Source organism: Gopherus evgoodei, chromosome 11, assembly GCF_007399415.2.
Source record: "Gopherus evgoodei ecotype Sinaloan lineage chromosome 11, rGopEvg1_v1.p, whole genome shotgun sequence".
Taxonomy (NCBI): domain Eukaryota; kingdom Metazoa; phylum Chordata; order Testudines; family Testudinidae; genus Gopherus; species Gopherus evgoodei.
Genome location: NC_044332.1, coordinates 40,712,019 through 40,769,020, shown reverse-complemented (window position 1 = coordinate 40,769,020; position 57,002 = coordinate 40,712,019). Strand labels below are relative to the sequence as shown.

At 39.6% G+C, this 57,002-nt stretch overlaps 1 protein-coding gene and 2 long non-coding RNA genes across 3 annotated transcripts; 1 reads left to right on the top strand and 2 right to left on the bottom strand.

The window, feature by feature from the left end:
* The first annotated feature begins 9,131 nt into the window (after positions 1-9,131).
* Positions 9,132-56,435, top strand: HAT1 (histone acetyltransferase 1). Its single transcript, XM_030581099.1, has 11 exons — positions 9,132-9,296; positions 15,169-15,240; positions 27,251-27,326; positions 27,641-27,761; positions 37,861-38,040; positions 38,297-38,418; positions 38,919-39,023; positions 39,394-39,500; positions 42,945-43,096; positions 45,186-45,302; positions 55,853-56,435. The coding sequence occupies exons 1-11, from the start codon at positions 9,290-9,292 to the stop codon at positions 56,018-56,020; spliced, it is 1,227 nt and encodes a 408-aa protein (XP_030436959.1). The 5' UTR covers positions 9,132-9,289; the 3' UTR covers positions 56,021-56,435.
* On the bottom strand, positions 15,251-25,825 carry LOC115660074. The gene is made up of 3 exons (XR_004002730.1): positions 25,779-25,825; positions 18,915-19,068; positions 15,251-15,708 (listed from the first exon to the last, which is right to left on the bottom strand). It is a non-coding gene; the product is annotated as an uncharacterized LOC115660074 (long non-coding RNA).
* LOC115660073 lies at positions 25,955-51,301 on the bottom strand. Its single transcript, XR_004002729.1, has 3 exons — positions 46,167-51,301; positions 27,943-28,025; positions 25,955-25,991 (listed from the first exon to the last, which is right to left on the bottom strand). It is a non-coding gene; the product is annotated as an uncharacterized LOC115660073 (long non-coding RNA).
* Positions 56,436-57,002: the final 567 nt, after the last annotated feature.

Below are 57,002 nucleotides of genomic sequence, written 5' to 3'. Positions count from 1 at the left end.
TAAGGTATGCGGTTTAAAAAAAAAGTCCTGTTCTTCATCTTATAAACATTTTCCTAATTTTTTTGTGTGTGGTTCATATCTTTAAAATGACTTGGCTTACAAACTCCAAATTTGTTTTATTTTCCTAAGGAAAAATGCCTTTTCAGCTGTAGGGAAAAGGCATTTTTCCCTCATCTACATCTGCTGTCACAGGTCTTTCAGGATCTTGCGACAGTATGATTTTGTGGGCCTGATTCTGCTCTCACTTACACCACTTTAAATCAGAAGTAGCTCTACAGATGACAGTGGAGCTTCCCTGGTGTAAAAGCAGTATAAGAGGAGAATCAGGCCTTGTATCTTTAGTTAGTAGTCAGGATATATTTCAAGTTATTGGAAGCCTGGGTGAGGGCTCCAGAGTTGTAAGGCCCAGTGAAGACCTGATGGCCACACTGTCTAATCCATCCCATTGGGAATAGATAATTGATAAATTTAAAAGAAATCCAAATGCGCAGGTATGGAAATACCCAGGTATGGCACCCAAACAACCTAAACTACACCCTGTAGGGATGCCATGCTATAACCATACAATTATTATTAAGGCATAATAGTTTTAGATTAAAATGATGTAGGCCAGCGGTGAGCAAACTATGGTTCATGGGCCACATCCAGCCCGCGTCACCCTCCTGCCTGGCCCCTGTGCTCCTAGCCTGGGAGGCTAGCCCCCGGCCTCTTTGCTGCTGTTCCCCTTCCCCTGCAGCCTCAGCTCACTCCGCCACCAGTGCAATGCTCTGGGTGGCAGGGCTGCGAGCTCCTGGGGAAGTGGACCTGCAGAGCTGGGGCCTGACCTGGTGCTCTGTGCTGCATGGTGGCGTGGTTGGCTCCAGCCAGGCAGCATGGCTGCCTGTCCTGGTGCTCTGGGCAGCACGGCTGTAGCTGCTAGCCACTGGTGCTCCAAGCAGCACGGTAAGGGGGCATGGAGCAGGGGAGGTTGGATAGAGGGCAGGGGAGTTTGGGGTGGTGGTCAGGGGGCAGGGTGTGCATAGCGGTTGGGGTGGTCAGAGGGTGGGGAACAGTGAGATTGAATGGGGGCAGGGGTACTGGGGGGGCAGTCAGGAAGGAGGGGGGGTTGGATGGGGCAGCGGGGGGGGCAGTCAGGGGCAGGAGTTCCAGGGGCAGTCAGGGGACAGGGAGCGGGGGGTGTGTGGATGGGGCAGGGGTCCCAGAGGGCCATCAGGGGATAGGGAACGGGGGGGTTGGATGGGACAGGAGTCCGGAGGGAACCGTCAGGGGGCGAGAAGCGGTGGGGTCGGATAGGGGAAGGGGACTGGGCCACGCCTGGCTGTTTGGGGAGCCTCTGCATACAACTTCAGAAACCTGATGTGGCCCTCAGGCCAAAAAAATTGCCCACCCCGATAGAGGCATCTGTCATAAACAGATAGTTAAGGGTTAATGTCTCTTTTACCTGTAAAGGGTTAAGAAGCTCAGTAAACCTGGCTGACACCTGACCAGAGGACCAATAGGGGGACAAGATACTTTCAAATCTTGGTGGAGGGAAGTCTTTTGTTTGTGCTCTTTGTGTTGTTGTTGTTCGCTCTTGGGACTAAGAGGGACCAGACATACATCCAGGCTCTCCAAATCTTTCTGAATCCGTCTCTCATGTTTCAAACTTGTAAGTAATTAGCCAGGCAAGGCGTGTTAGTCTTATTTTTGTTTCCTCAGCTTGTAAATGTTTCTTTTTGCTGGAAGGATTTTACCTCTGTTTGCTGTAACTTTGAACCTAAAGCTGGGGGGGGGCCTCTGGGCTATAGGAATCTGATTACCCTGTAAAGCATTTTCCATCCTGATTTTACAGAGATACTTTTTACCTTTTCTTTCTTTAATTAAAAGTTTTCTTTTTAGAACCTGATTGATTTTTCCTTGTTTTAAGATCCAAGGGGTTTGGATCTGTGTTCACCAGGGAATTGGTGAAGTCCCTCAAGACAACCCAGGGAGGGGATGAAGTTTTGGGGGAACAGAGAGTGCCCCAGACACTGGAATTCTGGGTGGTGGCAGTATACCAGAGCTAAGCTAGTAATTAGGCTTAGAAGTGTCCATGCAGGTCCCCACATCTGTACCCTAAAGTTCAGAGTGGGGAAAGAAACCTTGACACTCTCACATTAATTCTAGGATGTAGTCTAGCTCAACTGGTAAAGGAGAGGATGTAGAGGTAACATGTCATGCATCACGACAGAGTTGGAATCTCTTCCACTTTTGAATGAATCTGTGGTAATTATTTTTCTGCTATGTAACAGTATTTCCGTCACATCCTCAGAACAGTTCATTTCTAAGCTTTGGAATCATCAAGGTGCCACGCTTTGATACAGAGAACTTGCAGATTTGGGTGATTAATCTGGCCCGCTTCTTGAGAAAGAAAATGAGGAACAGGGTGGAGAGTGATTGGCAGATTCACCACCATCTGAAAAAGGTATGGAAACCATGTTTGTCTTGGCCACATTGGAACTATAAGAATAACACTGGCCGATTCTTTCTTTATCTTGAGTATCACTTTGGATAGTAGTGGAACTGGTGGAAACACATATAAGAGATGTCTGTTCCATCTGAGGAGAAAAGCATCCCGGAGAGACTGGTGACCCAAGTCTGCTCTGGAGCAGAATTGAGGAAATTTCTTGTTCTTGGCTGTGGCAAATAGGTCTATCTATACTCTTTCTGATCCAATGGGAGATGTTCAATAAAGGCATTTAAATTGGAATAATTGATGTGGTTATATTTTGCCATGAGGGCTTGATAGTTAGCAACCCTAAATTGTAGGGTTGCTGAAGAATATGAATTACATCCAAATAAATCCAGTCATTTCCAGTCCTTGTCATATGGTGTCATTTTAGCATAGTGCTGTCTGTTATGTTCGTTAACAGTGTCAACCACCAGTGAATTTGGGGATGGGTGAGAAAACAAAAAGTCTATGTCTTTAAAGGGCACCTAATATTTCTTGTCTGTCCTTTTGCACATCAGGGGTATTTGGCTGGTGTCTGCCATATAGTTTTCACTGGATCAATCAGCGCCTCGTTTATGGGGAGTGTAATTATGGCTGATGGCAATGTCTGTAGGATGTCAAGTAGTTTCTGCTGTGACTCTTTGACTTCTTCAAGTGGGATATAAAGGGAATCCACTGCCCTCTTAAAGAGGTCTTGAAACTGCTTGAAGTCATCTTTTTTTGTTGGGGTGGGGGCATGGCTGCCTTGTCAGGAGATGAGGAGGAAATGTTGATTACCAGAGTGGCTTCCTTGTCTAGTCTCTCCTCCTGTTCCTCAAAGATCTACTCTTGAGGATCAGGAAGTCGGGCTACTGAGAATGAGATAGATCATCTTTCTCTGTCTCTCTGGGTTACACTAGAGGTTCTTGAAAATTGTTGTCTATATGGTGCCCATGGGTCCCAATATGGCCATTGACGTTGTGGAAATGACATGGGCAGGAGCACCGAAGGGCGTCCATACGAACTGTCTCTTCTACTCTGGCAGTAGATTGAAAGAACATGAGTTTCCACCCAGCTAGCTCCCTGGTGTTGCAATGGAGAGCTCTGGATTGTTGTTCAGAGGAACCTGACTGAGACACACAACACCCCTGTCATGGTATAATTCCCCACTCTGAACCTTAGCATCCAAGAGATGGGGTACCAGCATGACTCATAGATTCTAGGGTCAGAAGGGACCAATGTGATCGTCTAGTCCGACCCCATGCACAAAGCAGGCCACAGAACCCTACCCATCCACTTCTATAACAAACACCTAACCTACGCCTGAGTTATTGAAGTCTTCAAATTGTGGTTTGAAGACCTCAAGCTGCAGAGAATCCACCAGCAAGTGACCCATGCCCCACACTGCAGGGGAAGGTGAAAAACCTCCCGGGCCTCTGCCAATCTGCCCTGGAGGAAAATTCCCTCCTGACCCCAAATATGGCGATCAGCTAAACCCTGAGCATGTGGGCAAGACTCACCAGCCAGCACTCAGAAAAAAATTCTCTGCAGTAACTCAGATCCCATCCCATCCAACATCCCATCACCAACCACTGGGCATACTTATCTGGCGATAATCAAAGATCAATTGCCAAAATTAGGCTCTCCCATCATACCATCCCTTCCATAAACTTATCAAGCTTAATCTTAAAGCCAGATATGTCTTTTGCCCCCACTACTCCCCTTGGAAGGCTTGGAAGGCTGTTCCAGAACTTCACTCCTCTAATGGTTAGAAACCTTCATCTAATTTCAAGTCTAAACTTCCTAGTGTCCAGTTTATACCCATTCGTTCTTGTATCTACATTGGTATTAAGCTTAAATAATTCCTCTCCCTCCCTAATATTAATCCCTCTGATATATTTATAAAGAGCAAGCATATCCCCCCTCAGCCTTCTTTTGGCTAGACTAAACAAGCCAAGCTCTTTGAGTCTCCTTTCATATGACAGGTTTTCCATTCCTCGGATCATCCTAGTAGCCTATCTCTGAACCTGTTCCAGTTTGAATTCATCCTTCTTAAACATAGGAGACCAGAACTGCACACAGTATTCCAGGTGGGGTCTCACCAGCGCCTTATATAACGGTACTAACACCTCCTTATCTTTGCTGGAAATACCTCGCTTGATGCATCCTAAAACCGCATTAGCTTTTTTAACAGCCATATCACATTGGCGGCTCATAGTCATCCTGTGATCTACCAATACCCCAAGGTCCTTCTCCTCCTCTGTTGCTTCCAACTGATGCGTCCCCAATCTATATCTAAAGTTCTTATTATTAATCCCTAAGTGCATGACCTTGCACTTTTCACTATTAAATTTCATCCTATTACTATTACTCCAGTTTACAAGGTCATCCAGATCTTCCTGTATGATATCCCGGTCCTTCTCCGTGTTAGCAATACCCCCCAGCTTTGTGTCATCCGCGAACTTTATTAGCACATTCCTGCTTTTTGTGCCAAGGTCGGTAATAAAAAGGTTAAATAAGATTGGTCCCAGAACCAATCGTTGAGGAACTCCACTAGTAACCTCCTTCCAGCCTGACAGTTCACCCTTCAGTACGACCCATTGTAGTCTCCCATTTTACCAGTTCCTTATCCACCTTTCAATTCTCATATTGATCCCCATCTTTTCCAATTTGACTAATAATTCCGCATGTGGAACCGTGTCAAATGCCTTACTGAAATCGAGGTAAATTAGGTCTACCGCATTTCCTTTGTCTAAATAGTCTGTCACCTTCTCAAAGGAGATCAGGTTGGTTTGGCACGATCTACCTTTAGTAAAACCATGTTGTACTTTGTCCCAATTACCACTGACCTCAATGTCCTTAACTACTTCTCCTTCAAAATTTTTTCCAAGACCTTACATAATACAGATGTCAAACTAACAGGCCTATAGTTACTCGGATCACTCTTTCTCCCTTTCTTAAAGATAGGAACTACGTTAACAATTCTCCAGTCATACGGTACAACCCCTGAGTTTACTGATTCATTAAAAATTCTCGCTAACGGGCTTGCAATTTCATGCGCCAGTTCCTTTAATATTCTCGGATGAAGATTGTCCGGGCCCTCCGATTTTGTCCCATTAAGCTGTTCAAGTATGGCTTCTACCTCAGATGTGGTAATATCCACCTCCATATCCTCATTCCCATTTGTCATCCTTTCATTACCCCTAAGCTCCCCATTAGCCTTATTAAAGACTGAGGCAAAGTACTTATTTAGATATTGGGCCATGCCTAGGTTATCCTCAACCTCCTTTCCATCCTCAGTGTGTAGCGGTCCCACTTCTTCTTTCTTTGTTTTCTTCTTATTCATATGGCTATAGAACCTTTTACTATTGGTTTTAATTCCCTTTGCAAGGTCCAACTCTACTTGGCTTTTAGCTTTTCTCACTTTATCCCTACATGTTCTGACCTCACTAAGATAGCTTTTCTTGCTAATCCCAACCTTCCTCCACTCCTTGTAGGCTTTCTGCTTTTTCTTAATCACCTCTCTGAGATGCTTGCTCCTCCAGCATGAATTCCTCTAAGCTCAATTACCAGCTTAGAACCTGTAGCGCTGCCACCAACCAGGAATTTCAGTGCCTGGTACACTCTGGTCCCCACAAAACCTTGCCTGGGGACCCCCAAGACCCAGACCTTCTGGATCTTAACACAAGGAAAGTAAACCCTTTCCCTCACCGTTGCCTCTCCCAGACTTCCCCTCCCTGGGTTACCCTGGAAGATCGCTGTGGTTCAAACTCCTTGAATCTTAAAACAGAGAGGAAAATCCACCTTCCCCCCTCCTTCTCTTTCCCCCTCCCAGACTCTCCCTGAGAGAGAAAGTAATTCTAACACAGAGAGAAAATAACCTCTCTCTCCCCTTCCCTCCTTTCTCCCCACCAATTCCCTGGTGGATCCAGACCCAGTCCCCTGGGGTCTCATCAGAAAAAAAAAACAATCAGGTTCTTAAACAAGAAAATCTTTTAATTAAAGAAAGAAAAACAGTAAAAATTATCTTTGTAAATTTAAAAAAAATGGAATAGGTACAGGGTCTGTCAGCTATAGACACTGGGAATATCCTCCCAGCCTAAGTATACAAGTATAAATTAAAATATTTTCAGCAAAATACCAATCTGAACTCTTTCCAACCAAATACACATTTGCAAATAAAGAAAACAACCATAAGCCTAACTCGCTTTATCTACTTAGTACTCACTAGTCTGAACTTATAAGAGCCTGTATCGGAGAGATTGGAGAGAAACCTGGTTGCACATCTGATCCCTCTGAGCCCCCAGAGTAAACAACAACCAAAAACTAACAGCACACACAAAAACTTCCCTCCCTCAAGATTTGAAAGTATCCTGTCCTCTGATTGGTCCTCTGGTCAGGTGACAGCCAGGCTCACTGTTCTTGTTAACCCTTTCCAGGCAAAAGAGATATGAAGCACTTCTGTTCTATTAACTCTTACTTATCTGTTTATGACAACCCCGCTGAGGGTGCCTGAAGAAGTTAGGCCTGACTAGGTTACCATCAGAAGGTGATAAGATTTTAGTTAAGAATTGATGTGTGTATACTTTTTTATATTAAAATCTTTTTTCTTCCCCAAAAGCTCTATTCCTTTTGCTAAAATAAACAATACTTTGATTTTAAGAAGACTTGTCTGATTAATGTGTACCACTGGTCACAGACAGCTGAAACGAAGACTGCAGGTGCCCAAACTCAGTCAAGTAAGATTTGGTGGAACACATATAACAGATGTCTGTTCCATCTGAGGACTTGATGCACAGGACACTGTAGCCTAGGATCCAGTGTAGGAGTAGGAAAACTAAGCAATTCAACCCCAGGATAGGTAAAGGCATGAGACCTAACAACTGAGGGGGTCCATTCAAAGACCAGGAAGGGGCAGAGGTGTAGCTAACAGATTTGTCATGGTCAGAGTGTTAAGTAATTTTTTTTCACCTGAATATGCAGGTTTTGAATATAGAACTATTAAATAATAGCAAAAATGTGCCATCACTTTTTAAAAAAAATATTATTGACATGGAGGTAATGTATTTCACGAATGTCTCAACAGTTACAGAACAGGAACAGAAGGTAGTGAATCAGCAGCCTAGAAAAGTAGCCTTAGTGGAAGGATGTGAAACTGTTAAGAATAGAAAGTATTGGAAGGGGAGTCTGGCATCCACAACAAGAAAGAGGAAAGGAGAAAACAAAGAGCATCAAAAAGAGGTTCCAAATCACAGGGGATAGGGTGGAGAGAGTGGGAATTGAGAGAACCATGTTTGGAGAAGGCCAGGGAGAGAGGAAGAAAACACACTAGGATGTTGGTGTAAGTGTGGAGACAGCCTGAGGGACTGACAGGCACAAAGAGGCAGAACCAGCTAGACACCATATTTGTATTACAGCATCTCCAGCCAAAACCAAAGTTGCACAGGGCTGAGCACTCATTGTACATTAGGGTTGCCAACTCTCTCAGATTGTCTGGGAGTCTCCCAGAATTGGAATCAATCTCCTGGTGGCTACTGAAACCCGGGAGATTGTAATAGGCTGCTAAAAGTCCAGTTGGCAGCGCGGCGGGTCTAAGGCAGACTCTCTACCTGCTCTGGCTCCGTGCAGTTCCCAGAAATGACCGGCATGTCTCTCTGGCTTCTAGGCACAGGGGCGGCCAGGGGTCTCTGCGTGCTGCCCCCATCTCAAGTGCTGACTCTGCAGCTTCCATTGGCCAGGAACCGCAGCTAATGGGAGCTGAAGGGGCAGTGCCTGAAGGCAGGGGCAGCGTGCCCGAGCCTAGAAGCCAGACATGCTGGTTGCTTCCAGGAGCTGCCCGAGGTAAACACTGACTGGCCAGAGCCTGCACTCCTCACCCCTTCCCGCACCCCAACCCCTCACCCGAGCCCCCTCCCATGCCCAAACTGCCTCCCAGAGCCCACACCCCAAACCCCTCCTGCACCCCAACCTGCTGCCCCAGTCCTGAGCCCCTTCCCACACCCCTCCTGCACTCCAAACCCCTTCCCGCACCCCAACCCCTCACCCGAGTCCCCTCCCATGCCCAAACTGCCTCCCAGAGCCCACACCCCAAACCCCTCCTGCACCCCAACCCGCTGCCCCAGTCCTGAGCCCCTTCCCACACCCCTCCTGCACTCCAAACCCCTTGGCCTCAGCCCAGAGCCTCTTCTGTACCCAAACTCTCTCCCAGAACCTGCACCCCCTCCCACACTCCAACCCCCTGCCCCAGCCCAGTGAGAATGGGGGAGAGCAAGCTACAGAGAAAGGAAGGATGAGGTGAAGGGGACAGGGCCTCAGGAGGGGGTGGTGTAGGGGCATGGCCTCGGGGAAGGGGTGGGGCAGGAGTGTTTGGGTTTGTGGGATTAGACAGTTGGTAACCCTACTGTACATGCACGTCTCCTAGCAGGGAGCTGAAGATGCTCAGGATGAGAGCAGGAGGCTGAAGCCACAGGGACCAAAAGAGGCAGGAGCTGGGAGCAGGCCGAGCCACGCGGAATACCCAGCAGGCTCTCGGCTGGCAGGGAGCCGGAGAAATTGAAGTGGGAGGCGGGGGGGGAGGGTTGCGGAGACTAGAGGGAGGCGGGGTTATGCAAATGAGTCGCTGACTGCGTAAAAACACAGAGTTCCCAATAACAGGGAGAGTTCGTACGTTGGAGCGTACAGAGCATGCGCACTATCTATAGCCGCCCGTTCCCTTCCCCTTTTGTGCACCGTTGCAGTCGGCGAGCGGAAGCGCGTGGCTATGCTCTCACGTCCGGTGTGTGGGCGCGCGGGTTGATTCGGTCTGTGTCCGGGTGACTTGGCTGTTGCCGCTGCTCCCAAATGGCGGGTAAGTTGCGGCGGCGGCGGAAGCGAGCTGTGGCCCGAGGCTCTGTCGTGGCTTCGCCGAGCGCGGTCCAGGGAGGAACCCCGGCTTTCCCTCGGGCCTGTCCTGCGGCCCAGGAGTGGAGAGGCCTGCCCCGTGCCGTGCTCGCGGCCGGGGAGGGGCTTCCTGCTTCCCGCCGGGGGCGGCAGGCAGCTCCCCCGTCCTCCCTCATCGTGCTTGGGGGCGCCGCCGGCGGCTCCTTTGCTGGTCCGCGGGGTGCGATGCCTAGTTCCTGTTACGCCGCCTGCACCGTCTCTGGAGCCTGGGGCTCCCGGAAAGTGGCTCCCTGTGTCCTGCTGCTCGTGTTTCTTCCCCTCGCGGCGACCCGGCCTGGCTGGGCCGCTGCGGGGGGGTCCGGGCCGCAGTGTGGTAAGGGGGCGTGGGAAGGGACGCGCTCACCGAGAAGCAGAGCCCTGAAGGCTCTCTCGTTACAAGCCGCTGAGACTTTTTACGGAGCGGCTGCATCTTGCTTCTGGGGAAGAACAAGGGGAACACAGTCCGCAGTGGCCCTGCTCTGTAGGCCCTGGCCAAGGATACATTCAGGCCTGTCAGCTATGTCCAGATTCAGGAGTCTTCCCAGTCCTTAAATACACGCAGCAGCCTGTTAAGTCAATTAACAAAAACTTTACAGATGGTCTGGATAGGATAATAGCAAATATTTCCTTCAAGTGCTAACTCTCCTTTGACATCCAGCATGTTTATGCTAATATTATGTATCCCCAGAAACTAATTAAACGGCAAAACTAGTATCCTGTTTGAAAATTTTTTTTCCTCATTAACTTATACAGGAAAAAGTTATCAATTGAAACTTAAAATGGGTGGCCTGAAATCAGAAGAAAATACTTTGTGCAAACTTCAGCTGATTTATGAAATGGGTCTTAGAGAACTTCAAATATTTGCTTTTTAAACTTTGTAAAGCTGTGGCCTAAAAATAATTTGGTTTAGAAACATCCTTTGTTTTAGTTCATTGTCCTATGTAAGGTCAAGTGCATATGACTAGGTACTATGATGGGCACACTAGAAATGTGCAAGATGCGTAGGTAAGTAGATATCAGAAATTAACTAGTGTTTGGAAGTTATTTGCACATTATTGAATGCTTTGAGAGTTAAGCACTTTTCTGAAGTTCTATCAGCTAAACTGCTCAGTTCAAGGTTAGTGGTGACTTGCAAAAGAAAAACAGTTGCACTTGTGCCCATTTTTCTTCATGCTCTTTCATGAAGGCATGACACTTTCTTTTCTTTTTTTTCTTTTTTTTTTTTAAGGTGTCTTTTTATACATTACAATAGAAATTAAGGGCTGGTCTGTCTTAGGACTCTTTGAACAATGTGATATCATAGCCATACTACTTTTCCAAAGTGCAAGGTAGTAAAACCTCGATTCATTGAGAAGGGGAAGCTTTTTTTAATCACTTAAATTGTTTTTGTTAATTGTGTAGCCTACCACCACCTCTCTCTTCTTCCTTTCATCCAATAGCGTCTCTTCTGTGTGTTACCTTCTCTCAACTTTTTCATCACACTTCAGTGGGAGTGGGCATCTTTGTGCCCTATTGACTGAGATTAGGGTGTGTAGATTTCCCCCCAGATAGGTGGAATGGAGAAAAATGGTGACTTGACTTAAACTAATTTATTTTTGATTTTTTTTAATTTCCAATAAGTACATTTAAAAAAACTACTTAAAATTAAATTTGGAATTGACAGCCTACGCCTAAACTTAGTACAAACTATTAAAATAATTTAAATGTAAAAAAATCATATTCAGGCAGTACATGTTTGCTTCTGAAGTTTTTAAAGAAAGTCAAGCCACTGAACTGGTGCAAGTCAATAACTAACTATCTGGAACCAGTTTGTTGAAGTGTTAAACCTACTCTGGACAGCAATAGCCTCTTCTCCAGGTGTGGAGAGAATATTTTCTTCATTTCAGTTTGTTTAGCTTGTTCAGTTGAATGAGTAGTCCATTCCATGTTGAGACATTGATTGGGAGTTGGAAAAACAGGAGTTTTTTTTCTTTCAGTCTAAATAAAAATGAAGTGTGAGAGACAGACCTGCTTGTTCTAAATTTATTGAAGATCACAGATCTGGTCAGTTCATAAGTACAGACAATACTGCCTTTGTTTAATATATCAGTTTAAAGGCAAGGTTTTGATAAATTTATTTATGTATTCAGCACATTTAAGGTAGCTGTATTTAATAAAAATTTGAATGTTTTTGTGCATTTTTAATTCTAGTTTCCATCTAAATTTAGCTTGACATAAATCACAAGTGGAAAAACCAAATCTAATAAGAAACTCATCATTTGCTCACAGAATGAAAGTGTAAACATTAAGAATCTGAATAAATGTATGTACGTTTTTATAATAGTGTATCCTCCTGGCTAGCACCAGATTTAGTGTAGAGGCTATATTTAGTTGCAAATCCATATGTATTAATGATTATCAACCAATGAAAATTGACTTCTTGAATTAAATTAAATTCCTCAAAATAGTACAAATGCAGAAAAAGATTAAATTGTGATTAAAATGGACTGATTAAAAATCACCAACCCTGGAAAGGTTCATATCCTCTGTCTCTATAATATTGGGTCATTTTATTAAAACTAGTGCAATGTGATGCACAGACTTAAAAACTGGGAGAAAAGCCACCCACTATCTCATAACAATAGCATTAGGTTGTGAAATTTATAAACTCATAGCCTTTATGGCCAGAAGAGACCATCATGAACATCTAGTCCAATGGTTCTCAACCTATTTACCATTGTGGGCCATATCCAATACTACCTGTATGGCCCTGAGGATGTCACGTGGGCCTCACCTATGTGCTGAATGGGCCGTGGGTTGAGAACCACTGATCTAGTCTGACCACCTACACATTGCAGGCCAAATAACCTCACCCACTTGCTCCTGTAATAGACCCAGAACCTCTGGCTGAATTACTGAAGTCATAATTCTGAGGCCAGAAGGGACCACTGTGATCATGTAGTCTGACTTCCTGTGTAACACAGGTCATAGTACTTCCTTCAAATAATTCCTGGAGCATAACTTTCAGAAAAATATCCAGTCTTGATTTTAAATTTGCCAGTGATGGAGAATCGACCATGACCCTTGGTAAATTGTTCCAATGATTGATTACCTTCAGTGATAAAAATTAATGCCTTATTTCCAGTCTGAATTTATTTCTCTTCGGCTTCTACCCATCAGATCATGTTATACCCTTCTCTGCCAAATTGAAGAGTCAATCATAAAATATTTGTTCCTGTAAGTACTTACAGATTGTAATCAAGTCACCCCTCCATTTTCATAGACTGAGCTCCTTGAGTCTGTCACTATAAAACATGTTGTGTAATCCTCTAATCCAGGGGTTCTCAAACTTTGTTGCATTTTGACCCTCTTCTGACAACAAAAATTACTACAGGGCCCCAGGCTGGGAAACTGAAGCCTAAGCCCGCTCAAGCCCTGCTGACCTGGGAGGGGACAAAGCCCAAGCCCCACTGCCCCAGGCCAGGGGGCCCAAACCTAAGGGCTCCAGACTCAGACAGAGGGCCTATAACCTTAGCCCCATCACCCTTGGGCTTTGGCTTTTGTCCTGAGCTCCAGCAAGCCTTAAGTCAGCCTGCTGGTGACCCCATTATAATGGGGTCGCGACGCACTTTGGGGTCCTGACCCACAGTTTGAGAACTGCTGCTTTAATCATTCTCATGGCTCTTCTCTGAACCGTCTCCAGTTTTCAAACCTTCTTGATTTGTGGACACCAGAACTGGACACAGTATTCCAGCAGTGGTTGCACCAGTGCCAAATACAGAGGTAAAATAACCTCTCGCTCCCATTCACGATTCCCTCATTTATGTATCCAAGGATCACAGCCCTTTTGTCCACAGCGTTGTCCTGTGAGCTCATATTCACTTGATTACCCATCCTACCCCTGATCTCTTTGAGTGACTGCTTCCCAGTGTAATAAAGCACAGGTGCTAAAACACACTTCTTAAGCCTTTGGTGTAATCAACAGTCGATGAGAAGTCCCCCTTAGTGGCGTAGTTCTCTCTCCCCAGGGCACATGCCTTTCATGTTTTGGTCTATTGTTTCAAATAATTGTTGATTACTAACTACATTTTAAAGATTTTTGGCTTATGCAGTTACTGATCTATTTATATAAAATAAGATCCACGTCAACGCTTCAGTAGTCTTTTTACTATTCTGCTCTTATTTCATAAAATGCATCAAATCCAGTCTGAAACAGAAACTTGAGTGAAATACAAAGGAACCTACAGGAAAGTATTGATTCAACATCATGCCACAAAGCCATGTCTGATGTTTCTTGATTCGTGATTATGTGCATTTAAATCAGTATATACAGCTGGTGTAAATTAGCATTTGAAACCACTTTTACTATAGTACGGTACTTTTTAAAACTGTTGGTTTAGCTATTCTCTATATGAGGTATTTGTGCTTACCTAAAGAATGGAGGCCACACAGCTATAAACTACAATTATTCCAATAGACACGTTTTTTCAGTGGATGCTGGCAAGGTGTATGTCCGCATAGCTACCTTGCCCTGGAGTGTGGCTTTTCACTTCCTAAGTGACTTGGTTATGTCAACCTAAATTTTAAGCATAGACCAGGCCTAATTAATACAAGTATGGGTAAACTGAAAAGTAGATGTTTCCAAAAACTAATGTAAGAATACAGGTGTTTCTAGATACAAAGGATGTAACTTTATTAAAGGAGCACCAGCAACTTAAAAAACAAACCCGTCTGAATATTTAACATGCATCTTTCCTTACAGGTTTATAAGACAGTTGAGTTTAAAAAGGTGCTAACAATACAACAAAAGACATCTTTAAACAGTCTGATTAAAAATCTCACCACTCTGTTGCTTAAGTTTCCCATCTTGGTACTTATGTTAATTTTTAGTCTTCCTGGAAAAATAATGCAGACTAGACCTGAATTACTGAAGCAAAACATAAGCAGGAAGAAACCTGTACTTTCTCATACAACCTGAAGAAGCAGGGACCATATTTTCATATGCATTTGTTTAGCACCTAGCATAATCAGGCCTCAGTCCTTATTGGAGCTTCTGGGTGCTACAAAATATAAATATTTTTTCTTCCTTAGCAGCTCAACTTTTAAATAAAAAATAAATGTAACAAAAAATAATGCATAGCTGCTAATAGTTTCTGTTTAATGTAAAGTTTCATACTTTTTGGTGTCCACTGATACAACTCTTGTCAGGAAAATCTTTACAGTATTTCTATTTGTAACATCAGTGTTCCAAAATGAACTGACAACATTTTGTAAAAAATAATTATTGGCCAAGAACTTGTACAGTATTTTAAATTTCAGCCAGTAGCATATTTACTACTAGCTGAAAATTAAAATACAAGTTCTTTGCCAAAAATTTTTTTTTATTTTTACAAAATGTTGTTCTCGCTCTGTTTTTTATTTTTTTATCAATAAAAAACAGCGATATTTTAACCGACTTGTTTGCATTACTAATAGGACTATATTTTTTTAATTTAAAAAAATGGTAGGCCCTTACCCTAGTTCATATTTTTTGAATATTTCTGTACCCTCTAAATGGTTCCTGCCACTCTGATGCACAGAGTAATTCTGTGTGTAATTACTCTCTGTATATTGTAGCTTTACATAACATTTAGTTACATCTCTAAAAGGTCCTGTTTAAAAATGGGAGCTCACATCTGTAAAGAGACAAACTGAAGTGTTTTTGATGTTTGTTTCTTTACGTCTGTAAGTTTCAATGAGAACCTTTATTTTTTTTAAACATTTTCCCTTGGATTGTGGCAATATTTAGTTTAAATAATGATTTGCATAAACTTTTTTCCCAGGGCTGAGTGCTATGGAAAAGAAGTTGGCTGAGTTCAAGTGTAATACGAATGAAGCAATTCAACTGAAATTAGGTAATTTGTTTTCAAGTCTTTTGCATTTGATACTGCAGAATGTTACCAAGTATTTTAGAACCGTTGCTCCATATTTAAAGTTTGTTCACTTTCTTCTATTCTCCATACACTGTATGAAGTGTAAATATAAGTGTAGTTTATCTCCACTGAGCCCAGGGAACTAGACATTGTTAAAGTACATGAGTACAGAAATAGTAATTGAAGGACTTATATGAATAAGGTGAGTCCCACCACCGCATAATGTGTGTTGAAGGACCCTTTAGGTGGTTTCAGCATTTTAGTAAACCTACAGTACAGTATTAAAATTAGTGATATGCTGAAATTGCTCCTTCCCTTGTTTTTGTGACTTTCAGTACATGCTAATAATACTGGAGGGGAAGGGGCGGAGCGGTTCTGTTCTTCTAGTTCTTCCTTTCCTTCCATGTCTTCCTATAATATTCAGCTCTCTTGAGGATACCTTTGACCTCTCTGTGGATGTAGTGAAAAAATTAGTATTACTCAACTATATATCTCTTCAGTTTCACAGTATCAAATATCCAATTATACATTACTCTTATACTATCCATTAATTCTTTAAATTACTCTTTCCAGAAAAGGAATCTTGCATTCTTTGCTACTTAGTAAAATAATATGAAATCCTGGTGATGGTCTGAAAGAAAATACTCCAGAAATAGTCTCTAATTTTCATTGACTTTCTGGATTGTATACGAGTTTTTAATGCGAACATTTGGGGGAGGGGAAATCTGAATGAAAATATCTGCAATTCTGGGTTTCTGGATGTCTGAATTGTGGGTTACCATAGTGAATTTACCTAAAATGACAATATCTAAAATGCAGAAAAGAACTCTGCTGGATGTGGATGCAACATAATTTAACTTAAACAAGCCTCTCGGTGTCAATAAAAGTTTTGCAATAGGAGAAAAATTAACCATATCTTTATAACTTTAAATTTTTCCATCTGGGGGGAGTGTTCCTCTGATATGACCAAATTGCATAGTTGAAAGGTACTAAGAGGGGGGCCTAAGTTTGGAAGAGGAGCAGCAGCAACCTTCAGAATACTGAAAGAGAACTAATATCAAACTAGTGTTTGACTTTGGGTACGTCTACACTATAGGATTATTCCGATTTTACATAAACCGGTTTTATAAAACAGATTGTATAAAGTCGAGTGCACGCGGCCACACTAAGCACATTAATTCGGCAGTGTGCGTCCATGGTCCGAGGCTAGCATCGATTTCCGGAGCGTTGCACTGTGGGTAGCTATTCCATAGCTGTCCCATAGTTCCCACAGTCTCCCCCGCCCCTTAGAATTCTGGGTTGAGAGCCCAGTGGCTGATGGGGCAAAAATCATTGTCGCGGGTGGTTCTGGGTAAATGTCGTCAATCATTCCTTCCTCCGGGAAAGCAACGGCAGACAATCATTTCGTGCCCTTTTTCCCTGGATTGCCCTGGCAGACACCATAGCACGGCAACCATGGAGCCCGTTCAGCTTTTTTTTTTTTACAGTCACAGTATGTGTACTGGATGTCGCGGACAGAGGCGATACTCCAGCGCTACACAGCAGCATTCATTTGCTTTTGCATGATAGCAGAGATGGTTACCAGTCGTTCTGTATGTCTGCTGCCAGTGTAATTTGGCAAGGAGATGATGGTTATCTGTCCTTCTGTGCTGTCTGCTGCTATCATGGGTGCCCCTGGCTGAGATCGGCCGGGGGCGCAAAAGCAAAACTGGGAATGACTCCCCAAGTCAATCCCTCCTTTATGGTTTCTAAAAATAGTCAGTCCTGCCTAGACTATGGGGCAAATGTACTAGAGAAGCAGTGTATCAGAGAGTACAGCTGCTCTGTGTCAGATCCCACAGAAGTGATGATGAGCTACATGCCATTCACGGGGGGTGCCCCTGCAACAACCCCACCTGTTGCTTCCCTCCTCCCCCAACCTTCCTGGGCTACCGTGGCAGCGTCCCCCCTCATTTGTGTCATGAAGTAATAAACAATGTAGGAATAAGAAACACTGAGTTTTTAGTGACATAAAATGAGGGGGAGGCAGCCTCCCGGTGCTATGATAGTCCAGGCAGGACATTAAGCAGTGTGGGGGAGAGGAGCCCGGCATCCCACTGCTATGATAGTCCAGGCAGTACAGAATCTTTTCTTTTCACATGAAAGGGAGGGGGCTGATTGAAGCTCAGCCCCCAGTTGCTATGATGAAGATGGTTACCAGCCATTCTGTACTATCTACTGGGAATGACCAGGAGTCATTCCTATTTTCACCCAGGCGCCCCCAGCCAGCCTCATCTGAAGCCAGCCAGGAGCACTCACGGGTTGATAAGGAGGACGGTTACCAGTCCTGCTGCACCGTCTGCCACCGGGGAGGGGAGAGGAGCGGATACTTCTCTTCACTGCTGCAGCATCGCGTCTACCAGCAGCATTCAGTAGACATAGAGTGACACTGAAAGAAGTCAAGAAATGATTTCTTTCCCTTTTCTTTCACGTGGGGAGGGGGGGGAGTAAACTGACGAGCTATTCCCTGAACCACACTGGACAATGTGTTTGAACCTACAGGCATTGGGAGCTCAGCCAAGAATGCAAATACTTTTCGGAGACTGCTGGGGACTGTGGGATAGCTGGAGTCCTCAGTACCCCCTCCCTCCCTCCATGAGCGTCCATTTGAGTCTCTGGCTTCCCATAACGCTTGTCACGCAGCACTGTGTAGCCTGTAGATTTTTTTTTTTTCAAACGCTTTGGCATTTCATCTTCTGTAACGGAGCTTTGATACAACAGATTTGTCTCCCCATACAGCAATCAGATTCAGTATCTGCCGTATGGTCCATGCTGGAGCTCTTTTTGGATTTGGGACTGCATTTCCACCCGTGCTGATCAGAGCTCCACGCTGGGCAAACAGGACATGAAAATCAAAATTTCGCAGGGCTTTTCCTGTTTACCTGGCCATTGCATCTGAGCTGAGATCGCTGTCCAGAACGGTCACAATGGTGCACTGTGGGATACCGCTCGGAGGCCAATACTGTCGATTTGCGGCCACACTAACCGTAATCCAATATGGTAATACCGATTTTAGGCTGCTCCTCTCGTCGGGGAGGAGTACAGAAACCGATTTAAAGAGCCCTTTATATTGATATAAAGGGCCTTGTAGTGTGGACGGGTACAGCGTTAAATCAGTTTAACGCTGCTAAAATCGGTTTAAACGCATAGTGTAGACCAGGCCTTTCAGGGTAGGAGAGTATTGCTGTGAGGACCAAGAGTATGTGTTATACTCCAGGTTAGTGGGAAAGAAAAGGGAACACTTACTCCACAGTAGAAAAATTAAACAGTAAAGAAACATTCATTCTCTGTCTTGGAGAAGATGAGCATTTAATAAGTTGATTTATTCTATAATTAAAATTGAATTCATAATATAAACTTGTAAGTCAGAATTTCATTCTAATTGAAGTAGTTTAAAGCCTTATATATTGGATTTGTAAAACCATTTTCCTCAGATTAAAAAAAATTGATTTACATATACTTTCTTGAAAATGTCATTTTCACTTTTGTGCTTTGACAGATTCTGTCACTTTCTCCTCCATTTTTCAAAAGGGACAGAAATAGTGGGGATGTATTTGAGTTTTGGCTACCAATTAAATGAGCTATTACATTAATATTAAAAAATCTCAAATCATCACCCTAAAATTAATATCTCCATATTCTAGTCTTCCTTTTCTGTTTTATTCTCCTCTTCCAACTTGAGACTGAAGAGGATCCTCAGGATCAACCACTTCTATTCCTTGCACGTCTTTGGAGCTTTTCCCTCCTCCTCAAAAATGTAGTTTGTTTTTCCTGTATGTGTACAAAGAAGTATGAGTACATCACCCTTTATGAATCTTCACTCATTTCAAAAGTGCTTTGTCTTATTAAAACTCTCTATGGGCTTGCCTCAGACAAGTTTTGTGTATCTACTGTCTGACTCTAGCAATGGTTGTCTTTCTGTCCTTGCATACAATTTTGCCATTGTAGGTGCAAGGACCACCTTCTCTTCATCTGGATCTGAAAACTCCTCATTTGCATTTCTTCCTTGTTGTGCCTTTGCTTTCTAGTCTTATGTGAAAATATCTTTGTTTACACTTGAGTTTTCTCATTTTAAATGTAGAAGGATGCATTAAAGCAGCTATAAAGTTATATATTTGACTGCAGGCAGGAAATGCAAAAATGATGGTTCCAGTAACAAGCTTAACTCCTCAACATTGCATACATGTGTAAACACTATACAAGTGTATTCATTGTAATACACTAATCAAATATACAAGTTATAGTGTCTTGAACTCCCTCCCCTTAAGTAAGGGTGTCAGCAAACTGCCATTGTAATGCATATGTTGACACAGCACACTTTACACTTTTAGAAAACTTAATTTAAACTTTTAAATGTGGGTGCAGTAGATACTTGTAGAGTTTTCAGAAGTGAAGGAAAGAACTTCCATGGAAGTCACATGAATCCTAAATTGGACAAGGGGCAAAAAATTTCTTTCTTATCAATTACGTCTTTATTGTGTTTTACTGTACAAGTATATATTTAACACACTGAATGTAAACTTTTTTTACAGTGATTTCTGCAATTGCCAGCTTTTCACATATGCCCTATTACATGTTTTTCCATCATGGAAGATACTTTTTAAATGTCTGAAAAGGGGGCAGTAAAGTGATGGGATGTAGTTGGGAGGGATCATTTGCTGTTATGGGGGAGGTCAGGGACCCATCTTACCATTTTCCATATCTGAGATCATCCCATTACTCTAGGGGGCTAGTCAGCCTTGGATGGGGGGGGATTTTTTTTTCATTGAAATTGTCCCTGAAATCAAATTACATTAAAAGTTCTATATCTGCAGGGGAAAGGGCTAGACGATGACGACTTTTTTAAATTAAAGGAAGCCTTGGGATTCTGCTTACTCCTAAGAAGTTACATTAAGATAGCAAGAGCTGGCAATTCACAGCATATTTCTAAAAATGGAACTTAACTTAATAAAACTAAATGTTGATCCTGTGCACTATATCTTAGCTGAAGGAGTCCAGATGATTAACATTTTTTTTCTTTTTGTGTGTGCACTACAAAGTGATGCAAGATGTACTGACTTCTCGAACTCTGAAAAGACAACTGTTTTTGAGGTGTTGAAAATCAGAAGCCCCTAATCCTAATCATTCACAATTTTCCAGAAGAATTCGACTGCAACCTTAGACTTCGCCTACTGATATTAAGGCGAAGCAACTTATGATGGAAACACTCTATAGTTAAGGTTAAATAGTATCAGAAGGGTAGTCGTGTTAGTCTGGATCTGTAAAAGCAGTGAAGAGTCCTGTTGCACCTTATAGACTAACAGATGTATTGGAGCATGAGCTTTCATGGATAAATACCCACTTAGTCACATCCGACGAAGTGGGTATTCACCTACGAAAGCTCATAGACTCTAGGACTGGAAGAGACCTCGAGAGGTCATCGAGTCCAGTCCCCTGCCCTCATGGCAGGACCACATACTGTCTAGACCATCCCTGATAGACATTTATCTAACCTACTTTTAAATATCTCCAGCGATGGAGATTCCACAACTTCCCTAGGCAATCTGTTCCAGTGTTTAACTACCCTGACAGTTAGGAACTTTTTCCTAATGTCCAACCTAAATCTCCCTTGCTGCAGTTTAAGCCCATTGCTTCTTGTTCTATCATTGAAGGCTAAGGTGAACAAGTTTTCTCCCTCCTCCTGATGACACCCTTTTAGATACCTGAAAACTGCTATCATGTCCCCTCTCAGTCTTCTCTTTTCCAAACTAAACAAACCCAATTCCTTCAGCCTTCCTTCATAGGTCATGTTCTCAAGACCTTTAATCATTCTTGTTGCTCTTCTCTGGACCCTCTCCAATTTCTCCACATCTTTCTTGAAATGCGGTGCCCAGAACTGGACACAATACTCCAGTTGAGGCCTAACCAGCGCAGAGTAAAGCGGAAGAATGACTTCTCGTGTCTTGTTTACAACACACATGTTAATGCATCCCAGAATCATGTTTGCTTTTTTTGCAACAGTATCACATTGTTGACTCATATTAAGCTTGTGGTCCACTATGACCCCTAGATCTCTTTCTGCCATACTTCTTCCTAGACAGTCTCTTCCCATTCTGTATGTGTGAAACTGATTGTTCCTTCCTAAGTGGAGCACTTTGCATTTATCTTTATTGAACTTCATCCTGTTTACCTCAGACCATTTCTCCAACTTGTCCAGATCATTTTGACCCTGTCCTCCAAAGCAGTTGCAATCCCTCCCAGTTTGGTATCGTCCGCAAACTTAATAAGCGTACTTTCTATGCCAACATCTAAATCGTTGATGAAGATATTGAACAGAACCGGTCCCAAAACAGACCCCTGTGGAACCCCACTTGTTATACCTTTCCAGCAGGATTGGGAGCCATTAACAACTACTCTCTGAGTACGGTTATCCAGCCAGTTATGCACCCACCTTATAGTAGCCCCATCTAAATTGTACTTTCCTAGTTTATCTATAAGAATATCATGCGAGACCGTATCAAATGCCTTACTAAAGTCTAGGTATATCACATCCACCGCTTCTCCCTTATCCACAAGGCTCGTTATCCTATCAAAGAACGCTATCAGATTAATTTGACACGATTTGTTCTTTACAAATCCATGCTGGCTATTCCCTATCACCTTACCACCTTCCAAGTGTTTGCAGATGATTTCTTTGATTACCTGCTCCATTATCTTCCCTGGCACAGAAGTTAAACTAACTGGTCTGTAGTTTCCTGGATTGTTTTTATTTCCCTTTTTATAGATGGGCACTATATTTGCCCCCTTCCAGTCTTCTGGAATCTCCCCCGTCTCCCATGATTTCCCAAAGATAATGGCTAGAGGCTCAGATACCTCTTCCATTAACTCCTTGAGTATTCTAGGATGCATTTCATCAGGCCCTGGTGACTTGCAGGCATCTAACTTTTCTAAGTGATTTTTTACTTGCTCTTTCCTTATTTTCTCTTCTAAACCTACCCTCTTCCCGTAAGCATTCACTATACTAGACATTCCTTCAGACTTCTCAGTGAAGACCGAAACAAAGAAGTCATTAAGCATCTCTGCCATTTCCAAGTCTCCCGTTACTGTTACCCCCTCATCATTGAGCAGTGGGCCTACCCTGTCCTTAGTCTTCCTCTTGCTCATGCACCAATATGTCTGTTAGTCTATAAGGTGCCACAGGACTCTTTGCTGCTTAATTATAGAGTAACTGCCATTACTTCACAATGTCAATAAAGCATCGCTTTAATAAGCCATTGCATTTGTGTAGATGCATCTTTGGTTATTTTTATATCGCTGAAAAATAAATATAACGTTTATTGAGATTAACAAAGTCAGTATAATTAGTGAAAATATTTGTGCTTACATATGAGTTATGGTTTTCATGTTGTTAAGTAATAGAAGCATTAGAGCATGTAACAGGATCTCACTACTCCTTACTGCATTATTAGAATCACCTGCAACTGACTCTATACTTTGCTTATTAACAAGTACAGAGAAGACTGACAGAGTGGGGGAGCATGTTACATACATACTTATATGTGCAAAGAGATCACTATCTTGGATTTGGCTTCTATGGGATTGCCCTAGTCTGTAATTTTATATAGTGACCACAGTGATGTTCTATTTTAATGATTGAATATATGTTTGAAAATATATCAATTTCTCATTAGAGATTTCAACTTGTTAAACATATTCTAAATAACATAATTTATTCTGAATGCATAACACGATAAACTGATGAAAATGAAACTTTGTCACTTAACCAAATGTTCTGAAAGTACAGTAACAATCAAAATTATACCTCTAGGTTTTATGTACTTTTAGTACAATAGAACCTTGGTAAACTGTGAAACTTATCTGTGCAAAACAGTTATTGTGATGCTCTTAATAACCATGTAAAAGCAGGTATAGTGAAGATTCACATTGCAAAGATTTCTTTTCTCATGGACAGTATGAAGTATAAATACAATTAAACTACAATTGATACAAAATGTGCATTATTTGTATTTTAATGGAGTGTTTTTTATTATCTCTGCTTGCTAATTGTTGGGGGGTGGGGAGGGGAAATCAGTGAATAGCAGGCCTCCTGGTTAATTGTTAGTATAGCATTAGCAAGGTTTACTGGCATTCTAGAACTACCACTGGATGGAAAAAAATCTTCTGAATATTGCCCTTATGAAAATATACTACAAACAAATGGTTGTGTAAACTAACTTATTCTTTCCAGTTTTAACGGTGTTACAGCATGCCTGTAGAGAGAGTGGATTTGATTTAAATCAATTTGATTTAAATCACTAGTCAGGAAGACTAGATTTAATCATGGATTTCTACATAAGTGCATTCTTGTTGGTTATTACTACCTTCATACATATTCTTCACAACTCAGAGATAGATGTAGGTTTCATTTTTAAATGGTACACGCTATATATTTTTAAGTGATTTTATTTTGAAAACTTTTCAGATTAGTTTTACAGTTATATCAGAAAATGAATGATTGGTTATTTTGTTTACCAAAGGTAATTGAAGCAGATATTTGACATCATTGGGAGGTGAAGTGTATCTAATTCAACAGGTTAATCATTAATATTTGAAGCGCTTTCTTGCCATGCTCTATTAGGAGGAGAACATCACTAGATAGACATTTAAATTGTTTTAGTTAACTAAAACAACAACGTTATGTATTCTAGATTTTTTCTTTAGCAGCAAACATTTTAACAAAACATATGCATTTTTGAATTTAGTTAAACATTCAAGTTTTTTAAAATCAGGTTCATTTTTGTTGTTTGTTTTTAACTAAAATAGTTAAATGAAATTTAAAAAACAAATTAAATCGACTGTCAGCCAGGTCAACATGAGAAGCTTAAAATATTGGCTTCTACAGCTAACTCAGTTGTCTTCACCTTCATTTTCCTATTTGTTCATAATCTGGAAAAGGAAAAAAAAAAAGCATTTCATAGACTCTAGGACTGGAAGGGACCTCGAGAGGTCATCGAGTCCAGTCCCCTGCCCTCATGGCAGAACCAAATACTGTCTAGACCATACCTAATAGACATTTATCTAACCTACTTTTAAATATCTCCAGAGATGGAGATTCCACAACTTCCCTAGGCAATCTATTCCAGTGTTTAACTACCCTGACAGTTAGGAACTTTTTCCTAATGTCCAACCTAAATCTCCCTTGCTGCAGTTTAAGCCCATTGCTTCTTGTTCTATCATTGGAGGCTAAGGTGAACAAATTTTCTCCCTCCTCCTGATGACACCCTTTTAGATACCTGAAAACTGCTATCATGTCCCCTCTCAGTCTTCTTTTCCAAACTAAACAAACCCAATTGTTTCAGCCTTCCTTCATAGGTCATGTTCTCAAGTTTTCTGCTTTTTCAGGTCCCAAATGATCTCTCAATTTGGAATGAATTAGTCCAAAGAGAAAATATTCTTTCTATACCAGGAGAAGAAGCTACTGCTGTTAAAAGTGAGATTATCACGTCAACAGTCTCTGAATCCAAGTGCTTAAGTGACTTGCATCATGAATGGTTTACTCTTAGTGCTGAAGTTTATTATAGTTGGCATTATGGAGGGATGATTGCTCAATGTCCATGTCATAGCCACCAATTCCTTTTTCTTCAGCAGTTAAGGTTTGACCCTGGTACCGAGTATTGAGAATATTTGCAAGAAAATGAGCTTGAGATAATGCTTGTCCCGTTCGTTTCTTTAATGCTTGTAATTTAACTCCATCATTGCATATTTCTCTTTTTAAGATCTCACTCGGTTTCTTCCAAATTTCAACAGCATCAGCAATAAAACAGCTGTTTTCTTGCATTTTGCTCAAGGCTACAAAAATAGGCTTCGGGGTATTCAGCATGTGTTCAACATTTCTTTTAAGCCCAAGGTTGAGAACTTTGGCTGTGACTTTGCCATCTATGTTTTTTCATGATCACAAACTGTCAGATTAGGCCAGTTCTTGATATAGTACTCAAAACAGTCCACTACTGAGTTCCATTGCATGTCTTGTAGGAAAGTTAGCTTGGTTCCTCCCACTTTTTTCAGAGCAGCTGCTGCAAAGTGGTTATGGAAGTATTTTGGAATTTCAACAGCATTAGCCTTTATTTCTGGAACCCTGAAGTCTTTGGCTAGGAGGTGCATCAAATGAGCACTGCAACTGTATGTTGTTAACTTGGGACTCCTAAACTTCTTCTCACGTTGGATACATTTTCAGCATTGTCTGTGATCAAGCTGCGTACTAGACATTTGAATTTTTTTTCAGTTTGTTATAGCTTTTACTTCTGCCACTTGTAAGTATTCTGCTGTGTGCGCGTTTCCTGGTGTATCAATTGTTTCTGTAAGGAAGACATTCTCTTCTTCTGTTGTCACACAAGTACACACAACAGGATCATTATGGACATTGCTCCACCCATCAAGACTCGGGTTAACAATTTCACACTCTAGACCTTTTGCACACTGCTCAATTTCTCTCCATCAATTACCTCTTTTTGTAATCTGCTGGTTCTTATCACCAACTTATTTATGGTTGTTTCTGGATGATGGAGCTTTTTCTTTTTGTGATATACTGTGGCTGTGCGACATACATGATGTGACTGACACACTATCATTGGCAGATAACTCTGACACTGTAGAAAATGATGGTGATCTTGAAGGTGGATAGACTTCAGAATCCTGTATGTTGCGGATGGATTCTCCTAAACAAAATGAATCAATGCAGTTATTTAATTATTGTAACCATACTGCTCATTTATTATTACTCATTGCATTCACTGATACTCAGTACTACCTTAAAGGTGACATTGTAAAAGGAACGTCTGCCTATTTTTTATTTTTTTTTTTATTTTTTTTTTTTTGCTCAAACATGAGAATTTAAGAATAATCCAGAAGGAAGGCAGGCAGTCTTTAAGAAAAGTTTTGAAACAAAAAAGTTTACCAACTTGAAGATCCTGCATGTTCAGACATGTTCCTTCTCAGGAGGAAGCTGCGTTGAAGATGATGAAAGGAACACTTCTCATGATGTTGTTTCATTTGGGCAACCAGGCCTTGCATTTCTTTGTTGCACTGTTTGCATTTTGCACGCATGCCTGTCTTACCCACAGGTAGAGGAACTTCATTAAAATATTCCCAAACTGGGTCTCTTTTATGGCCTGCTGCCATTATAGGTTTTCCCTTCTAAGATCTGTTCTGTCCCCAACAATCTTCTATTCATTGACCTTTTTGAAACTTTGCACTTTTAGAGAGTGGGGAGAAATTAGCTCTGTGTACACAAATTTGCAGAGGGAGTAAGGTTGTAGGCCTGCTATTTCTCACCTCTATATATTTATTTATTAAAACATTTTTGCTGTTGTCTCTAGAGACACAAATCCACAGTCTGAAAACTGCAAAACTAAGCATCTCTGATGGTATCTTCTAGATTGAGCACTGAGTCCCATTGAGTAGATAGAAAGATTAACCTAAATCTGTAGAGAAGCCCCTGGAATCTCGTAAAATTGGGTCCCTAATACATGAACTATTGGAGCTCATTTACAAAACTTTTCTTAAATATTACGTGAATATATTGTCAAACTATAGAATTAAATTTTTAATCCCTATTCCATGATGAGATCTTTGAGCTATAATGTATCTTTATCTTTAGATGCTTTTTGATTTTTTTGATAAAATGGGTTTTCCCTCAGATTTAAAAAATATATATATATTTTTTTAAATCGTTGATTTTTATCCACCCTGCCTGTAGATATTTTTAAATTATGAACAGATCCACGAAGAATTTTCATATCTGTTAGAATTTTTCTTGCACACAAGGGCAAATAAAGTTGTCTGACCGCAATGAGAAAATGGGTGTTAAACTGGTGTGGCCACTACAATACTTACAAACAAATTACAAAAAAAAATTGCATTGACAAATCATGGTTGCTTGTTGCTTATAGTAAAATTATGCCCATTTTCTTTTCAGTTCGTTTTCCTGAGGATCTGGAAGATGACAGCACAACATTTAATCCAGAGTACAGCCATCAAGTGTTCGGGGATGAGTAAGTTATCTAATCAAATGTCAGGACAGACTAATAGGGCTAGAAGGAAGAGGTCATTTTTGTTCTAGTTTTAGAAAATAGGAAATTTTTTTTCTTTTAAATCACTTTTTAAAATCATACAAGAAAATATGTAAATGTTTTAATGAGCATGTGGTAAGAAAGATACCTCAATGGTCATCTGACACAGTTTGGGACTATAGTACTTTTTCAAAGCTTTATACTAGGTTACAGCTTACTGTGATTGTTTAGTAGAGTCTAGGGTTCCTGATTGTTGTTTGTTTGTTTTTTTTGTTTGTTTGTTTTTTCTCCCCCAGCGAAGTTGCCTTCGGTTACAAGGGTCTGAAAATCCTTTTGTACTACAATGCTGGTAATCTGTCAACACTTTTCCGCATCGAGTATACATCTAAAGTTAATGAAAACTTTGACTGTGTGGAGGTAAAGTCGGAGCCAAACTTACACTTTGAAATCTTCATAGAATATTTCAAGTTCTTAAAAGGGCCATAATCCAAGTGGTTTAGGCCCCGCACTTATCTACTTCATAGTTAGATTGTGAGGTTTTTAAAAATATATACTCTTCATACTGTAGCTAAATTAAAAAAAAAAAAATCGAACCCACCTGTGTGTTGTGCCCTTGTGCATCTTCTGACTGTAGTAGTCAAATTAATGCATGCTGTTTCCAGAGATGAGCTGACATCAAGGCTAGTGTTCAAAAAATAAAGTAAGACTGAAATTTCTTGTTAATTAGAAGATAGGATGGTGGTGAATTTTCCAGATTTAAAATAATCCCATTAGATGGTAAAGAGGTTCTTGTAAATAAAACATGTATGGTAAAATAGGAATATTTAAGAGTATCCTTTAAAATGGGAGGTGCAGAAAGCAACTGATAAGGAATTTTTGTTTCAGAAATAGAGCTATCCTAGTTTCTATTGCAGTTATGTATCAGTTACTCTCTGCATTTCACTGTCAGTATTTATATTTTCGTACACACACTTCCTATGCTTACGAAACACTTATATAATCAGAAAGGAAAGATATTTTCCTATTCTTTTAAATTTATTAAACTAAATTTTCCACCGCACGTATTTATTAGGTTGACTTCTTCCTTTTTGTGAGCTAACCTCAGTTTTTGCATCCATTTATAAAGGCTTTTAGCTGAATTATTCAGCTATGAAAACTGAAGCTGAACAGTCAACTTTTGATAGTCCTGCTTTTCCCTTCAGTAGGCTGAAGTATACCATAAACATAGAATATTAATATGCAGTTTTTAGTCATGTTTATATAACTAGATATTAAACATTTGAATAAGAGTCTACCTAGTTGTTTAGAGAGAGACTAAGATCTTGCTGGTGATTCCTTATGCATTAAGAAAATTCACCATTATTTAGGTTATTACTTAGTTACAAGGGAAAAACAGTTGTATTGATTTCTTTCCAAAAGTGCTATTGATTTGGTTATTGCTGAATCTTTATAATGCTGCAGAGTGAAAAATAGCTATACATTTGCATTGACGGCTCATTGTACTGAGTCTGAAAACAAGGTTTACCATTTAGAAATATTTTTTCCAGTAAGCAGCCTTCCTTTCTATGATTTCAAACTGAGTTTAAAGTTCCCCATTTCAAAAGTGGACAAAGATAATTTAAATATGTTCAAGAAAAGATGCATTTAATTTTTCTAAAGAAAAAAATTGGATTAATTTTTTTGGTGGAGGATTTGCCATTTCTTCTCTAAAGTTGCATGAAGGCATATTTGTTCAATCATTTACCCTATGATTAAAATAGTATAGAGACTAAGGCAACATATCAAGATGCCTAATAATCAGGCTTTGTAATCTTGTTAGTTTTCTAGAACCGAAGAGATGAGAAATGGCAGTCTCCAAAATTGATTATTTAGATAACACAGTTGAATAGATTCAACCCTTCTCCACAATGTAACTTCAGAGCTGTGATAAAATGGAGAGCTAGGTGTATAACACCATAGCGAACTTCCTTGAGCATCCTGATTAATATACCACCAACAAGGCTTCCTTCCCTCTCTATTTACGGTAGGAAAGTCCTTGTTCACCTTTGTAGTCCCTGGGATCCTCCAACCTTTTTGTTCGTTCAAAGCTCTCAACTTTCTCTCAAGTCCGCATGGTGATATCTACTATCTTTCTGGCTGAGGAAGACTGATCAGGACTCATTCAGAACCTGAAGGTACAGTCTTTAATCAGCTAGGGGTGTTATCTGCTCTGAAAGTACACCTTTTCCCACTGTGATATACTCATGTGCCTTGTCCGCATGAGACAGATGCGGCAGATAGCTTGTTCTCACCTTTGCATGACTGCAGCACACCACATGTCCACACGTGTACACTATAGCCCTAGTAGAAAAAATATTCCTTCTTCTGCCATCACACCAGTCACAATTTAGATAGTTTATAGTCTATCTGATCTACTTTCTGCATTCCACTGTACCTGGATCAAGTCGACTGGAAGCCATTTACCTATACAGTTAAACTTACTTGTGTGCTGTTTTCAGACACAAGCTTAATTATTTATATTTATCTTGGAGGAGGCTCCCTATGAGGATGGTGCCAGCTGGGTTGAAGCAGATGTGCAGGCAGCTATCTACTTAGATTATAAAATCTTCTGAGCAGTGACCATCTCCTTGATTTTGTATACTGCCTAGCACAATGAGGCTGGGACCTCCAGGCACTATCACAATTCAGAGATGAGGAGACCCAGTGCCAGATGTACGTTATCATACCTGGTACTTCAGTGGATGACTAGGCATCTAAACAGCTGACTGGGGACATACATCACTTGGAGCAGCAAGCAGTGCTGCAGGAAGATCTCCAGTCTCAAGGCCCAGAATAATAAGTCTATCTGACTCAGAGGAAATATTACCTTCTAAATGACAAGCTGGGCCAAATTCTCAGGACTCTACCAAGCCCAATGGGCTTCTGGATATCACTGTGGCACCATGCAGTGAATTGGTGAAGGACAAGGAAAATATGAAAGAAAACAGCCACTCTGTGAACTGTAGGTAGACAAGTGAGAAGAGATGACAGCAGGAAATGTTAAATACGCTGGGATCCCAGAATCTGGAGACTCTGGTTGAGGTAGTTTGAAAATAAAGGAATCTGGAGACTTGGTATCCTGTAGCAGATATGTAATGTCTTTAATAGTAAAATTTACTGATTCTGCAGGTTTTGAGGTTTTTTCTCTAGTTATTATGAATGTTGCTATAAGTTTGCAAAAAGTTTGTTTTTTTTATATAGTATCACATGAGGACAGATGTGGCAAACTATTTCCTGGTTCCCCTAGTAGTGTTCCTCCCCTGTACCTCTCCAGTGAGCTGCCAAGTCCCTTGTAATCCATCTGATTTGGTTTCCTCATTACTTCCTGTAGTGTTTCTCCCGCTTGCAAACCTCCTTCCCTTTTGACTGCATTGTCTGCTGTTCCTGGCCAGGGCAGTCTCACTCAGTATGCAGAGCAGGTGACTGAGCCTACATGATGCACCAGTGACACAGGCCAGGGGACTAGATAAAAATACTACCTATTGTCTTATACATTTCTCTAAATCTAGCAGAGATGTAAGTTAATCTTAGCCCTCTGTTTTCCTCCATCCTTGTGATTTGTATCTGGGGAAAAAAACTCTCAATGCAAGGCCTCTTGCCTTACAATCAGATTTTGGGACAAGGTATATCTTCCTTCATCCCCACAGAAGCGCACACAACTTCTTCCTTCCTGAAGCTGGTCTTCTATTGTCCATGTAAACAACACATTGCAAGCATATCAGTCTTTCCCTGGATGGAGGACACTCTTCAGATATTTGAAGGTCCTGTATGTCTGCATTAAGTAATAACCTGTTATGGGCACCTCTCATTCTCATTATTATTGCACTAGTTGACCATAGCTAATCACCATTATTCTTAAAAGGGTTATGTCAGTTTTAATAACTATCATATCTGTTCCAAGGAGAAAACGGCTTGCAAAAAAGCAGTGGAATTCGATATAGAACTATAATTGTTACTTTTATTGTATTCCTTGGTGTGTTAATGTAGCTTTAGCCCATCTATCCCTTATCTTTCATTTTCTTGGTTTTGTTTTTTTTATTTGTTTGTGTTTTTCACTTCCGTGACTCCCTGAGTAGTATGGACCTCCCAGAGTAGGTGCCAGGCAAATAGACTGAATCTTTACCAGAGGAAAGGCTCACAAGTCCAGGAAAAGAAAGGACAAGGAAAACCTATTCCTCAAAATGCACGGATACACATGATTGCATGTATAAGTTTTTAAGGACAAACAAATAAGGTCACTTTGGAGAGAAAAGGGTCAGGGCTTGAATTGGACCAGATTGAGCTAAATTGATGATCAGGTACTTTTTTTGTTTGAGGCTGTCATCTTGTTCTCCAGACTCATCTTTTGTTTATATAAAAAAGCACCACTACCCTTTATGGTTGTGAAGAGAACTTCCAAAAACATGAACAGAGTATAGACAATACAGTGATGTTTGCAGAAAGACTGAAACACTAGTTGTCAACTTAAAGGGATATTAATTCAGAGGCCCAACAGTATGTTTTGTTATGTGGTGGTTTTTTTTGTGTTTAACATTAACTGTTTTAATGTTGGTCAAAGCACATAAGAAAGGATGATTGTATTAAGATCTATGCAGTCTACTGTGAGTGACAGCTAACTTTGGTGATATGAATAGATGATGTTTTGGCGGAGATACCACTTCTCCCCTCAAACTGATCCATGTAGGTAAAAATGTTGGGTAAATCTTACCCAGGGGGAATCGATCCTTCAGAGGCCAGTAAGGCATCCAGGCCCTCCCTAGAGCAGAGGGCCATGCTTTGATTGTGGCAAGGGAGCCGTGCTGCTGCTTTCCTGATGATAGGGGCTGCTGCCCTTCCCTCTGCAGGAGGCTGTCTGCAAACCTGAGCATTTATTTCTGCCATAGTTACTTGGATCATGTTAAAAAGATCGTGGGGGTGGGGGTGGGAAACCATCATGGCAAGAAATCTAATTTAAAAAAAAATGAGTTTCTGACATCCTAATTTTAAAAGCTTGGACCTAGGGCATAGGCATGTGTCTTATCTGCTCTGCCCATAAGTGTATCTGAATCCCATTGAGAGAGCTGAGCCCAATGGAGCATGTGATATAGTTTGAATATCTGCATACTCTTCTCAGAGTAATAGGACATTTTGGCGTTATGAGTGGGCAGAATTTAGTTTAGAGGTGAGGCTTATTTTTCAATGAGAGATTAAAAGAAACTACTACTTCTCTCCCCCCGCCCTCCTCCACAGTTTAAATCGGAACAGTATTACCTATTGAACTGCCTCCTGCTCTACCGATTGCTCACTGCCATTCCCTAGGTATTCCACTCTTTTACATGGAATCTAAATGAGACATTTAGTAGCCTCTTAGACAAATTTTGCTCTTTATACTGTAAATGTTAGCTGCTTGTGCCATTACAGCTGGACTGTGACCTCTTTTGCTCTTAATAAAGAAATTGTATGAAAAGTGTGTAATTTTAACATCTGGCATGTTATTTAATAACACTACCTCAGATCACTTCTTCATATACTCCCTTATCAAAACTAATACAAATAATTTCTAAAGCAGGAGATGCATTTATGTATCTAAACAAAAGTATAATTCTGTTATAGAAGTATAAAGCTGTTTATAAAAAGCTACTTAATAGCAACATGCAAGCCACATAAAGGAACTTCGTATTAGCAACTGCCCCTCAATACAACTAAGCACTTCTCCATAAATCACCTCCACCATAGAAAATGAGAGAATAGCGTTGCTAATTACAGTAAAGTTTTAATACATAAGGAGAAATCCAACACCAATTTGGCACGTCTCCTAATAAAAATAGAATTTAGTTTACTTGGAAATTGAGTGCATATGGCATTTCTTGTGTGGCAGCATACAGACTGCAGGTGATGCCTATATAAGTAACAGCTTCAGGTTCAACAGCTTTTCCATGGGCTGTGCATAGGTTATTTCATTCTCACTCGTTTGAGTACCATACCCTTGATTTCCTCTGTTACACGAGATGTAGCAGGCAAATTTTTATAATTACTATATTAGTTGGCTGAGCTGTCAGTGAGATTGGGAGAATGATATAAAGATGGAGATCTGTCAAAGGCAGAGCCCACCATTATCATACATTTGCACAATTTGTTTAAACAAACACAGAGAGATACCGATTAATTAGGCAATTGTTTTTGCAATGGCTGATTAAATTGACAGACGGGGTCATTCAGAATCACTGGGGACAGATAAATTGAGATAAATATTTGGGAATAATCCCTGTGAAAAGTCGCATCATATACTTTGCTTGGTCCCTGTTTGTAACTGCTATGTTGATCACTTTCACTGTCATTAAGGTTGATGTACTCCTAGACTGAGAACAGGCACTGGAGTTCCATCATGTGCTCTGAAACAGTTAGTTCTCTAATTGTTCATATCTCTGTTAAGTGTAGCAGTAGGTACCAGTGCCTAATGTGAACCTGTAACCAAAACTTAACCATAACTATCTAGAGTAGCTAGTCACTCTTTTCTGTTCTGGCCCTGGTGCTGCAGTGTTGGTACTACCTTACCACAGAGGTACAGAAGTCTCCTCCTTCTGAAGTTAGGCAGCCATAGCTGTTTATCCTAGGTGCTGAGAACATCTGTCCCACCTACTTGTAGTCATGATCCAAAAATAAAAGCATCACTCCACAAAGTAATCATTATTCTAAAGCATGGTACAGAGACAGTGTCTCTGCAGGGGGGGAGGAACTAAAGCAAAAAATCCGTCAACTGTAGGCCTTGCTTCCTGCACAGAGATGAAGCCCACACTCTACCGCCTTGCAGTTGCCTTTCCAGATGTTCTGGCAGATGTCTTTATTCCTGAACAGGGACTGAAAATTGACTGTTCAGGGCCTGAGAATTTATTCTCTCCCATAATTCTTTTAAGCTCACCAAACACCTTTCAAAATCTCTGTGAAATAACTGTAGTAGGGAGCTATACTAGGACCCCTGGGATTAATATCCAAAATGATGTGCAGCTGTATCATACAGATCACATGTGAACGTGAAGCAGGATGGCATAGCTAGTATATACATGCATCATTGGTTTAACTGACAAAGTTTCAGTTCGCTAGAGTAGGGAGCCGTTATCTCTCCTATGCCAAAGAATAGTATATATTGGATTAGGAATTGGATCCAGGTCTCCTGAGTGCCAGTGCGGAAGCCCACACAATGGCCCTCTCACTTTTAATAGGAAAATATTTCTTGTGGGAATTGCAGTAACTCCCTTATTATTATTATTTTCTTAAAAGGGCTTGATCCTTATTTCCCTTCAACTTAATATTTTCTTGGTCTTCAAGAAGAAAGCATACTAAAAGCTTATTCATGAGTAAGGGCAGGAGGAAAACTAATTCACAGAAAATTTTGGGATTTTTTTTCAGTTTTTCTGGATATTTTTCAAAGGATTTTTTTTAACATAACATGTTTTGGTGGTTGCACACATTTATAGGAGTTAGAAGTCCTATGGGATAGTGTCAAATGGAAAGATTTCAGGGAGCTGACTCCTACCTTGAAATTAAAGGAAGCAATGGTCAGTCCATGACAAGGGGGAAATGATTATTTAAGTTCTTGAATATGGATGCTGCCATAAATGAATACAAAAATTAGTAAAATATATGTGCAGATTTAAATTACTAGCCATGTGCTTGAACAAAATCCCCGGTGTGATTATTCCTGAACTTTCAAGCAGTTCATATTCAAATATAGCAAAACAAAATAGTTGAAAATCAGGACTTTATACATCTGCCACCACTCCAAATTGAGGATTCTGGCTTTTCCCTTGTAAGAGGTAACCTCACAAACTTCTAAGCAATGTGAGGAATACAACTTTTTATAAAGAATTACCTATTCTGTTTTCTGCACACAAAATAAAGCTTTTCTAGCCATGACTGTAAATCTTATTTGTTATGCAGAGGTTGCTTTAGATTTTTTCTGTAGCTTTTTTTTCCACTATAGTAGTAGCTAAGGAGGGCTCTCATAGGAAGTGTTAATCATATTCAAACAGCTTTTTAATTTCAGTAGGGGAAAGAGTTACAATGTCTTCCTCACCACCACTGGACTAGCCACGTGAGAAAGTTTGCTGCTGTTATTCTGTGGAGTGCATGGGAGGGAACTTAAACTCTCAAACATACATGTTAAGCACAATGAATCAACAAATAACTAATGCATCATGCTGAACATAATTTCTCCTATTTCTAGATTTTCTATCTATCTGTCTCTATACACACACACACACACTCTGTGAGGAGTTATTGTAAGTGTTCATTGAATGGATGATTGTGTTTCTATTTTGTTGTATTTTTCCAGAAATACAAAATAAAATTTATTGTAAATGTTGATTTGCAGTTTTCTGCAATTTTGTCAGCTTGTGCAAGCATAAATACTTTAATACATATAATAGTTCAAGGCATGACTACCATTTTATGGCTGGATAAATAAGTTGTGGAAAATGTTAACACTATTAATGTTAAAACACACATGAACTCTGTTTTATTGCTCTTTTTGTTAGTAACTACATTGCTTTGATCTTAAACAAATGTATAATTTTTGTTTTGCCTGATCCATTATTCAGTTAAATTAATGGTTCCAGGGAAAAAATATTTATCAAATACTGCTTTAGAGAGAACAGAAAAGGTTTTAGTAAATGCACCTTCTTTGTCTTCAGAATGAAATGGATGCAAAGACTGATGTATGGATTTAAAATAGGCTCTTAGACAAAGTATTGTAGAGCTATATCTTAACCAGTTAATAGCTCTTTTTTATAAATATAAAGCAAGTTAAATATAAATGTTGGTAGTAGCAAACCACTGAGAATAAAACTTGTTTGTGCTGAAATCCATCCATGGTTTTCTGTCCTAAAAATCTAACTGAATGATGATAAAGTGCTATTCATTTGCAGGTGCATTACTTCTACTTAGGGGACTGTGGTTGAAAGAACAGGAATTAGTAGCATGTTGTATTAGCCTTTTGTAGTGTATTTTGTCCTAAGCATCTTAATTTCCCTGTTTTGAATGCTAAGTAGCAAGGGTCTTGGTTTAGAACGAATACCCATCATGCATGTAAACGGTGTGAAAGAGCTGCTTAGTAAGTTAACACAGTGTTCTTGTGTCAGTCCTTGTGGAAATAGATACAATACAAACATTACAGCTGAACTCACGGCAAACTCCATTAAGTAAAAACCTGGGTTCATTGTTCAGAGGAAAGTTTGAATAGAATGTAAGCTCATTTTGTTGAATGTAATGTCAGGCTTTTAGGGGTTGTATTGAGGGGTTAGGTTTTTGTTGAGTTGAGACCAATTCATTAAGTTTTATTGCCTGGTGAGAAGCCGTAATACGTTATTGTGAAACTTCATCAAATATTCATGGTTAAAGAGAAGTGCTAAATGTATTCAATCAAGTGGTCTTTGGGAGTTTGAAAGGGATTATGAAGTCTGCTCAGCTGATAGCCTCTAACATTCACTGTGGTCATTTAACAAAGGTAATTTTAATCTCTAAATTAAAATTTGCTCTCAAGAGTCATGTCTCTGCCCTTCCCCCATCTTGAGGTTACAAATCCAAGTTGTTGAAAATTGTCCTGTTACATTTCTGTGGAATATCATTTTGTCTCAAATTTAATTTTTTAAAAATATTTTGGCTAGGAGGTAGGCTCTCCTTTGCATTTGTAATGTTTATTGTGGTTGGTCCTTTAAGCATGCATTTCAAGTGTGTGTGTGTGAGAGAGAGAGAGAGAGAGAGAGCGCTAGCTGCCACTCCCTCTTACTAGGACTGCCATTTTCTCAGTTACCTCCCCTATGCCTTTTACTGGCTGCCATTGCTTGGCTTGGAGAAAGCAGTATCATGGAAGAACACACCACAGTCAGTGCAGTTGCAAAGATTTGCCAGCTGAAGAGAGTCGTAAGGAACAGTATGTGGAGCCAGCATCTTACTTTGAAGAGTAATTGCACCACATCTATCACACACTGGCAAATGGGAAAGCGGGAATTTCTGTGTGTCTCCCAGTTCACAGCCTCCCTTTTATCCCATCTTCATTGGTGTTTTTCAACACAGTATCTTCTCTCTTAACGAAGTAGTTGTTCAAAATTAGCCTATCAAAAAAAACAACCCCCTAACTAGTTGACATCTTTGAGGACTATCCCCGCCAACACTTCCAGTCTTTCCCCATTTCACATCATTGCCCTTTGGGCATATATTATAGCTACCATGAAACAGTGACTGGACCAAACTCCCTTTGGAGTCCTTTAATGCTGCTGCTTCATCAGCCAGAAGGGTCATTGTTAAACAATGAAAGGCATTGCCCTCCTTCACCGTGGTACTCAGCACTCCTGAAATTAGACAGGCCTTAACTTCTCTTTTTGTATCGGGGTACTTTTTATAATAATTTGTTTTTCCCAGTAGAACTATGCTTTCATAATATTGTGTGTGTAGTGCTAGCTTTTGATTTTTTTTGTCTCTTTCTCACTTTTTTATTCTATAGGCAGATGATGTAGAAAGCAAAATTAGAAAAATCATCCCTCCTGGGTTTTGCACAAGCACAGATGACTTTGTGTCTTTGCTGGAAAAGGAGGTTAATTTTAAACCCTTTGGAACGTTACTACACACATATTCAGTTCATAATGAGGAAGCAGGAGAAGACATAACATATCAGATATACCAGGTATGAAAAAAGTTATAGATCCTTTAGGACAAACAGATACAGCTTGGTTTTGTAGTGATGTATTTTTAGTAATCTGTTGAAACTGCAATGTATAAACATTATTATTTTACCAAATCTTTTTTCAGTGTGTGTCTAGTTGAACCAGAGTATTCTGCTTATAAATATTTTCCCCCAGGAGTATTTAATTGTACTCTGCAGGCTCTCTCTTTTACCTCGGTGATGAGTTTCACCTGACTTCTCCTGGCTTTTTCCCTAGGCTGACATGACATGTCCAGGCTTTCGAGAATATCATGAAAGGCTTCAGACCTTCTTGATGTGGTTTATTGAAACTGCTAGCTTTATTGACGTTGATGATGAAAGATGGAACTACTTTCTAGTGTAAGTACAGTTCTAAAGCAACAGTGGAACTTATTACCTCCACAAAGCCTGCATTTTAATTGTGGTTGGCCAATTATTGGGACAGTATAATGATATTTTTCCCAGGAAAGAAAAACCATTGTTTATTAGGCTTGAGTTTTTCTCCATTATGCTTTAGGAGACCTTGAGAATAGAGCTGAATTAAATGCTGTTGTCCGTTAGAAGCCTGAATGTAGGCTTAAACAGTAAAATGAGCTTTGCCTGTGTTTTCTTTTACTTGCCACCTATTCATCTTTATAATAGGCAAGTGCACTAAAGTGCTGTAAAGAGGCTTGATTTATCCAAGTTGCTGCACACCAATTAAGTGAATTGTACATTCAGAACATAGCAGGTGTACCCATTGGGCTCTCTCAGAGTAGCTTGCTGACACTGAAAATTCAGTTGCAGAATGGAAAAGAAAATGGACACTGCATGGGAGCGCGACTGTAATTGACCTGCTTGGCCTTCTGTTTTATCTGCAGATTTGAGAAGTATAATAAGGATGGAGCTACGCTCTTTGCGACCGTAGGCTACATGACAGTCTATAATTACTATGTGTACCCAGACAAAACCCGGCCACGTGTAAGGTAATTGGCAGTATAACACGTGCCTTCCCTTTTATTTCAGAAGAGGGAACTGCTGAAGTTCCCAATACTTGTTTATAATGGTGATGATTTGTTTTTTGGTTTTTGTTTTTTTTTTAATCCCCATTATTAGCTGGCTATGCACTGATTTGTTTCATTGTTGCCCTCTGTAGCAGGGTGGACTCTCAAACCAGTTTTGAATATTTTAGCAATTTTTAAAAAAATTGTTGCATGTTTTAGCCCCCAAATCACCATAAATTAGCTTTAATCCTTAAATAAAACGTTGCTCATAACCCAACATATTTAAATGTTTCAGTTGTGTTTCTTAAGTCCTTTTTTAATTTAAAAAAAAAAAAATCCTTTCTGTCTGTAGCCAGATGCTGATATTGCCACCATTCCAAGGAGAAGGCCATGGTGCTCAGCTTTTTGAAACTGTTCATAGATACTATATGTCTTCTCCAACAGTGCTTGATATAACAGGTATGTGAATGCTCGTTTTATTAGAGATGTGAATTCAGTTAGACAAAACTTAGAACATTTGCTGCCTGTTAGCTTGCAGCCTAAATTTTGCTTTCATCTGTCAGAATTAAATGGTCTTTTGAAGATTTAGCTTCAGTTTACTTCAAGGTTAATATTACCCTGTTTTATAGAAGAACTGCATATAATGTAACTCTTTAAATCCTGTACTTACAGAGAACAGCACACCAGGAAAATCCAGTCCCTGGCATGAAAGGATTACCAGTTAATTAACTATTTTATTGTGAGGTACACAGCTGAGTTTTCCAAGAGATTGAGCTTTCTCAAACTCCTTGATGAGTTTGCTCCTTTTAAACAAAACAGCAAATAAAAAAATATACTGATGGTAAAATATTCATGTTAATGTGAAGGCCAGAGTCTTTTAATCACTGGAAACATATACAGCAGTCTGGTGTCCTGGGAGCACGGGTAGTAGACTGATTGAGGATCTGCATGAAGTCAATGATGAGCTTGCATGAATACCTGAAAAATATTAATGGGATGGCAGGGTGGAGAAGAAAGGAAAAATAATATAAAAAGAAGAGGTATGTGCTGCTTATAACAGGGAAAGGAATTGGCATATGAAACCACAGGAGAAATACTGTATCTGTAGCCTACATATTAGTCTACAATATGATAAACAACTGTGAGAACAATGTCAAGTAGAATAACACTCCACTCTAGGTGCTACTGCTGTACGAATAACATCTAATTGTGATATTTTAAAAAAATTATTCAAAGAGAAACATTAAATACAATAAGACGTTTGCTTTCTTTCTACACAGTGCTGCAGGGTTATCAACTAATACATAGAGGATATTTGGTCTCTGAACTTCAATACAAGTCACAGAAACCTCACTGAAGCATCACAAAAACTTTTTTTTTTTCTGTTATGTAAAATGTATATCTAATTTCCTGTTAACAAAACCTTTCATATGATCCAATAAATCTGATTATGGCAAAGCAAATGAAACATTTGACACAAAGTGTTCAGCGTAGCATTACATAAGAGATGGAACCAGGATGTAAAAGGCAGATGACCAGTCTGTCCCTCAGTGCACACAGTGTGGTATGTGTTCTGACCCAGTGAAACTGTTCCAAAACAGATTTTAGATTGCCCTGTGGAATAATCAGCTAGGAACCGTGGTGCTTTCTACTCAGAGATTAAAGGATATATAAAAAGAAATTCATCTTTGCATTCATTTCTCATTGTCACTGCTAGGGAAAAGTTGGGCTGGACAGGCATAAGATGGGTAGGAAATTATGAAAATTAGATGGAATCTAAAGTTATAAGGTGGGTAAGGAAGGGGCCTCAAACTCAATGAGAAGCACAAGATAATGTGGATTTATAAAATTGTTGCTTGGTTGGAGTGAGTTGGAAGCAGTTAACTTGTTTTCAACTTGCATATATATTTTACTTAGACTTGGCATTTTTTGTGAATAGTCCATTCCTACATTTAGTTTCAGTCACAGAAGCCAGATTCTAAGTTGCAGTTCTGGCCCACATAAGTGAAATGTACTTCCAACAGTATTCATTACGGAGGAATTTCCCACCTTTTTTTTTGGTCTTACTCTAATTCACCAGTTTCACCTTTACTGTCCTTTTAAAATCAGTCTCCAGTTTTTCCTTTTCATCAAAATTAATCCTGCTGCATATCCTCTTGCCTTCCTTGCAGGATAGGCTCATAAGGCTCACCATACAAATGTAGACCATTAGTCCACCAAGTTGATATACTTTTGCTTGTAATGGTCAGAAGCCTTTTCCCCTTCTGTGCCAAGAAAATAATTAGCCAATTGTGCAGTACTGTATGTGTGATGGAAAAATTCTGGCTTGACCCTGTTTATGTGGTCATTTTATGCCCTGAAGCATGACACTTGATTATCCTTAAATCACAAGTGTTAATGATCAGACATCATCAACCCTTTTAAAAATCCAGTTATTATGTGAATCTGGCTGCCTGTAGCACTGAATTTCACAGGTTAGAGATCAGAAGCAGCTCCCAGGCTCTGGGAAGCCCAGTGTTTCTTTCAGATAAACCTGAAGTCAAAGACCTGTCTGAAGGTTTAGTGAGGGAGTAAAAGCTGCTTGCAATGGTTTTGTAAACGTTTCCTGCTGAGTAGTTCATAGGTGGGAATAAGTCTGCACAAATGACTTCATGCTGGTTTGCATTGTAGCTGATTCATGTCTTTTTAAGTTTCCTTCCCACTTCCTACTCCCGCTAGCTCTACAGAACTATGATTTGAATAGAGTTAACTCCTTTTGCTTACAGAGAAGCATGTATCATGATAGACTATCAGATTCCAAATAAAATATCACTAACAGTGAGTCATTTTTAAATTAGAATCTCACAGGAGGTTTTTCCATTTTCTGTCCTTCATTGAAATGGAGTAGGTGTGTTCCTGTCTATATCACTATAGTTGCCTGAATACCCTGTCATATCCTGAGGTATAATGAAACCAGACCCAATGCTGTTATGATTATATTTTTTGTTGTTAGGTAGATAGCTTTTTAATTTTTTTTTTTTTGACAACTTGAGGCCTGATCTACACTACACAGTTAGGTCAACATAAGGCATCATTCATCAACCTAATTATATCAGTGTACACGTTATAGCTCTGTCCTATTGATGTAAGTGCCCTGCTATACCAACATAACTCCATTTCCACGAGCGCTTAGGGTGACATACTGGTGCGTTCCTTACACCAGCTGTTGGCTGTCTTGGCCATTTCATGGTTCTCCTAGCCGTGCAGCTTTTATTATTTTTCTATAGCTGACATTTATAATTGGTATATTTTGGCGGTTATTTTCACTCAGTGTTATCCAATTCCTATGACTTGTACTATAAAAACCACCTTTACATCACAAAAGATTGTCATACTCCAGGCATTGGGCAGCAGATGCCACTGAGTTTAAAGCAAGGAAGAACTGAGATTAGTATTTGGTCCAACGTGCCTCTTAGTGCCTTACATATTACAACAGATTTTATAAGAAGAATCACCCACTGAACTCATACAGTAGAGGTTCTGTGGGATAGAAGGAGAGTTAGATATGAAATTAGTCTTACCTCAGAAAAAGAAACAGAATTTATATTAGACAATATCTGAATGTGTAAGGACATTGTATACTAGGTCTTTTAGATATATTTTTAAAACAAAATTTTAAGAATTTTTGGCCCACTGTGATCTTTTTTTAAATGTGTCTTATTTAGGTATGTTTATATTATGGCAGTACCCAAAATGTGGGTGAATAATGAAGTACAGTTATGTATACTTTTGTTTCTGTGTTTTACGGATGTTGTCTATCCTTACTTTTAGTAAGTTTCCCAAAATATCAGTTAATTAGATGCTTGAAAAAAGAACAGATTACAGAAAGTTCATAGTTACTGTATAGTTCTATATTCTTTCCAGCTGAAGATCCATCTGAAAACTATGTGAAACTCAGAGACTTTGTACTTGTGAAGCTCTGCCAAGATCTGCCTTGCTTTTCCCCCAAGAAGCTAATGCAAGGATTCAGTCAAGAAATGGTGACAGAGGCTCAACAGAAACTGAAAATAAATAAGGTATTTTAAAATCTGTACAGGTATACTCGGGCCTAATTTAATCAAATCTAGTGCTTAGTATTCAAAAGTTTTCACAAACACAGTCTCTCTGCTCTTCAAGTTTCTAACACACACCTTCTGGTTTACACGCAGCATATTTCTGGAGTGCATTTGGAAATGAAACATTTCCTAGCTTACTATGGTTTTAGAAAAAAGTCTCTTTCCTACAATGATTTGGTAAGGTACCATTAGTATTTTGGCATAAGACTTGACTAGGAGGAACAGTATGTTTATACAAATAAAATATGGCTTAATTGGATATATAATAAAATACTGAAATGTAGAAGAAACTACTAAAAGGAAGATTCTAAGCTGTTGCAGAACTGAAGACTGATGGTAAGCTCCTTATGGAGTGTTTAAACTGCAGAAGCGGAGCTGCAGAGTTGCTTAGCATCTCTGCAGGAACTCTGTTTCTTCCCTTAACTTTTTCTGGATGCCGGATTTATTTGAACTTCTGATTTTTATGAAGTTTTTGAAAAGACTGAGACCTAAGTAAAAAAGAAAAGTGTACCCATATTTTACATATGAAAACTACATAGTGGTGTAAGGGGAGAGCAGAGTGCAGACCTCTTGCATGTCTATGGGACATTACATTTGAATGGATAAATATTTAATATTTAAATGAAAACTTAGCTAAACATGTAGAAATAATCGTATCAAAGGTTCCATCTCTATTTAAAGAACATACAGTAAAGGCAGAATAAATTCTTTTTAAATTCTGAAAATATGTAACTTGATTGCACATATTTTGTTGTAGATTTGTGAGGCTTTATGAAGTAGGAGGCAATTTTATTAAACTATTCATTTTTTGTAAAGAAATTTCTTAACTCTATTTATTAACTTAGGAAATGAGTTAATAAAACCCATTAACATAACCAGAAATTTGCTGTATTCCTCTAAATAATGCTTCATTGCCCATTATTTCTGGGGACTGACAAAAACATTTTTCCTCTAGAACAGGGGTAGGCAACCTATGGCACGCGTGCCAAAGGCAGCACGTGAGCTGATTTTCAGTGGCACTCACACTGCCCGGGTCCTGGCCACCGGTCCAAGGGGCTCTGCATTTTAATTTAATTTTAAATTAAGCTTCTTAAATATTTTAAAAACCTTATTTACTTTACATACAACAATAGTTTAGTTATAGATTATAGACTTAGAGAAAGAGACATTCAAAAAACGTTAATGTATTACTGGCACACACAACCTTAAATTAGAGTGAATAAATGAAGACTCGGCACACCACTTCTGAGAGGTTGCCGACCCCTGCTCTAGAACAATGTTCCCAAAAGCTATAGAATAGATGCAACAGAAGTGTAATGGCAACAGGAATCTTTATTTTTTATTTTTTCCCCTAAGTTTGTGAATTTTGCTAAATACAATTGTATCACTACCTTGACTTGCCCCACTTTACTGGTTTGGGGGTTTTGTCCGATCCTCGCTCCCTATCTCCTAAATAGTTTAATTTGAAAATTGCTGTTCCATGCTTAGATACAGAACTGTGAGGAGGTGGCTTTAAGGAGAGCAGCAAGTGGAGCAGCTCCAAATTAGCAATGGAACCACAGTATTATGAATTGCCCACCAACAGACTAGTCCCAAACTGTCTTTCAACTCTGGCTGCAGGGTTTCTGCTAATTAATTAGATGAACTCCTGTGCAGTTCATGCCTTTATGACTCTGAGTGTTAGAATCCTTTGCAACTGAGCAATGCTGCTTCTGAAGTGCTACTGCAGTTGGTACAAAGGATTCTGGGGTGCATTAAAGGCATTGGTTGCATTGAGGGGAATTATTTTAGAAGAAACATTGGTAGAAGACTGAGTGAGCTGCCAAACTTGTTAGTTAGGAAGTAGCAAAGAAGAAAGAAAGCGATGGGGGGAGGAAAATCATGTCTTTGTCACTGCCCTTTGAATCTCTCATGATACATGTGACATCTTGTGCAAAATAATTGAACCTGTAGCATTTTCACATCTTTTCATTTCTTAAATCATTCAGCAATAAGCTTGCAAATTATAACATTTTTATTGATACTGTTCTCCTTTTTTTCCTTCGATTAGCAACACACAAGACGGGTTTATGAAATTCTCCGATTGCGTGCAACAGACATGGGTGATCCAGAACAGTCCAGAGGCTATAGGTTGGACGTCAAAAAAAGATTGATTGGCCCATATAAGGTGTATATGTCTTAAGTGCCTTTTAACACTTACTCCAGAATTAAACAAACATGGTTTTTGCTTCGTTTCTATAAATACAGCTGATGCCAGTTATGTTGCCAATCAACTGTTTCTAGTTATGCAGCATGAAAGTGATCTATGCACAAAGAGCATTTTTGTATTGTGTAGTGGAATCTTTTTACACTGCCATGCTGAAGATCCCATTTTACTGTATGTGCTAAAGTCTGAGAGATCCACAAAGTTTAAATTTCTAGAGGTATTTCTTATGTAACATTTGTATTGCATTATTTAAATAATACGTTTCTTCTTCAAGTGATTGCACATGTCCATTCTATTGTGAGTGTGTGCATGCCATGGGCACATTTTGTCAGAGATTTTTCCCTCAGCATTATCCATCAGGGCAGCATGAGCAGCCTCTGGTGCCTTGCGCCACTGCGTGCAGGTATCAAGGGCAGCATTGCTCCCTGACACCCCTTCAGTTACTTCCTATCAGCAGTAGCAATTATTTGAGCTTCAACCCTTGTATTTACAAATCTTCCCCCTTTTAGCGTATATAGTACATGCACTATTAATTTTTAGTCTAATGTAGTGTGTTTGTACATAGTTAGATATAAGAGTAAATTCAGAGTCTCTTTTTCTAGAACTGTCACTGGTTCCCATTTGTGTACCAGGCTTGGTACTGGACATAATGCCTTGTTCTACGGGCACCAAGGCCTGTTGCTCATAAAGAAGTCTATGCCAGTGAGCAACCCTCTCACCAGCTGCCTTAAATGTGTAGGAGGGGCCTATGTGAGTGACATGTGTCACATCTGTAGAGGGTTCAAGCCCTGATCAAAAAAGGACAGGGCTGCCACAATCAAGTACCTGCTTATGGAGTCTGTGCATCTCCCGCCATTGGAACCTTCCCACTTGGAACAGGTACTTAGCACAGCCAATTGGTCCTCTGATCTGACTGGGTCCAGAGACAGATCCTTGTCACCAATTCCTAAGAGAAAACGTAGAAGAGACAACATAAGTCTCCCAAAGACTCAATACCAAAGCCTTCAAGATTGGCAGTTAAGGCACCAAGTGGAAGCATGGATTCAGAGATGTGACAAAGAGGCACCACCAGACACTCTCCGTAAGCCAGCAAGGATTGCTGACTCTGGAGCCGAGGAAGGGTCCATTGAGACCCATCCCTCAAGTGTTGGCGTACCTTTTGATACCACAGTCAGGAGACCTTTCCAGTACCATCTACACCTGAGGCTGCTGAGGTAGCTTGAGAATCACTGAACTTGCCAATGCTGGCTTCCCACATAGTTTAGGACTCCTGTCTGGTACCAGACAGATTGGAATTGCCCACTCCTACAGTCCCAGCTTCACCCCAAACCATTCAATACTGGGGGCTGCTACAGTTGCACCTCTCTGTAGGGTTCCATCCAGGAGGAAGCCAGCAATGATCTCACTGGTATTCCCATCTCCAGACTCTGAGCCAGTCTCCTCAGTTCCAATGACACTGTGGTCATCACCACAAATCAGTGGGTCCTAAACACAGTGGAACTGTGATACACCCTTCAATTTATTTCAATTCCCCCCTTCTACATCCCTCTTCATGGACCACTCTCATGAGAGCATTCAGGAGGTCCAGTCTCTCCTCATGGGGGACATACAGGAAGTTTCCCATGTCATTCAGAGGCTTGTTAATCCCAAAGGCAAAGGGGGATCTTTGGACTATTTTAGATCTAAGGGAGCTAAACGAGTTCCTAAGGAAAACAAAATTCCAGATGATTACTCTAGCGTCTGTTATCCCTTCCTTAGATACCAGGGTCTGGTATGCTATTCTTGACTTAGAAGACACATATTTTCACATGGCAGTTCACCAGAACCACCAAAAGTTTCTCAGATTCATGGTCAATGGTTCCTATTACCTATTCATAGTGTTGTCTTTTGGCCTGTCAGAAGCCCCTCGCATATTCACTAAATCCGTGTGCTGGGGTTCATATACTCTTTCTGTACTGAATTAACATAAGTTTTGTTTTAAGTTAGTTTTCACATTTCACATTCTTGAAACATGATCACTTTGCATACCCATTTTTTCACTGACTAACAGTTGAGGTTTTGCTGTATATCCTACAGTCATAAATATAGTTTGAAATAACAAGCGCATTACTTCTGTGGTTGAATAAATAAATTCCAGCCATGCTGTTTCCAAAAACCACTTCTCAAAACAATTGCAGTTAAACTAACTCACTTGTACCTACCTCACTTTCCAAATTATAACCTGTTGTTAAACAGCTTTTCATATTGCCAAACATTTTCTCATCTTTACATCACAGAGATGTATACAACTTACACTCTTAATACCTTTCTTTTACTGGTGGTAAGGTCTTATATTTATAAAGCATTATGAGATCTTCAGTTGAACAGGGCTGTGTAAGTGCAGAATATTGCAAACTACCCACAGCTGTCAGTCTCATGATAGCCCTATTCCATCGTACAGCTCTCCCTTAGATTAATGAAGAAAGTGCAGAAAATCAAAACCAAAAACTCTCAGTAATACTTTCACTCCTTTAGAATTGTCCATGTTAACAAAGAGATCATCGTTGAAAATACTGAACTAAGATACCATATCTATTCTTACTGGTTCACAAGTTGAAGAGACTGCTGAAGTTGAGAATGTTGTGATGAATATAATCGCTGTAATTAAAGATATTCCTTTTTTTCTTAACAATTCTTTTAAAAAGCAAAAGATTTGGTATGAAAATGAACAGGAGAATATAATTGTTTTGAAGTTGAGGCTGTGGATTACTTATGAAGTCATGTAGGGCATCAAAAGGGGAAAGAAAACTTTCTCCAAGGGAGATCACACAGAGAGGGCTGAAGACTCAATTACTATTTTTTTTTTTAAGTGTTCTATTTAGGATATTAAAAGAGCATGGAAGTAGACTGTCCGCAAAATAAGCAAAGGATTTGTTTTGTGACCACTGATGGATTTGTGACTTAAAATATGATTCTGCTCTGAAAGACTATGTAAAAACAGTACGTTCTCAGCTGAGGTGTTCCATGTGAGTATTCAAAGTAAGATCTGCTTGCTTTGGTCAAAAGAATAATTTTTTGTTAACTCCTATTTGCCCTGCAGAACCAACACACAGCATGCAGTAGTGAGTGGAATTGTGTTTCTTCCCAGACATCAGTGGAATTGTTCTCATACTGTACCCAATCCACCAACTGCAGGGAGGTACAGCCCACAGCTGCTCTTATGGTGGCAGCTTTATAAAAGTTTCTTGGAGCCAGCATCCCAGCATGTATAGACATAGAGTGTATCAGCACAGTCCCTGTACATTGCATATACATTGTGGATGCTTACTCTCTACTTCAGGCTCATTAGTAGGCCTATTCTCTACTGGGCATTGTTCCCTTCATCTCTTCAGTTCTCCTTCTACCCATGCCTGATGGCAACAGGATCCATCAATCAATGCTCTTGTTATGAGACCAATAAGAAAATAATTTCTACTGTTGTCTCCCATTTCAGCAGAAATAGTTTATTCCTCAATGATTTACTTCCCCAAACAACTTGTTGCAAGGGAACCCACTCTTGGAACTGACATATCAGGATCTCCAAAGCAGCAAGCTTCGAAGCTGGTGTACCCACCTAGGCTCCCTGATGTGCTGGCCAAAGTGTTCCCAGGAAAATGGTCACTGGGGCATCAATTGACTAGAATTTGGGTTTATCTGGTATGTGTTGAAGAAATTTACTCTTTCCCTAGAATCTATAAATTCTTACAAATTGTGGCAACAGAATGACCCTAAGCAGTATTGCCAGATGTGGGGGCACTTTGGAGTTCCTCTTTATATAGAGGTGATCAGGATTATGTCTTGTATTGAAAGGCCGTCATAAGAAGCAGACAGTTATGTGCATGGATGTCTCAATAAGTGCCCGTGCCAAAGAGTAGTAATTAAGTTAAACCAACATGTTTTACATACCTTTCTCCCCACCTCTGGGGTCCCCAAGATGGAACTTTTTCTACAACAATTATGTTCTTGTTTCTACTCCCAGCACTGACAGAAGTCTGCTTGGAAGATGGACACCTTTTCCTTCAAGTGGAAGTTCTGTGCCTTCATGCCATCAATCATTAGCCAAAGTTGCCATGAAAACTGGCCTGAACTGGGCTTTTCTACTGAACTCTAGGTTTTGTCTTTTATATGTCAAGGCAAGATCTCTTAAAGCTGCCCAGTAACCAGAGATCTCCTGTCTTGGGCTTATTCAGGCACCCAAACCTGGAGACGAAGGGTGGTATTTTCCAAAGCATTCTGTATTAGCTTAACTCTGCTTCCATTGAAGTCCATGCAGATTTTAAGCTAGTACTGAGCACTTTAGATTAGAATATCCCACCTCAAGAAGCTGAACTTTCTGGACTCTTGCCTACTCAAGGGATCTGGGAGAATTATCCTGAAATCTGGATGAGACTCTAAAACTAACATTTACCACAGCCTAGTTTGCCCCCTTTGGCATTAACCCTAAAAATATTTATTTTTAAAAAAGCTTTTGTCAAGGTATTGCAGGTTGTTGTTGTCGCATTCCTCCCCCACCCCCCAAGGGTATTGGGTTCGCAAAGGCTTATGTTCCAGCTATCCATGTTGCCCTTTGGAGCTTCACCATCATCTTCTGGATTTTTAGAATGCTAAAAAGTACTATCTGGACAAAACAAAATTCTTTCTGCAGATAGAATTGCCTTTTCATTTTTTATGGAGATCATGAAAAGCCTCAAAGCATCAAGACCAATATAGCAAGATGAGTTTGTTCTGCTATTGTTTGGATCTCACAATCAGCAGAAGAACTTCTGCTTCAAGAGCACAACCAACTATACCCATGATAGCGTCAGAAACAGCATCTTACAAGCATTTCATAGCTGTGACCTGCTTGTTTCTGCTGTTTTTACTAAGCATTACAAAACTGATATTGTAACCTTGTTGGATGCTGCTTTTTGTTACTGGGTCCTGCAAGATGACCCTTTTCTTGTTCCTGTATTCTTTTCCTTACTGTTTAATTTCCAGTTGGGCCAGGACTGGTGGATTGATGATAGTAGGAGAATGGAACAATTCCTTTCACTATAAATTAATCATCTACCCAGTCCAACAATTATTTTATTCTCTCGAAGTTATTGATTGCTGTTGCTGGGCTCTTATTGTTAAATGTGGATATGTTTTGCTTAAGGTTTTGAAGTATCTACTGGGAGTATGTTGAGGTACCTGTTGCCTTTATAGATTGGAAATTGGTGTCACAAAAGCAATTCTCTAGAAGATTCGAGAGAACAGCTATGAGCTGGATTAGGTATATACTGGTAGAAAACTAGCAGCTTGCAAAGAAGGAACAAAAATGTCACATTACACGCATTCATTTGCAGTCCAAATTGTCCCTTCACTTACACCTGTGTAATAACAGTGAACATAGTGGAATTGCACAGGTGTAACCGGTTGCACAGGTATAAGTAAAGGCAGAATTTGGCATGCAGAAACTTACAGGTGACAATGAGAAAAGAAAGACTTTAACTTGACGGTAATATCTCCGTTTGGTAGCTTATAAAGAAATAAAAAACGTGAATAAATTTGATATTAAAATAACTTCAGCTAACGTGGACCCTCATGATGCCACTTCAACTATTTCCAAGTACAACTACACTTCCAGCCTTTCTGAAAAATTAATTGTTTTAAGAATGAGTAATATTAGGCTTAAATTCATAGGTGATACTGTTCCAGTTACCCAATTTCTTTGAAAGTTATTTATGTATGGATGTGAGGGGAGATTGAATTTTTTCTGACAGCGGCTTCCTGGAGGCTGCAAAGAATAGTGCGAAGAGTGAGACTGAAAAAACTTTAACAATTATACTGGTGACTGAACTGGTGAATGGAAATGAGCAAGTGTTTTCCCTCCTTCCTTTCTTTTAAAAAAAAAAAAAAATTTACTTAAGTGCAGCTGGGTCTGGAATTTTTCAGCTAAACATTCTTTTTTTATCAGAAAATACGAGTTTGTCAAAACAAACTGAAGGAAAGAGATGGTTTAAATGAATTTCCCATTTCAGATTTAGTTTTTTAAATTTCAAAAATGTTGAAACCTCATTTTGATGGTTTTGAAATGCAAGTTCCATTTTTCTGTTCAAAATTACTTTGTTTAGAAATTTGTTACCTTATAGTAAAATGTAAAGATCTAAATCAAAACAAATTTCAAAATTATGAAAATGAAATGTTTCAGTTCTAATCTAAATTTTTTGGTCTGGGAAAAGGTTTTCACATCTTGAAAATTCTCATGGGATGGGAGCCCAGATCTACTTGAAAGGCTCTAAGATTCAAAATATTATCTTTCTCTGCTTTCTGGGAAATGACTGTAAAAGCAATATGTGGTGTGTAGAAGGGCTTTTACTTTGAGACTGAAATTTTTAAGAATTTTTCTTCTGTTTTACCCGAGACGGTATAATTACATAGACATCACAAAGGGTGATTCATTGCTAATGTACTAGGCACATAGGACAATGATTGTAGTGCTGGTGATGCATGAATACCTTTTTTTCAGCTAGATACTATTGTTGTAGAAATACCAATGGTGGTACTGTGAGGTGGAGAGAAAAAGCAATGGTCCTGTCTAAAGCAGAAATGAGAAGTGCATATGCACACAAATGGGGAGATAAAAACACTGAGCACATCTCTTTAAAGCATTGCAATTCTGAATGACTTGCTTTCAACAAAACACATTTTTCTCACATGAAACTTTTATCTGGAACAGCTTTCTCTGACTTCTCAGCCCTTACACAGCTGTTGTTGACTAATGTAAAAATATTGGCTCATGAAGACTGACCAAACGAACTGCAGACATGAACATTTAAATAACTGACATTCCAATACTTTCACTTCTGGTAGCATTGAGATTTTTAACTATACATGTTTAATTAGAACAAAATCGCTAATTGATATACTTCCGTGTAGAGCTGAGGAAAAGACAAGAATAGCAAGAAGAGCTTGTTTTTCTTGGTATTTTCATTAGGATACAGATCTGTGGAATCATGATATATGCACTCGTTAATATTCTAACAGCATACTGCAGTAGCTAGTTCCTTTATGAAAAATGTGTATGAACACTGCTATGACCCAAGTGATCGGCCATTAGATATTGTAGAAAGGCAAGAAGTACTGGTTCAATCCTTTCCAGCACCACAAAATAGGAGGATGAAAGTGGTGTGCAAAAATCTTAACAGATACAGAAAAAGCTGCAGGACAAAATTTATAAGGGGGAATAAGTGAAAATCAGAATTCTCTAGTGACGGTGCAGTGGGAAAGTAATCATGCAAGTATAATGGAGTCAAATTGGTGCAGGTGCTCTCTCACTTTTTGACATATTGATTATCTATTGGTCAGTGCATCTGAGTAATTACGTCTTAAAAACAGGAATGGGATATAGTAAACCTGAAAAGTGTCCCAAAGAATATTTTAGGAGGAGAAGCCAGCGCAAGGAGTGTATGGTACTAGCAAACTGTTCCATTAACAAACTAAATTATTCCCATCACAGAGGTGAAAGTACTGGTAGTCATAGGGAGGTAATATGAAGAACAAAAAAAAATAATAATTGTGCTATTCCACTGGAAAAACAAATGCCAGGTGGCACAAATACTAGAATATTAACATGCTATATATTGAACACTGTCTCCCTTACTATGGATGATATATCCAAAACTTACTACAGCAACACTCAAAACCCACTCAGAAAGGATGTCTTTGACATAACATGCTGCCACTTTATATCAGTGGAAACTGGTATTATGTTTGAGCTCAGCTGATCAAAATAGTGACGACCCTTTTTTCAACACTGAATGGAACTTAGTCCCCCAGTTTAACTCCTGCTTCCAAGTCAGAGCTTTTAGTCTATAATGTATTACTAGGAAGAACAGAGAGGCAGCATGAGAAGATGTTGTCTCATCTGTGCCACTTTAGACCTGCTTGCATAGATAAATGCAACACACAGGTGACAGTGCTGTGACAGCTCTGACATACTTGCAATTTGTTTCTGTTGGGATAGGCTGGGAGAAGATCATTTAGATGGAAAGTTCAGGAAACTAAGCTTTTTCTTACTGCTCCTTTTCATATAGAGTAAGCGCATTTGCTACAGAATTGGTAACTTCTCGTGGTGATAGCAAAAACAGTACTGTAATCTTTACTTTAAAAAGTTTTCTGATAGAGACCGTCCCCAAAGGACAGTAAGAAAATTTGATAACCACTATGAAAGAGGTAAAGCCCTATTACAGATTAAGAACTCATTGAGATAGGAAAATAAATAGCCAAGTCTTGATGGAGAAGAAGTTAATAGGAACACAGATCATGAATAGGACTAGTGGTGGTCACTAATTTTTAAGCAGGTGGGAACAATGGTGGGAAAAGTGGGGAATAGTAAAGTAGTAACATTTGTAGATGACAGTCAAAATTAGGAAGGACTTGAACTTGGAAAGAAGCAAACAAAACTAAGGAACTGGATAACTTTTGATGAAGTACAAAGTAGTCACTGGTAGGACAAAACACACAAAGTAACGAGAATGCTTTTGTACGCTACTAGGTTTTGAATTAGTTAACATCTCAGGAAACAGACTTAGGCTACGTGTACTGCTCAATGAAGTCCTCTTACTGCACAGCTGTGCTCAAATAATGTTAAGCAGTTTTTAAGAATAGGCTAGAAATCATGCCAGTATACATTTGATAATACACCCTCACTTTCAGTGCTGTGTTCAGTTTTGGTCTTCATCGCCCAGGCACTAATGGAAAAGGTCCAGAGAGAGGCAGTGAAAATCTAGTTTAGGGCCTCCACAGAAGGAGAGACTAAAAAGATGAATGAGAAGTCAGAGCTTGGAAAATGGGGGGGGGGTCACTTTGTCCGTCCTCCCTGCTGATGCTGGACTGTTTTTGGTCTATTAATGAGTGCTTTGTCCAGTCTAGTTCTTAAACAATGCAAGTGATGTGGGCTTTCTTTGGGAAACTGTTCCAGACCTTTAATTTTTCCTACTATTCAGCTAATAGTTTCCGTTGTTCATTTTCATCCCATCATTTCAGGCCATTTACTCGAGGTCAGCCTAAAGAATTCCTTCTCTTTAATATTTTTTCTATTAAGTTGGTGAAAGCACAAGAAAGGAGATGTATGTAAAACAGCAAGTGTTCTAGAATGAGCCAGCTGAGTGCTTCTTTTTAACCTTTCCCTATAATACAAGAACAAGAGGCCACTCTAAATTAAAATGTAATACTTTTTTTCTCAACATATAATTAACCTGTGGAAATAGGCTGCCTCTTGGTAGCATTGAGACATTAACTTACTAATATTCATAAAAGGAACAGACAGACATTCATAGGAATATCATCTGCAATTTAAAAACCAAAAGGCATTTTAATGCTTGGGTACAGATTAGGCACAAACTGACCACCAGCTGGGGACAGAAATTCTCTTTTGTCTGCATTCATGCTATAATTGCAAAATTAGGTCCATTTTGTGGGGGTTTATCACTTGCTCTGAAGCACACTACTTTGGCCAGAGGGTACTGGATTATATGACACCTCCTCTCTTCCTCTATAGCAATTCCTTTATTTCCCTGGGTCTCCTAACTGGAAGTGGACTGAGGACATCAGCGTTGAGGAAGTATTTAGTCCCATATTATCTTTAATCAGTATTTTAAATTCCTAATAGGTTTTGGGGAGAGGGGGTTGGTAGTAGTTAGGTATAATTTATTGATGGATAATGGGGTGGAGGTATGTGGAGGAGCTTACCAATTAGTGAGGAAACATTTTTGAGGTGCATTCTTGTCTGTTATATTGTGCAACAAGTGACCTATTATGTGTTTCCACTAATCATTCTCCTCTGTTAGTGTTTGTGTGGGTGGGCCTGTTTTATTGCTGTTCCCAAATATTGATCACCCACATATGATCTTTTTTTTGCATCAAATATAATTATTAGGCCTTCCTTGCTTATTCTTGGCTTATTTTCTAAGTAGTGGAGGAAGGGTGGTTAAAGTTAGTTTTTAGTGGATGTTAAATAGATTATGTGGGAAATATATCAGTTATATGGGAAGATCAGCATAACAGTACATAGGCATGGTAAATACTGGTAGAGGAGTAATATATAAAGTAGTATCCGTTCAGTTGGTTACCAAAATTAAGGTCAATAAAACATTTTTTTTTTTAATCAAACCAACACCACACACAAACAAAGCCACCTATGTGGCATAAAAAACAAATGAGTAGTACTACTCACAGTCTCTTAGCTTCAGAAAAATATACAGAAATCTGGATACTACTTTTTTAGTTTATTATTTACCTCGTTTAGACTTTCAAGGGGGAAAGGGCTTTATGAGGAGAATTTAGCCAGTCTCCCATTGCTCTTGTTTAAAGTAGGGACATATTGGGAAGAACTACATATTAATAAAAGGAATATATAATTTTGGATAAGTCTTTAAAATTCTACTGCTGTTCACTTCATTCTAAAAATACCAATATCTGCCAATAAAGGTGATGACATTGTGTTTAAACCTGTTTATTTAATTGTTTAGAAAAAGCAAAGAGAACTTGCCAAGATGAGAAGATGTCTGAGACCGGAGGAGTTGACGAACCAGTTGAACCAAATAGACCTAAATATGCAGCATGAACAGTTAGAAGAGAACTTCCAGCAACTTGTTTCAGATTACCGACGGGTCCTAGAACGACTTGCTCAGGCATGAGAATTCTACCTTTCTGTACAGGAAACTTGCAGATTTCTATACATTGTGTTGTGAAGCACATCCATAATTGCTACTTAATTGCAAAATCTCGTGACGTTTTAATCACATTTAAGATGACTTTGTGCGTTTTTTCTGTGCATTTTGAATATTTTCTATTTTTGTGTTGTAGATTTAAAGATGGTTGTACTTAGGTTTTGGGGCACTTACTGCTTAAATAAACAGGAATGTAGATTCTGAGATGCACTATCACTGCAAGTGTTCGGGTCTTCTGTACAGTTTTGTTCAGATGCTTAGTGAGGCTTGAGATGAAGCAGGTTGGACTACTGTAGCCTAGAGTATTGAGATTGTTAGCGACTTCTTAAATAGTTCAGTTGTTCATAAGGTAAGTTTAAAAATAAAACCAAATTATTTCAAACGTGAAATGTTTGTGTTAATTGCTAGAAAATCTTTACAAAATCCTATTTCATTCTCCTGCCCTCTGCTGTTCATGACCGGCTTTGTGCATACACTGTTACATGGCCCTCATCATCATCCGACCTGAGCATATCTTAAACAATATCAAATCCTCATCCCCTCCTGTCTATAGGAATAAATATAAATAGTAATGATTTTTTTAGCAATTTGTAATATGTTTGTGTTGAAAGATGACTGAGTGTGGTAGAAAAGATTTGTTGATGGAATGCTAATTTGAAGAAATGGACTTTACATTTGGCTCCAAAAACTGAGATCCATGGTCATTTTCTCTCTAGGGAATTCATGTTGAAACCATTAATGAACAGTAACATATTTATTATGTGTTTTGTTTAATAGTTTTAAAACTCTTCATAGTTAAGCAATTGTCTTAGCTTATGGAGGCATAGCTTCTCCTTTCAGTGTGCTTAGGTTACTTACATAATGTTCCACACTCTCTTCTGATGGTATTTACCTGAAATCCCATAACCAACTCCTATAACTCACAGCTTTCAGAAACTACCAGTTTTCC

What these genes read in the sequence shown, in the direction of transcription:
- HAT1 (XM_030581099.1), top strand. An exon ending in CATCAAGTGTTCGGGGATGA is followed by an intron (nt 27,327 to 27,640) that starts GTAAGTTATCTA and finishes TTTCTCCCCCAG; the next exon opens with CGAAGTTGCCTTCGGTTACA. An exon ending in AGAAACTGAAAATAAATAAG is followed by an intron (nt 43,097 to 45,185) that starts GTATTTTAAAAT and finishes TCCTTCGATTAG; the next exon opens with CAACACACAAGACGGGTTTA.